General features: G+C 41.8%; 1 protein-coding gene across 2 annotated transcripts; it reads left to right on the top strand.

Annotated features, from left to right (window-relative positions):
- The first annotated feature begins 3,124 nt into the window (after positions 1 to 3,124).
- Positions 3,125 to 39,670, top strand: FAM149A (family with sequence similarity 149 member A). Of its 2 annotated transcripts, XM_056114119.1 has the most exons (14): positions 3,125 to 3,250; positions 9,942 to 10,052; positions 10,848 to 10,980; positions 14,223 to 14,365; positions 16,220 to 16,345; positions 17,405 to 17,575; positions 18,644 to 18,834; positions 20,020 to 20,168; positions 23,709 to 23,806; positions 24,247 to 24,456; positions 30,968 to 31,088; positions 34,660 to 34,788; positions 34,882 to 34,963; positions 39,311 to 39,667. In XM_056114119.1, the coding sequence occupies exons 4-14, from the start codon at positions 14,280 to 14,282 to the stop codon at positions 39,382 to 39,384; spliced, it is 1,437 nt and encodes a 478-aa protein (XP_055970094.1). In that variant the 5' UTR covers positions 3,125 to 3,250; positions 9,942 to 10,052; positions 10,848 to 10,980; positions 14,223 to 14,279; the 3' UTR covers positions 39,385 to 39,667. The 2 variants fall into 2 exon arrangements, with proteins under 2 accessions (XP_055970094.1, XP_055970093.1); XM_056114118.1 differs by lacking the exons at positions 3,125 to 3,250; positions 9,942 to 10,052; positions 34,882 to 34,963 and having other exon boundaries at positions 10,854 to 10,980; positions 39,311 to 39,670.
- Positions 39,671 to 72,089: the final 32,419 nt, after the last annotated feature.

Genomic DNA, 72,089 nt, shown 5'->3' on the forward strand with positions numbered 1-72,089 from the left:
AATTTTTTTTTAAGTTTTATTTATTGAATCACCATGAGAACAGTCACAAAGCCTTTCAGTTTAAGTCTTGGTCAGTCATAAAATGATCAAACACCCATCCCTTCAGCAGTGAACATTTTCCATCACCAAGAACCCTAGCATAGCCCCCTCCCAACTTCCCCCTGCCTGTGTGGCAGATTTCCACTTTACTCTCTCTTTCTCTCTCTACATAGATCACATTCAATATGACGACAAAAGACCCAACATTATTATTTGTAATTTTCCCCAACATTCAGACCTGCCAAAAAAGACATTATTAGATAATTTGTTTTCTATTGCTGATTATGAAGAGCATATGATGTGGTGTGGCCGCAATAGCGGCCACACAATTTTGGATTTCTGATATTTTAGTAATAAGCCTAGAGGGATTACTGCCAAAAGCCCCACCCAGGGCAGTTTCTAAAAGGATTGATAGCTTCTGGCTTGAATTATTGCAGCTCTGGAATGCCATGAAGAAATTTGATACCACGACTCCAGAAATGTTTTGGGGGGTCTTGAGGGGTCCAGCTATAACCAGCCTTGCTACCCCTACCTCCAAATCTTTATCTATATTTATAGATATGTGGGTGAATCTTCTAGAACTTTTCAAATCATCCAATCACCATTTGATGACTGACTTTCCTAGTCAATGTCCTGACCGGGAGCAGAAAAATCCTTCAGCCACATCCTACCACAATCTCCGAATTTGGTAGACTGTGAGCATACCAAAGTGACTATTGTCTAATCTGTTAAAGTGGATGTGGTTTGTTATATGGTAATTGATGCCGACCATGCATTCATATCACATTCCAGTTTAATCGAATTGAGCATGTGACTTAAGGATCATGTTCAGTGTTTTCTTTCTTTCCTTTCTTCTTCTTCTTTTTTTTTTTTTTCCGGCCACACTATGTGATGTTCAAAGGTTAATTCTGGCTCTGCACTCAGGAATCACTCCTGGAAATGTTCAGGTGAACATATGGGATGACTGGATTGAACCTGGGTGGGCTGCATGCAAAGCAAGTACCCTACCCACTGTACTATCTTTCCAGCCCCCTTGTTTGTATTTTCACCAATGAAAGTGGATAATAGTAGCGACCTAGCATATCTAGCTAAATACTGAACAAAATAACATGCATAAAGCAACTAGTATAATTTTGAAACCTAATATTCTTTTATACTTTTTCCTATATCCCTATCACAAATCCACTTTATGCTCCCTTTACATATAAAGAGTACTGGGAGATACGTATTTATATCAGATGACATATTTTCTTGCCAAGTATGATACGGAGCTATAGATGCGACACTACACATAGTATACATCTATGGAAAAGGGCTTAGACTGATTATTTTCAGAATTTGTACATTACCTCTAACTTTAAAACTGATAGTGAGGGAGGTCAGAGCGCAGTACAGTGGGAAGGACATTTGGCTTGCACACGGCTAACCTGGGTTCAATCCCTGGCATCCCAAATGGTCCCCAGAGCTCACCAAGATTCCTGAGTGCAGAGCCAGGAGTAAGCCCTGCGCACCACTAGGTGTGGTTCAAAAACCAACCAACCAAACAAACAAAAAGAATGATCGTGAAAGTTGTAAGCTTTCTTGTACCCTTAATTGAAGAAATGGTTTGTTATTTTGCTGTTGGTTGTGGATTAAATTTTTTTTTTTTTTTAGGGGTAGGTTTCCAAATGGTGCTATTGAGGTCTGATTCAGGATTCTCAGCCAATTGAACCAGAAGTTCAGTGCAAGAACCTGAGCACTACAGCAGCCTCACCCTGGAGGTGACTGAGGATGCTATGGGGAATCATCTGGGCCACCCCAGCTATCTCCCGGGCTGCACCAGAAGGTACTCAAGGTCTTCAAGGCTACATCAGGCAATGTTCTCAGGTCCATTTGGTGCTGGGGATCAAACGCAGGTCAAGAACAGGCTAGAAAAGTGCCCTAGCCTGATGTATTATCTTATGGATCGCTAGTGGTTGCTTATCATCATCTTAAATTACCCTTAAAAACAATCAAAATAGGGAGCGATAGTACAGCGGGTAGGGCGGTTGCCTTGCGCAGGCAGGGTTCGATTCCGCTTCCCTTATGATTCCCCCAAGTACCGCCAGGAATAATTCCTGAGTGCAGACTGAGCATCCCTGAGTGTGACCCCAAAAGAAAAAAAAAATCAAAATAAATAACGTGTTTTATTTTTTATTCACATTCAGTGGATGTGGTTAGCACTGTAAATGCATTATACTCATCAGAGTGCTGGCAGGCTTCGATGGCCTTAGTACCTTCAAAGAAATCTGACGCAGAACCCTGCTTGAAAGTGCCATTTACTTTTACGAACTCATTCCCATTTCTTTTGGTTTAGATGTGGCTGGGTCACTGTATCATCTCAGGACAGAGAATTCAATGACATTGGTCCTGGTGAAAACTCTAAGACTCCAGGACCGAAACAAGCCTGTGTTATATACAATGTGCGCAGTCTCTGGTTTCTAGAAGGGTCTTCATGGGTCGCATGATAAAGCATCTATTTGAGGATGGGAACACGGAAGGAAACAGAGAGCTGGGGATAATCAGACCTAGAACCCCAGGGATTTGATTAGCATCTTGTCTTTACAGGGTCTGAGTGTTCCCTTAACAAAATAATTCCTTTCTTGTTCTCCTCCCAGGTCCCTCCTGATGGCAGGAGGGGCTTGAACAGAGTCCTGGGTTCAGGCCACTTTCCTCTGCTGTGCTTCTGGGGTGGAACCTGGGGTCACGGGCATGCAAGGAGGCCTTAAGTTCGGCCAGCTGGGTTCCAGCCTTGATCCTCAGGTTCGGGAGGGACGGGGGTGATCCGGGAGGCGGGAGACCGGCGGGACTGAGCCCGGGAGGAGGCCGGACGCGGCGCTGGCACACCGTGCCAGGGAGCGCGCGCTTTTTCGGAGGTCGGTCCCGGGGAGATGGGGATGCGGGGCGCGGGCCGGGGAGGGAGGCGTCCCCGCAGGGCGCCGGGCAGCGGCGTGGGGAGCCCCACGAGCAGCCCGGACACGCAGCTCCCCGCTGCTCTCGGCTCCCGGGTCCCGGCTGGCGGGTGCCCCCCGGGCGCCGGGCTGGGCGGGCGGGGAGCGGCGCAGGCCCGAGGGGCGCGCGGGCGCGCGGCCGCCCGCCGCCTCCCGGGGCCCGGCGCGGCGCTGCCCAGGCCGCGGGGCGCGGGGCCCGGCCCGGGGGACGCCGGCGGCGGCCTGGGGCTGATCGTGATCGGGTGAGTCTCGGCGGGGCTGGGACCCGGGCGGGCGAAGCGCCTGCTGGCTCGTCCTGCTCGGTGCGGGGCGCGGGGTTCCGTCCTGTCTGCAAACCCGGGTCCACGCAGCCCCCACCCAGGGGCTCCCTGGTCCTCCCGTGCCAGCGCCGGACGGAGGCGTCCTCCTGGCGGCGGACAGCTGGGCTGGTTCCTAGGGCAGACTGGCCTAGGAAGTCAATCAGGCCGCGGGTTTGGGGCGAGGGGCAGCCCGGTTCTCATCCTTTTTTTTTCACCCCATTCCAAATGCAGTGCTCGCGTGCACGGTCCTTCCAGGTAGAAACCCCATTTGGGTGGGTGGCAGAAATGATGCTGCGTGCGGGGAAGTTGGGGGGTGGGGCGGTGGGAGTGGAGGCCGTTGCCTTCCCTGCGACTGGCCCCAGGTTAAAGCTGAATTTTGATGAATTTTGATGCTTAAGAAGTTCCGCAGACGTTTGCAGACTTGAACAAAGATGAAGCAGGTTGAAGCAGAGGAGGAAAAAAAATGTTGGACGGGAGAAATGGGACGGTGGATAGGTCACATGCGAACCAGGTTGAATTACTGACACGTCTGGGCTCCTGGGCCTTGCAGGGAGTGATCCCGAAGCACAGAAACAGGAATTAACTTGCAGCATATTCAAATGTGACCCCCCACCCCCAAAGCAATAATAGTTATTTCCCCAGAATTCCTGTGTCTTCAAGACCTCCTGACTTCAGCTAACTTCAGAGGAGTGCTGATGTTAAAATATATTTCAGTGAAGAGCAATAAGCTCTCCCGTTTTGTAAATCATTTTCTCCTAAGTTTGAATACTCTCTTTTCCTCCTCTAAAAGAGGTGAACTGGATTGGGAGGGGGAGGGGGAGGGAGATTTTTGTTCATTCAACACACACACACAAGCTGACATGTAGCTGACTAGTGGATGGTGCTTTCAAGTAGCAGAGATGGCAAGAACCGGAAGCAAGAAATTTGGGGAAGAGGTGAGACAAGGCTGTATTAGGGTGTAAATGTTATTTCTGAAAATTCTATTTACTCTAAAATTTTTGGGGAAGAAAAAAAGCAAAGGTTGGGGCTTTTGTATCTTGTATATAAAATATCATATATAATACCTTATAATAAGATTAATTGCTTTTTCTTTAAAAGGATATAAATTTTCTTGGAAATTTTTATGGAATTATCTTGAATTTGGAGAATATTCTCATGTCTTGTTGCAATATAATATTTTGTATCAAGAATGGAATCTCAAAGTACGATCTTATAATATTTTGTATTGCGAAGTAATGACAGACAAAACCTTGCTTGTCCTTCCTTTGAACTACTAATTTGCCAATTCTTTTTTGGCTTGAGGGGATCCCAAGCTGCTGGAGGTATTCAGCCTTCTGGGCTGGCAGGTCAGGGCTAGGACATGAGGATGTGGTGTTATTGCAGTCATGCTGGGAGTTGGAGGGCACGAGCCCTTACCATGCTGGAAAACCAAGCTGGATGTACTTCCTAACCATGGTGCTCTTTCCTGGCTCCAATGTTTTCTTCTTCTTATTTATTTATTTGCTTTTTGAGTCATACATGGCGATGCACAGGGGTTACTCTTGGCTCTGCAGTCAGGAATACCCCTGCTGGTGCTCAGAGGACCATATGGGATTCTGGGAATCGAACCCGGGTCGGCCGCATGCAAGGCAAATGCCCTGCTTGCTGTGCTATTGCTACAGCCCTCCCCCCCCCAATATTTTCTTTCCTTTCTTTTTACTTTGACAAATATACAGTATCTCTAAATAACAGGCATTAGATTAAGTGCTTTAGATATAACAAGTTATAAAGGATCAAGTCTGTCAAAGTACAAAATACAACTTGCTCAAGCAGTGCTGTGGGAGGTAGAAAGGAAAGGACGCGGCCTGGTTTTCACAGAGCCGCAGCAGGCTCATGCTTTTATTAACACAGACTTTGATCTGTAATCTTTTCTTCAGTTTACCCCTTTTGTGACCTTTTAATTTTCAGAGTTTCTTGGTTGTATTGAAGACATAAGCCACCAGGAAGGGAAAAAAATGCAATTCTATTCTTTCTTACATATGTATAGAGACAGAGACTCCTGCTAACTCCTATCGATAGTTACTAACTCTCCATTCTCTTTATTACATAATACAGGTCTATAACTAAAGATAGGACTTATTTCCTTAAAATACTTTAAGACTCCTTTTGCAATCAGAAACTCAGCTGTTGAAAATCAGATACCATTTTCACCAGCATCTAAAGGAAACTTTTGAAGGAAAGTTAGACTGGTGTGTCTCTATTGGAAATACCGAAAGTAAATAACTTTCATATCTTCATTTATATAAATCAAGTATTTATATTTATATAAACGTAAGTGTTTGTGTAAGAAGATGTGATTTCTGTAAAAGAGGAGGTGTTATTCACTGTTAAACATTAAAAGGATATTTTCACTAGAGACAAGTAAATGTTCAAGAAGTTCATTGGAAGGGCACGTTAATGATTAACACTGTGCCACATTAGTCTGGTTTAACCTCATTTGAAATTTGGAAATTTCTTTTGTTTCAGTTTTCTATTCATTTTAATAGTCGAAATACACTACAAAGCAGTCTATATGCCAAATAAGAAAGAAAAATAAATAGGCATCGGTTGTGTATCTCGGTCATTTCTGTTAGCTATATGTATTTAGTGATTTGAAGAACATGTTGTCAAAAGAAACTGAAATCAAACCGGGATTTCGATGGCCATGTCTCATGGCTCAAAGTGAGGCTCGATAGTGCATGTAGCACTGTAACACTGTCCTCCCATTGTTCATTGATTTGCTTGAGAGGGCACCAGTAATGTCTCCATTGTGAGACTTGTTGTTACTCTTTTGGCATATCAAATACGCCATGGGGAGCTTGCCAGGCTCTGCCGTGCAGGTGGGATACTCTTGGTAGCTTGCCAGGCTCTCAGGGAAGGATGGAGGAATCGAACCTGGGTGGGCTGTGTGCAAGGCAAATGCTCCAGCCCCTAGGAGATACTCAAGGACAAAATCTCATCCTGCTCGGAGGTCTGCCCAAGGGTGGAATTCCATCTAAGGGCGTTTTACTTTCCCCTTTCCTTAGTCAGTATCCATTTAAATAATCATCTTTAATTTACTTCTTAATACTGTTTCTAGTCATTTTGTATGGACACAACAGGAGTATATTAAGCTTAAACGGTGACTCTTCTTGGGGACATCTCACTATACATCCCAGATTATGATCCTCAGGTTAGTTTTTCCTAACCCCAGCAGGGTCCTTATTCAGTTACTTCTTTTTGGGTAATGATAGAGTTTGTTCCACGACCGTTCTCTTGGCTTATTATACTTTTTGGGTGCTTAACCTGTCTCTTTTTGATGCCAGGGTAACTTATGGCTTCCCCTGTTTCATCCTTGTTCCTCAGTGTGATCCCCATTTTGGGGTGTTAGGAATTAAGGGCAACTGAGGCCTAAGTCAAGTAAATATAGATGCCTAGGAATATTCTGAATCAACTAACTCCCAAGTTACAAATAGCATTAACTGTCTTCCTGTGTAGATACTACATTACTCTAAAAAAAAACTATGCAAATAACATAAAGGAAAGAGAAAAATAATATTTCACTTATATATCAAAAGTTCAGAGTCCTCAGAATAATTTGACTTTACAAGTCACAGGGTCTAGTTTGAAGATATAGTGATTAGTAAGGGGCAGAAGAACACAAAGGAGAGCTTAAAGATGAACACAAAGGAAGCACTGTGATGGATGTAACTCAATACACATAAGCTCCCTACGTGGGAGGGGTGGTGAAAGGACAAATGTTCACGCTAAAATGCTTGCAATTATAACCCGACATCACCCCCTTTTCTGTTTGCAAAACAGAAAAGATCGTAATAAGTTTGATGGGTCATGGCCTCAGTATAGCTTAGTCTTTTCCTATGTAGAGCATGAGGACAGGCACTGGAGCAAGACAAGACCAGACCATCCTTGCAAAGCGGCCCTGAAGCGACGCCTCGCAAGAAGGGCATACTTGGGCAAAGTAGGCAGTAACCGGGTGTCAGCACCAGGTATCCAGTCTTGAGCCTCACTGCTGGTCACATACACCAAAGACACAGAAACTGTCACATGTCCTTAGCAGGTCATCCTAACTGCAGCATCTAGCCTTGAAAGGGATTGGACTAGAGCAAAGCAGAGGAGGAAAGATGATAAGCCAGTAATGCTAAACTTTATGTGATTGGACCTTCCTGTAAGCAGAGACCCTCTATAAAATATGTGTGTATTTGGCAGTTAAGTGAACAGCCATCAGCTTCTTCTGGGGGTTTTTCTCTGCATGCCCATCATCCTTTGCCCCATGTCTGCTTGGACCCAGTGTGCAACGTGTCCGAGTATGTTGGGGAAAAACTGTAAAGAGGCAGGATCTTATAATCAATACAATGGACATGATAAGGAAAGTCGAGCCAGTGCTGCAATAGTGTGGGTGATAGTTTGCTATCATAACTTCAAGTCAAGGCCCTGTAATGTGTCCAAAATACCCTGGGCTAAGTTTTCATACTGAATTCCTTGGAGTTTATCTTTAAACACTCAAAGGATCTCGTTCTGAAGGGTGAGATTATCTAGATACTTATTTCTCTTCAGATCCCGCAAATGGTGACACAAAGAGGAACTATTTCAATCAGAAAACAGTCTCATCTGTTGCTCCAAGATTTATTTATTTATTTGTATTTATTTCTTCTATTGAATCATGAATCACCGTGAGATAGTTACAGGCTTTCATGTTTGGGTTACAATCACACAATGATCAAACATCCATCCCTCCACCAGGGCACATTCCTCACCACCAATATCCCCGGTGTACCCCCACCCCCTTTCCCACCCTGTCCCCGCCTCCATGGCAGACAATATTCCCCATTCTCTCTACTTTTGGGCATTATGATTTGCAATACAGATACTGAGAGGTTATCATGTTTGGTCCATTATCTATTGTCAGCACACATCTCTCCTCCTGACCAATTCCTCCAGCCATCATTTTCTTAGTGATCCCCAGGTGTTAGTCTCTATTCCAGCTGCCTTCTCCCCTCCACTCATGAGGCAGGCTTCCAGCTATGGTGTTGCTCCAAGATTTTATTCCGCCCCTGGAACCAGAGCAGCGCTTATAATAAAATGTCAAATTATTGCGCAATGTCACTGTTGATTTAGGGCTTGTCCAGAGGTGGTGTTAGTCCTTTTGCCAGGTTTTCAGGAAATAATGCATCTGGGTCAAGGTTTGAAGAGCATGAGTTCCAGAAGAGTGACAATTAGGATTCCAATGAATTTCAGGGAGCTTGGGAGAGGGTGTCACAACCTGTGTTATGAGTCCTTTCAGCAGGGCAATGCAGCCATTCTCTGGTCAGTTTTACTGGCAGCCATAGATGTGTGGCCTAGCTTATAGGTGAGGAACAAACACTTTTAGGAAGTTATCAGAGGCAGTGAGCATCAGGATCTTGATACTCCAAGCCAAGGGGCATTGGGGGAGGGGAAGGGAGCCCCAATACAAGTGAGTATCCTCAAGTGAAAGGAAAAGGTGTTCCTACTAAAAGTTGTGCCCTCCTCCTGTGAATTCTAAGGAGGGGCTAAAGGGAAGGAACTGTTAGTCCAAACACAGGGTCCTGGCACTGCCCAATCCATAGCCTGTAAAAACGGGATATAAAAACTGTTCTTAATGCGACCTCATAATGTGTTAAAGAAGCCAGAGGTCTTCATGCCCAGGTCCTCTGACACTGGCTCTTATGATTTCCTGTGACTTCCAGCTGTAATTGGTTTGGTGATGGTTCAGGGCTGGAATTTGGAGGGTTGAGGGGTCTCTGGTGGTCTGAGGGCCAAAACAGTTGGATGAATTCGACTCCTGATGAGGCAGTAGTTTCTTGGGGTTACCATCTGTTGAGGAAGAGGAGGTTTCCTGCCACGTTCTTTGTCAATTTTAACCCAAGTAGAAGAATTAATTATTTCCTGAGCAAGAAACATTGCCCCTCCCCCGCCTTTTCTCATTTTTAATGACTAGAAAGAGCCATAATTTTTCTTCAGGAGCAAACAGAGACAGATCGGATTTCTGGAGCAGATCTAGAGAAAAAAAGAAATCCATCTCCTTCTGAACCTCAGGCATTAACTGCCTTTGGGCTATTGAGGGCAGGAGTCCTGGGGGAGGGGAGGCATAAGTTACTCACAAGTTACTAAGAATGAGTTGGAGATGCTGAGAGAGGGATGGACTCAATTAATATCTCCCAGCAGGTTTTTTTCAATCTTTAAGAGTGTTGGGGTTTATACAGTTTTGGGGGTCTCTGAAGCTCTCTCAGTAAGACAGCCAAGCCAGACATAATCCATAAGACTGAAGGTGTGGCTGTTTAAAATTCCCTGAAGCAAAATGCTCCATTGGTATCTGGCTATAGATCTTAAATGATTTAGTTGATGATAAAAGAGAACGTTATTATATTAACCTCTAGAAGTCAAACATACAGAGTATACAGACAAATAAGTGATAGTGTCTTAGAGTTCACTATCTTGAAGCTATGTGTCATGTGTGTTATTTGTGTGTCTACGAGGGCATGACAGGAAGAAAGGAGAAACCAACCGCCAAGGAACATATTTCAATCTTAATGAATAAAATAATATTTTTGCATTAGAGATCCTTCTCACCTGTGTATATTTATTTTTTGTATTTCAGAAGAGGATTGCCAGACGAACCTGGAAAACACAGTCTTGCCTTGAAAAGCAAAGGTCCATTGCCTACACATTTTACAAGAAATGTGCAAAAAGCCATTGATAAATATACCTGGTAAGAACCATTGTAAATGCTTCTGACTACAGAATCAAAGCATGCTCATAATAAATACGGAAAGCAAATACCAAAGATTATCCATGAATTTCTTAAGAAAAAGAGGGAAGTTTTGCTTTTCAGTTGAGTGAAATATTAGATTGCAAGATTAATTTAAAATAAGGACTGGAGCAATAGCACAGCAGCAGGGTGTTTGCGTTGCGTGCAGCCAGCTCGGCCGAGCCAGGTTTGATTTCTCTGCCCCTCTCGGATAGCCTGAAAAGCTCCCGAGAGTATCCCACTCGCGCGGCAGAGCCTGGCAAGCTCCCTGTGATGTATTCAATATGCCAAAAACAGTAACAACAAGTCTCACAATGGAGACGTTACTGGTGCCTGCTCGAGCAAATCGATAAACAACTGGAGGACAGTGCGAGAGTGCTGGGGAGAACTTTTAGTTTGTCACATTAACAAATGCCTATAATGAAAGAAGGAATAAGCTCCACTTCCCAGTATAGTCTCTTCCCTGTACATGTCCCTGATGTTTTTTTTTTAATTGAATCACCTTGAGCTACAGTTACAAAGCTTTCATGTTTGAGTTTCAGTCATACAATGATCGAACACCCGTCCCTCCACCAGTACACATTCCCTACCACCAATGTCCCCAGTGTCCCCCCCACCCCCACCCCATCCCACCTGTCCCCCTGCCTCTGTGGCAGACAATTTCCCTCTTACTCTCTCTCTACTTTTGGGTATTATGGTTTACAGTACAGATAATGTGAGGCTATGTCACTGATGTTTCTGTGCTCCTTCCTGCAGTGAATCCACGTCATCTCTTTCATCAAGTGGGTGCCCCACGCCCACAGCAGTGCATAACTCTTGGTCTGAGACTCAGAGTTCTACCACAGGCTGTTCTGCTGAGAGGAGCTCCGTCTACTCTTGGAGAGATGATGTAAGGCTCAGAGTATTTTGGATAATCTCTGGACTATAATTTATCAGGAATATTGATTTCTTACTGAAGAAAACTTGTTTCCCCCATTTCAAAAGCATTACTTATTGTATATACACCACTAGAAGTATTTACATGGGAGCTTAAAAATGTTTGAGAAAATGTAGAAAGAAATTAAAATGCATCAAGATAAACTAGTCTCAGCTGTCGGTAGTTTCTTTTTGTCATGTCCAATATATTGGTCATGGCAAGTAGGAACTTGAAGAAGAGGAGAAAATGGAAAAAAGCGAAAAATTTACCATGATTAAGGCATCTCCCTCATACTCACACCCAGTATTCACAATCACAACCATCCTGTTATTCGTCGATTGCCTCGAGCAGGTCCCAGTATTGTCTCCTTTGTCCTAACCCTGAGATTTTTTTAAAAATGCCATATTCAAGGCTATTTCAGGGTTAGGAGAATGAGACCCATCATTGTTACTGGTATCTGGCATATTGGGTACGCCACGGGGAGTTTGCCAGACTCTGCCGTGTGGGCAGGCTACATTCGGTAGCCAGTACCCAGTATTCAAAGTTTGATATTTTACTTTCATCTTCTAAACCTACTGGAAGTCACTGAACTATTGTAATTGTTGTTTGTTTTGTTTGGGGGTCACCCCTGGCTGTGCTCAAGACTTACTTCTAGCTCTGTGCTCAGGGATCACTCCTAATGGTGCTGGGGCTCAAACCCAGACAGGGTCCTTGTGACTCATGCGTGTATTATCTCTTTGGCTCCCTCTGGGTCCCTGTTGTAATTTTTCCCCCAAGTGTGTGCTCAGCTGGGTGACCTAATATCAACAGCTCTGGCTTTTATAGGGAGCCCAAGTTTCAGGCGCCTGCCTCTTTATTGCCTCAGGTGACCCCCTAATCCAGACATGCCTTGGTGAAGGCCCCTTGGCAGGGGAGTGGAAAACTCTCTTGCACCTGGTGTTTGAGTGCCTACTCTTTCTTTTGTTGTGTCCATTTTTCTTGTCCATCTTTATAAGCAGTGTTGTGGCCTCACTACACACGGGCTCTACTTCTTCTCTGGTTAGACAGCCTGAGAGGCAGAGGAGGGAGGGTGGAAGGGTGGAAGGATTGGAGAGAACAAGGAGAAGCTCCGAGTTCCTGGGGTAACCAGGTCAAAGTCTCACTCAAGATGAACAGCCTCCACCCTTACCCCTTGCCCTGCCTCCGCACTCACACTTTTGCATGCTGACTGAGTTTGTATCTGGGAGGAAGGTTGGGAACTGTTGTTTCACTTAGTCCACACTCAAGGATGCATGGAGTACGTGTTTTCATGTCATTAGCCAGCAGGTTCCGATGACTTCTATTAGGAAGACCTTCAATCACTCTAAGTCCCTAGACTGCTTTGAATACCAAATTACCTGTAATAGTTATTTATATTTAATGAATAGCATTTTTTTTCTTTTTGGATCATACCCAGCGATGCTCAGGGATTACTTCTGGCTTTGCACTCGGGAATTACTCCTGGTGGTGCTTGGGGGACCATATGGGAATCGAACCTGGGTCAGCCGTGTGCAAGGCAAATGCCCTACCTGCTGTACTATTGCTCCAGTCCCCCTGGAAAGCATTTTCAATGGCAACATAAATGCAAAAGATGTAAAAGTAGGCCCAGTTCCCTCTTAGGAGGTAAATAGTCATATTTATTTTATATTACTTGCCTTTTTAGAGATAATTAAAAATTATACTAAGTGCCTTAGGAGTCTAGTTTTTAGACATTTAGAAGAAGGGAAGAAGCAGGAAATACTGAATAGTGGGTCCTCAGTGATAGTATAGCAGGTGGGCTGATCCGGGTTAGATCCCTGGCACCCCATATGGTCCAGAAGTGATCACTGATTGCAGAGCCAGAAATAAACTGGTTTTTTTTTTTTTGCTTTTTGGGTCACACCCGGCTATGCACAGGGGTTACTCCTGGCTCATGGACTCAGGAATTACTCCTGGTGGTGCTCAGGGGACCATATGGGATGCTGGGAATGGAACCCGGGTCGGCCGCATGCAAGGCAAATGCCCTACCTGCTGTGCTATTGCTCCAGCCCCCAGAGATAAACTCTTAACACAACTTGAAAGGACTCAATACTCCCCCCAAAGAAAGAAATCAGAAATAAAATAGAAACAGCATTCTGTAAAATATATCTAAATATTAGATCAAGAATATCAAACTGAGTATGCACTTTGTTGTTCCGAGGTGTAGATTATTTTCACGTGCCTCAACTTGCTAGAAGCGAATATAGCCAGACTCCCAATCTCCTGGAGTCCACAGTGTAGCTTTAGCTCTTCTAGTGATGTTTATATTCTGATTGGCTGGAAAGGTCAAGAGACTATGACATACCAGCATTCTAAAACATGTAGTATGGTTGAGAATTTTTCCCCAAGAGTTCACTGAGTCTCAGCCCAAGAATATCTTAATTCAGGCTAAACACAAAAATTAAAACTCTGGACCCAACCTAATAACCACACTTTATAGGAAAACTAAAGTTTCTTTTCTTTGTTGATTAAAAGAAGGAAGAAGACTCTGTAAAATGGTATTTCCCTTTGCTATACCATCATCAAAAGATAAAAAAATAGTTTGTGTTTTTCAGAAGTACTGAAGAGGCTCAATTCTATAAAGGTTTTCTCTGTGACATCTCTTTGTGTGTATCTGTTGTGTATTTGCATAGATGTAGGGGTGTCTGGCTATATCACTGCCTGTGTCAAATGTATATCTGTATTGATATCTCTATGTCAAACCTCAAAAATGTCTGATAACACAGGTGGTAGGCATGATCACTCTTAACATTTAAAGGAACCAAGGATAAAACTGGATTATAATTTATGAGCAGAGTAAAATTCAAACCACTTTTCTGTTTGCAAATTCCCCAATATTTCTATCAGGATGTACTCCTACCTATGTTGTCTACCTTTATTTTGTTGTTGTTGTTATATTGGTGGTGGTGGTGGTGGTGGTGTGAAGGAATTTGAGCCACACCTGCTGGTGACCAGGGCTTACTCCTGGCTCTGTCTGCAGAGATCACTTCCTGCAATGTTTGGGAGACCCAAAGTGGTATCAGGGATTGAACCAAGATTATCCACATACAAGGCAAGCACCTTCATCCCTATGCTATCTCTCCAGCCCAGACACCCTCAAATCTTTAAGTAATATTGATGAGGAAGCATATAGGTCTACAACATTTATTCTTAAAATCATATATGCATTGCTGTTTTAGGAGTTTGATAAAGCCAGTGCACAGAAAGTACAGCAGTTGTTCTGGGAGGTGGAGGAAATGTTATTTGAAGAGAAAATGAGCCCACAGACCCAGAATCTACAGGCTGAATGCAGCGAGTGGGCAAAAAGGTCCCTACATCTGAGGTAAGAAAGTTGCTCGTAGTCATTCTCTGGAATGTTTAAACTCTCTCCCGATAATGTTTTGTGTCGCTCTGAGAAAAAGAACTTGTTCCATCGAAATCTGTATCTGCAATGCATGTTCCTTCCTGAGAAATCAATCACATCATTTCAATGATGGCTGAGGAAATGTGGGGACATTCCTTTTATAATGTGGGGAAAGACAGGAATGAGGGGAGTCAGTCTTTTTAAACTGATAACAGGGTTCACATCAGTGGAGAGGGGAGTGGGGGGGGGGCTCTCGTTACTCCAGGTGGTTTGACACAGTGCTACAAACCAGTTGGTGCTTGGGACCACTAGGATCAGTCCTGAGAAGGATGTTCAGTGGTGCTGGGCAGGGGAGTTCTAGCTGGGCTACACTCCACTGAATTGTATGTGTGGGAAGAATTTAGCGTTGCTCTTCCTCGTGGAACTTAGTATTTGCCTTGCTGTCACTATGTCAACAGCTAGGAGGGCCAGCTGGTGGAGTGGTGCGGCAGGCAGGTTAAGGCAGGTTAACTATTTGCTAAATTATTGCTAGATAAATCCTACTATTTTCTCAAGATTCCTATGTAGGCGGAATTCATTTTTTGAAAGATCAATAATATATTTTGGGTATAAGGAGACTTTTCTTTTTCAATTACTCAGCTAGCCCTTTTACGAAAACTATCATAGCTAGCCAGAGTAATTCTGTGTCATGTCTTGGAAGAAGAAACCAAAATAATAAACTCCAGTAACTTAATAAAATATTTAGTTTGTAAAATTAATTGTTATTAATTTTCAGCTATTGTAGCCCGCACTTTAAAAAATAAAGCATGTCCATTTGAAATGCTTACTATTTTCAGAATGGTATGCTCATTAAAAAGTCGGGAGCTGGTCCTGCTGACAACAGTCCTGCCATTGTTGTCTTACATAAAGGTAAAGGTAAAGGTAAAGGCCCTCCCGTTGATCGTCGATTTGCTCGAGCGGGCCCAGTAACGTCTCCATTGGAGACTTTGTTGTTACTGTGTCTGGCATATCGAATACGTCACGGGGAGCTTGCCGGGCTCTCCGAGAGGGGCGGAGGAATCGAACTCAGGTCGGCCATGTTGGCCGCTTGTAAGGTGAACGCCCTACCGCTGTGCTATCACTCCGAGCGGTTGTCTTACATAATTGGATAAAAATTAAGGAGAAGAAGGTGGGGAAATGAAGGAACATAAGAGAAGTGTAGGGGCTGGAGTGATAGCACAGTGGGTAGGGCGTTTGTCTTGCACTCGTCCGACCTGGGTTCGATTCTCAGCATCCCATATGGTCCCCCAAGCAGTGCCAGGAGTAATTTCTGAGTACAGAGCCAGGAGTAACCCTTGTGCATTGCTGAGTGTGGCCCAAAAAGAAAAAAATAGACGAGAAGTGTACATTTCTCTATCCACCATGTGCAAATTGGACAACACATGAAACCATTTAACAGCAAGAGCTGATAACTTTACTTCAATCACTTAGTGGCACAAAGACTTTATCCTTTGCTTTTTCTATACCAGTATGCACCAGTATAAACTTGAAACTTTTTCGTGCAGCAGTATATACTTTTGGGTCACACCCAGCGATGCACAGGGGTTACTCCTGGCTCATGCACTCAGAAATTCCTCATGGCGGTGCTCGGGGAACCATATGGGATGCTGGGAATCGAACCCAGGTCGGCTGCATGCAAGGCAAATGCCATGCCCACTGTACTATCGCTCCAACCCTGTACTTGAAACTTTAAAAACACTAAAATATTTTATTGTTCTCTCAATATTGAAAAACATTTTTCCTTTCCCATTAAAATATTAATAACTTCCTGATTTATTTATTTTTATCTTGCAGAGTCTTAGGAAAACAGCTCATCCTGCCAACAGATGAAGGGTTCCAACATTTCCAAGGCAGAAAGCCAAGTACTGTAGTACCCAAGCCCTTATTTGAGGCCTATGAATGCAGCAGCAACGTCAGAGAGTACATTTCTATAATTTATTTTGGAAGAGTACTTAGAATTGCGTTGTTCTACTTGAGAAGCTCCCTCTCAGTCAGGATCCTTGCCTCCATTAATTCAAATATTCTAGTGAAGGGAAGAATCAGACCAATAGAATGTTCTGATTTTGAACTGATGAAGATGAAGTTGATGATGATGATGATGATGTGTGATGTGTATGTGTGTGTGTGGGGGGGAGTAATAGATAGAGAAACAGATATCCAAGGAGTTAACTTTTAAATTATATTTTCCAAGACCATGTGAAAGTATTGCGAGAATCATTGTGATGGATTCTAAGCACCAAGGCAACAGTGGAAAACTATAATGCTAAACGATTTACTTCTGTTCACTAGCGGATTTTGCTAAATATTTCTACGCCATCCTCACATACTTGGGATGGTGTATTGATATCTGTTTAGTAGAGAAAAGAAAGTACAAATTCAGAATTTATGGTTTAAGAAACTCTAAAAATCAAATGATGCCAACCAGTATACAAATGTTGCCTTTGAAAAGAGTTAGAATTTGTTTTATTCATTAATTTGGGTGTTTGGATCATACATGGTAGTCCAGGTCCACTCCCACTGCTGCAGGGTAGTCACTCCTGGAAGTACTCAGGGGGGACAGGGGGGACCCAGGAATCCAGGAACAGAATCAGGGCCTCCCAAATGCAGGGCATGCATGCAGCCCCTTGAGTGATCTCTGGCACAAGATTGGAGCATTTTTTTGTTTGTTTGTTTTCTTTTTTGGTCACACCCGTGATACATAGATGTTACTCCTGGCTTTGCACCGAGGAATTACTCCTGGTGGTGCTTGGGGAACCATATGGAACATTGTGAATTGAACCCGGGTTGGTCATATGCAAGGCCACCCTTTGTACTATTGCTCCAGCCCCAAGACATGAGTTTTATACTACAGAAGGATGTAGTATAGAATGACTTTTGATGCAGGCTTGCCCTTCTGATGCAGTGTTGCCCACTGCCATCACTCAGACAGCACTTTCTTGAGGTTGCACACATATCCATGGCGGTCTGCTTCTCCCACAGGCTCTGCATCTCTGGCTCCCACATGGTCCCTGCAGCTCTCTCCTACTCCACCGTACCAGACCAGGGTTCCACAGAGGCGGCCGACCTGACCACACGTGCGTCTCTAGAAGAAGAGGTTTATGATGTGGATGGAAAGATTGAAGAATATTTTGCTTTTGACAGAAAAGAAGAGTATGTAAAATTTTGTTTGACATTGACTTACTACTGTAATGATAGTTCTTTGACTTCTGTTTGATTATACATTTATTTCAGTTTTTGTATTTCTCTTCCATCAGTAAGGTTGGCAGTGTCCTTCCTAAAGGTCTCAGCATCCTAGCTGGAAGTATATATAGGATAGCAATGCTTTTTAGACACTATGGTGCAGATAATACACAAGAGCTGTTTTAGATGCTGGTGAAAATGGACAAATACGGGCAGATCTAGGGACCATGATTATTCAGGGGGCCAAAGGAAAGTTTCAGTATCTTTCTTACATGCATACTTGGTTCTTAAACATGTGTGACAAATATTATATATTAAAAATGGGTCTTGAGGGTCATTGACTCTTTTGTGATGGTGTAGTTGTACATCAATTCTGTAACCTTAAATCTGTTGTAATGATATTACATAAACTATAACAATTTAACATTTTTAATCATAGTTTAGGTGAGATCGGTGCCAAATATATGGTATTGGTGTACAAACACTGTATATCTCCACCATCAGAGGGCCCATGAGTCTCCACCCCTCCCCCTTATGTCACCTCTAGTCTAATCATTATCCATCCACCTTACCATTGCCCATGATTATAGGATTTGCCATTGTTTGATATTTTCTTTTTTTTGTTTTTGTGTTTTGTTTTTTTCTTTTTGGGTCACACCCGGTGATGCACAGGGGTTACTCCTGGCTTGTTCATGCAGGAATTACTCCTGGTGGTGCTCAGGGGATCATATGGGATGCTGGGAATCGAATCTGAGTTGACCGTGTCCAAGGCAGACGCCCTACCCGCTGTGCTATCACTCCAGTCCCTGATATTTTCTTATCCCTTGTTTTTTTCTCACTATGTTCTACAGATGAATGAGAGTATATCCGCCCATTAAAAATAATAATGAGTCTTATACATTCATTTAATGCAGTTCAATAAGAAAGTTGTGTTTATTTTTATGTATAAGATACATGTATGCGTGGATGACAGCCTTCAGCATATGTCTGACTTTAAGCACCGGTACTCTTACTTATGAGAATGGGTTTTTTCCACAGAAATGATGATAGCGGTGGACAGAAACCAGCTCAGCGACATTGGGCATGGCGCAAACATGGCCTCCCTCCTGTGTCCCCTCATGACTGTATCAAGGATACGGTGGCAGCAGAAGTATTTGACCACATCTGGACAAATGTGGTAGAAATGTTGGGAGAGCTGATTAGGAAAAACTGGGAAACTACACTCACAGGTACTTACTCATAACATTTAGCCAAATGAAAAGAACCACCCAACTTTTCTGCCCACACCCTCTCCCCAACCCTCTTCAGCCTTATCTAATATGTGATCCGCAAACGAGGGGGAGGATTTTTCTCACCAGTGGTTTTAATCATATCAAAGGGATGTTGTTGTTTTCCAAACTATAAAAGTAACATATATCTACTTCAGAAAAATAGAAATACACTAGAATAAAGGAAGGCCTTACTTTGGAGTAGAAAATATAGTTACCTATTGTCTAATAATGAAATACAGGTTTTCAATTGAGGTATTGTTTGTAGAATAAAATGTGAAGACAACGAATTCAGTAACAATTTTGATTTATTGTCATTTCAATTTATAAAATGTGCTGACAGCTAGTTAAAATTGAGAAAAAAGTAAATCATAAAAAAGTCCATGGTAGACACTGATGATTGATAGTGACTAATCGATTTGTGCAGTAGTCACACTGAAGTCAACATTAATCTGTTTATTTTGCTTGTGTTATTTTGGTGAAGCAAGGTAGTTTCCATTGAAACTTATTTAGATAGATTTGAAGGGAGAGAGAGAAGTACATGTTCGAGAGGAAGCGACAGGCTTCTCCAGAGTGAAAATAGTGAAGAAACATAGGATCAAGCAAGCAAGATATATGTTCAAGGGAGATCGCAGGCTTGGTAAGGAAGTGAAGGCTGCTTTGATTCTAACCCAAGGGGTTAGTGGGGGTTTTGTAAAATACAAGAATCTTTCTGGGGTTGGGTTTCAGGCCTTGCAAGCACAAGGACCCAAGTTCAAGTTCTGGCATCACATGTTTCCTGAGCACCTCAGGTATGGCCATAGCGGTCACTGAGCACTTTCTGGTCTTCAGGAACCCCTGAGAGTGGCTTCTGAGCCCAGGAGCACTATGCAAAGGGACCTACCCCAATAATATCTATTGTATGGCCCCTGACTCCAGCTGAGCTGAGCTTTTCGTCATTTGTGTGGGAAAGAGTTATGGATGCAATTTACTTGCCGAACTTTCTCCTCTCTATAGCTAAATTCAGTGCCCAGAGCAAGCTTCTACTAGCTCAGGAATAAAATTCTATTTAAGCAGTGAGTTAAAAAAAAAATATATATGTATGTGTGTGTGTGTGTGTGTATATTAGTGTGATGTTTACTAATACTGATTTTTCTGCTGACACAGAGAAGAAAAAGGAGAAAGAGAAGTCAGTCAAGACGAAGCCTCTCCAGGGCCTCACCTCCCATGTTCACACCGAGGCATCAAGTGTTCCTCCATCCAGGAGTTCCGAAACACGAAGCACATCCCTGACTTCTCGTGTTCATCCTCCCCAGGTATTGCTTTTCCTCCTTTCTCTGTTTTTCCCTTCAATCTGTATGTCTCTGGCCTTAGACTGTCAAAAGTTCCATGCTATCAGAATCCATTATCTCAACATATTAAGTTGGTTTTGTCAATAAGTAAGTAAAGTAAAGGCCCTCCCGTTGATCGTCGATTTGCTCGAGCGGGCCCAGTAACGTCTCCATTTGTTGTTACTGTGTCTGGCATATCGAATACTCTCGGTAGCTTGCCGGGCTCTCCGAGAGGGGCGGAGGAATCGAACTCGGGTCGGCCATGTTGGCTGCGTGCAAGGCAGACGCCCTACCCACTGTGCTATCGCTCCAACCCCTTGTCAATAAACTAATAATTTCATGGAGTTTGAGAGGCCATTTGGTGCCCAAGACCAAATCAGAGGCCCAGTGTATACCAGGCCCGTGGTCTTGCCTTCCGAACTATCCTCGCCACTCTTCACCTTCTTGAAGAGGATAAATAATTCTTCAAATCTCTAATATTTTTAGACTCTTTGAAGCTTACAAATGTTCACCCCTAAAATAAGAAAAAGTATTATACATGTATAATAATACATATTATACCATACATACATATTGTAAGCATACAATCTCTCTACATTATATCTATGTACATATTGCGTGTATATATATATCTAGTTTCTTCAACATTGCAATAAGTATTTTTATATAAATACTAACTTGAATAAAATGAACAGGCAACAAAGTCACAGTAAAAATAATATGCTAATAGAGTTTATTTTAAAATAGCCAAAGCATCCCAGTGGTAATAATAGTCAGAGATAACATTTTCTTTTAATATTGTGCTTCTTTCACCTAGTCTTGAACTGGAATCAAGTTCAAGTTTCAGAAATCTTGTATTTCTGGATCTACTGTTTTGTACCCTAGGTGGTCATACCATGAATTAAAAACAGAATTCATAATGACTCTGGCCTCACTTCCTGCTTTTGCCATTGTTATTTAATTCTTAGAATTACTGCCAAAAAGTTTTCACTATCTCACTTGAATGTTTGGACTTAAAACTCTAATGGGCTGGAGCGATAGCACAGCGGTAGGGTGTTTGCCTTGCACACAGCCAACATGGCCGACCCGAGTTCAATTCCTCATCCCCTCTCGGAGAGCCCGGCAAGCTACCGAGAGTATCTCGCCCGCATGGCAGAGCCTGGCAAGCTACCTGTGAGGTATTCGATATGCCAAACACAGTAATAACAAAGTCTCCAATGGAGATGTTACTGGGCCCACTTGAGCAAATCGATGAACAACGGGAGGACAGTGATATACCAGTGATATAAAACTCTAATGGCATGGGCAGAACAATAGTACAGTGTGTAGGGCTTTTGCCTTGCATGCGGTCGACCTGGGTTCGATCCCCAGTGTCCCATATGGTACCCCGAGCACTGCCAGGAGTAGAGTCAGGAGTAAAACCCTGAGCATCACCAGGTGTGACTCAAAAAGCAAAACAAACAAAAAATTTCTAATGGCAGGGGTTGAATAAATAGTACAGGCGTTAAAGAATGTACCTTCCATGTGGCTACAACCTTGAGTCCCTGCATTTAACTGAGGCACCCTGAACCTCCTAAGCTCTGCTTGTGAGACCCTCTTATGTGCTGTGTGGGAACATTGTTTGATGAAACCCTACCATTAATGGTATTGTAAATTAGTGCCTGTAGCACTGTAGCACTGTCCTCCCATTGTTCATCAATTTGCTCGAGCAGGCCCAGTAACATCTCCATTGTGAGACTTGTTGTTACTGTGTTTGACATATCGAATACGTCACAGGGAGCTTGCCAGGCTTTGCCGCAAGGGCAAGATACTCTCGGTAGCTTGCGGGGCTCTTCAAGGGGGTGGAGGAATTGAACTGAGGTCGGCTAAGGTGGCCGCGTGCAAGGCAAATGCCCTACCGCAAATCAGTGCCTAAAATTTTTAAATGATAGTAATAGTATTTAAAGAAAATATAATTGCAGACATTTATTATAAATACAATATATTTTCAGGCAAATGTTAAAGAAAAAATGCTGTCAAAAGATTTTCTGTACTTTCCCTAATTTTTTTCTGGGAAGCTTGTAACACTTAAAAACATGGTCTTTTTTAAATAAAGAAGTGATTGCTATTTCATGAGATGAAAGTTTCATTTGAATGAGGCTAAATAAAATGGGGAATAGTGAAGAAGATTTTCATTTCTCCCTTACATACAAGAATTTTTTACTTCCTTTAGCAATAGGCATACATTAATGTTATCTTCATGATAGGGAAAATATAATGAAAATATTCTGTCTGAATTTGGAAATACATTATATATAATTAATAAAAAAAAAAAAGAAAAAAGAAAATCCCTCCAGGAACAAAGTAATCTTCCCAAGATTACCAATCAGGAAGCAGTACTTCGAACTGGGGACTTCAAGTGAAGAGCTTTATAGGTTACCCCGCTGCTTCTAGGAAGTAAAGGAGGGGTAAGTTGTGGAGTACAGAGCTGGAAAAAAGCCTGAAGGCCAGTCCACATGTCAGAAGCTCTGACGTCCTTACTTCGCTGAAGCCTGTTTCTGTCTTGCCCACTTTCTCTGCCTGGATGTTGACAGCTATTGACTGCAGCAGAGAGCTTCTTATCAGGGAACAATGAAACCTGTTTTGTTTACCTGGACTATCTCTGCAAGACCACGGGGGGCTGTTGAAATTTCCCTCATGTAGCTACTCTTGCCAAGATTCCAGAAATCTGGAAATTAGACTCCCTGCTCTCAACTTCATGGATCAGAGTAATAATGGATCCCCTCAAACCTTGAGGAATTAAGCTATTCCTCATTTATTTTGCTTCATGTATCTACGATAGTGTGCTATGTCCATCCTTCCTTCCTTCCTTCCTTCCATCCTTCCTTCCTTCCTTCCTTCCTTCCTTCCTTCCTTCCTTCCTTCCTTCCTTCCCTCCTTCCCGCCTTCCCTTCCTTCCTTCCTTCCTTCCTTCCTTCCTTCCTTCCTTCCTTCCTTCCTTCCTTCCTTCCTTCCCGCCTTCCCTTCCTTCCTTCCTTCCTTCCTTCCTTCCTTCCTTCCTTCCTTCCTTCCTTCCTTCCTTCCCTCCTTCCCGCCTTCCTTTCCTTCCTTCCTTCCTTCCTTCCTTCCTTCCTTCCTTCCTCCCTTCCTCCTTCCTCCCTTCCTCCCTTCCTCCCTTCCTCCCTCCCTCCCTCCCTCCCTCCCTCCCTCCATCCCTCCCTCCCTCCCTCCCTCCCTCCCTTCCTTCCTTCCTTCCTTCCTTCCTTCCTTTTGCCACACCCAGTAATGCCCAGGGATTGCTTCAGGCTCTGCTCTCAGGAATTCTTCTTGGTGGTGCTCGGAGGACTATGTGGCATGCCAAAGATAGAACTCAGATAAGCCATATGCAAGGCAAACGTCTTACCCACTGTGCAGTGTACTGCATTAAACTAAATTCAAAATAGCCAGTCAGATGGTGCCGTTTGTTTCCTGGTGATTCCTGAAACACATCAGTAAATGGTATGACATCGGAGGCTCTTTCATTTTTCATTGTTGTTCTTGTTTCAGAGCTTCTCCAACAATTTTTACAGAGATTTGAATGGTGTGATGATAATTCAAGCCAAACCCTTGCAGCAGAGGCCTTCTTCTTTTGCAGATAGAACACAGTATGTATAAGGAATAATTATGCTGTCTGTTCCCTCTGCTGAACTCCTCTGTACACTAAAGATCACACAAGACACAAGACAATAAGAATCCTGTTTACTCTTGTGCTCTGGGTATCTGCACACATCCCAGGGAGGTTGCTTTTAATGTAAATGAAAACAGTATTCTAATATCAACTACAAACCATTGATGTTAGGTTGGAACAGATGAAAAAAATGGGGCTGTAGCTGGGTAGTTTTGGGGTTTTTACTCTTTGATCACAAACCTGAGAACTTTTTTTTTTTCATTGAATTTCACTGGGAATGACAGTCAAATCCTTAGGAGTATCTTTTCAGTGCCAGGCAGTATTCTGAGATGCTGCCTAGTAATTGGCAATTATGGGCGTCCCCCGTTCTCATTGCGCTCAATTCTGAAAAATTCACTTGATCTCTCTCTCACCCAGGAGTGAGCAGGAGGACAAATCATTGGCTTTTGGAGCCAGTGCTTTTTCCTGGGCTCGGCACCACCCAGGACGATCCTCAGAAATGCGCAGTCTGCAAAATTCTTCAAAGAAAACACCAGTGCATAAGAGGCTGCCTTCTCTTACTTCAGACTCACTGAGAATGAAAACTCCCAACTTTAATAGCGACGAAGTCCTTAGGGGAACAAAATTGTAAGTCTGATTTCTCTCCTGGTAAGCCAGAGGTCACAGAACACAAACTCATTTGGGAATAAGGCTTACAGATTATTCGAAAGTACCATCTATAAAATAGTATGAACATTTTATGAAGTTGTGAATTAATTTCAACTTTTAACATAAATTTTTTTCACTTGCTCACTTACCTGTATACCAGAATATAGTTAGAATGTAAACTGGTGTCCTTCAAGCCATAGTCACGAGAGGAAATGAAACTGACATAGGCAGGTGATTGTGGATAGGATTCAGTGATCTTATCTATAAACTAATTAGATGCCTTCAACTGTACATACCTTTCACGTTCTTGTGCATTACTAGCACAGGCCTCTGCTTTTCCATTTTTTCCCCCATTATTGGAATGCTAGGGAATCATTTTGAAGTCTTTGTTAATTTCTTCCCTATCTGTTGAAGCTCTGTGTAAATTTACTATCAATTTTATATTATATTTCTTCTTCTTCTTTTTCAATTTATTTTAGAAAAGGTGGCATTGGTTTCCAACTTCAGTTTTACAGCTTTACAAATTGACAGCCATTTATGCCACACCAGATTTGTTGTCAAAGGTCTGGTTACCATCCACTTCACCAAATCAGTTCCATCTGCCTCTTCTCTGACCTTCCATCCTCTTTCCCTCTTGTAAGGACTATTCTGTTGTCACAATCCAGGGTTCGTTTTGGTTGTTCATTTGTTTTATCTTGCATTTTGTATTTATTTCATTCTTCCCACTTTTCATAATGTTCTCCAGATCTATCCTTGTTGTCCCAAATAGGAAACTTTGGTTTTATTTATTTATTTTTTGGTTTGGGGGCCACATTAGGTAATATTCAGGGGTTATTCCTGGCCCTGCACTCAAGAATCATTCCTGGTAGGCTTGGCGGACCATATGGAATGTTGGGGATCAAACTGAGGTCAGTGACATGTAAGAAAAGCACCCTAACCACTGTACTATGGCTCTGGTCCCTCATTTTATTTTTTAATAGAGGAGTAATTCTCTATGGAAAAAAAATGAAGTACTATCTATCATCTTTTGTGTCTAGTCTCTCATCAGCGAACACTCGTTTCTTTAGCTTAGTTTTTGTGAATAGTGCTGCAATGAACATATAGGTTAAACAAACTTTTGAATGAGTTTTTCAGGGTGTTTGGACAAACACCCAGAAGCGAATTTTTCTGTATAACATAGTAATTATGTTTTCAATTTTTTGATCAATCTCATACCATTTTCCATAGTGATTACACCAATTTACCTTCTCATGAAGAGTGTGCAAGTTTTCTCTTTTCTCCACATCCTCTTCAACCACTATATCTTGTCTTTTCCATAATAGCAGTTCTAGAAAAACAGTAAGTAAAACTCATTGTGATTTTGGTTCAGATTTCTCTAATGACAAACAGTGAAGAGCACCTATTCAGGTGTTTGTTGGCATTCTGTATGTGTCTTCTATAGAGAAATGTCCATTTAGATCCTCTGAGTCCAAAGCCTAAAGTTTTTCACCATTATGATGTTATCTATTTGTTTGTTATAAGTGACCTTTGTTATGTTTAAATACCATCCATTTATAGATTTTATTGAGAACCTTATCAGAAAATGTTCAGATCACCATTCTTCTTTTTTTTTCTCGGGGGGGGGGGGATGGAGGAAGGGGCATACCTGGTGGTGCCCAAGGCTTACTCCTGCTCTGTCTTTAAGGATCACTCCTGGTGGTGCTCAAGGAACCATATGTGGTGCCAGGGAGTAAAACCGTGTTGGCAGTGATTAGGGTAAATGATCCACTCACTGTACAATTGATAGACCACATTTTTTAAAATTCTTTATGTTGCTGATATAATGCATTATGGATATGTTGAACCATCCTTATATCCCTGGAATAAGTACCACTTTTTGTGGTATAAGATTTTTGCAAAATATTGTTAAATTTGGTTTGAAAATATAGTATTGTAGATTTTTGTCTCTACAGTCATTAAACATACTGACATATTGCTCCATGATTCAGTATTGAAGAATTACCTGAGTCTAAGGAATTATCCATGTCATCTATGTTGTTAAATATGACCTTTGACTTCATTTGTTTTTCTGGTTCTTTCTTATGCTCACTGAGATTTTTAATTATGAGTTTACTAGTTTCTTGAAATAAGCCTATATTGCCATACATTATATACAATATATTTATGTATGTATGTAACACATATATGTGTATATATACATCACTGTATCACTGTCATCCAGTTGTTCATCAATTTGCTCGAGTGGGCGCCATTAATGTCTCTATTCGTCACACCACTGAGATTTTAGCAGCCTCTCCTCACTTGTCCTTCCCAATGGTGCCAGATTGGGGGCTCTTTTAGGATCAGCAAAATGAGACCCATTATTGTTACTGTTTTTGGCATATTGAATATGCCACGGGTAGCTTGCCAGGCTCTGCTCTGTGGACGGGATACTCTCGGTAGCTTGCTGGGCTATCCGAGAGGGATGGAGAATGTATGTAAGAGAATACAAGCAAGTATGTTAAAACCAAATACATGTGTGCTGCTTTAGATACATCAGTGTGCTGGACTATAAGCTTCTGGGAGCTTTGTTTTATAGTCTCTGGATCTTGGCCATTGATGGGATTACATAGCGCCGGGGGCAGTTTGTGGTTGTGACTGCCAAGCTACTGGAAAATGGGGGATCTGGGTAGAGAAGACCCAGTCCCGATCCAAGCAGACTTGGAGATCTCAGCCCTGAGGCCCATATACCTGGATTCCTCTGCTGGTTCCTTCATGTGTGAGGCTCATCTGAGTGTGTGGAGAGTGGCCTTGAGCATGGCTGTGGCTGGGTTCTGGTGGTTTTTGGCTGCCGGGTCTCTGCTTGGGGCTGGGAGGGAAACTCAACCTACCCGCCTCTGAGGGGCCCTGGTGAAGACAGCTTGGTGCAAGGGCAGAAGATTCTGCATCCATATCTATCTATCTATCTATCTATCTATCTATCTATCTATCTATTTTTATCACTGTCATCCTTGAGCAGGTGCCAGTGATGTCTCTATTTGTCCCTGACCTGAGATTTTAGCAGCCTCTCCTTACTCATCTTTCCCAAAGATCAGAGGCTCTTTCAGGGTCAGGGGAATAACTATAACCAATACCTGTTATAATTACTGGTTTTGAAATATCGAATACGTCACAGGGAGCTTGTTAGGCTCTGCCGTGCAGGCAGGATACTTCTCGGTAGCTCGCTGGGCTCATATATATATATACATATATATATATATATATGAGCCTATATATATAGGCTAAGAGGACGAAGAACCTCCGGCTCCGGGCACATCTCTTTGATTCCACTGTTCTTCCTGCATTAACGTATGCCTCAGAGACCTGGGCCCTACGCAAACAAGATGAGAACGCTATTCAGGTCTCCCAAAGAAGAATAGAAAGAGCTATGCTTGGAATATCACGTTTCACTCAAATGAGAGAACGAATCCGGAGTTCTGACATCCGTCGACGATCAAGGATCAGGGACGCTGTCTCATTTGCCAAGGTGTCGAAAATCAGATGGGCTGGTCACGTAATGAGATTTAAAGACGACCGTTGGACTAGAGCTGTTACTGATTGGATTCCACGGGATGTCAAGAGACCGCGTGGCCGCCCACCTACCAGATGGTCAGACTTCTTTGTCAAGATCATGAATGATCGGTTTGAGGCCCTCCATGTTCCCGGAGCGAAGAGATGCCATTGGGCTACACTAGCACGCGACAGGGACAAATGGAGACGTTACTGGCGTCCGCTCGAGCAAATCGACGACTAACGGGAAGTTAAGTGATTAAGTGATATATATATATATATATATATATATATATATATATATATATTACATGACTGTGTGAGATAGTAATTCACGTTTTGTCCCCTTTTTGCCCCGTACTGAATCTACTTGTCTTCACATTAGACCACCACAATGACAGAACTATTGGCCTAGCTTTGATATGATACATTGAATGAGCTATGCTAAAATCTATGACTTCAATACACTAGTGTATTGAAGGTGGTGTTGTGGGTTTAGTGTGGATATATGGCTTCCAGAAAATAAATGTGTGAACCATCTGGTCTGGTTATGTTATGGTGTTTGTATGTAGAAGGTAGTGGGATGCTGAATCATGCTTATTGACATTCTTGCTTTCCTGAGGGTAGCGGTTACTTTACTGCCTAAAACAAAGGCTCATAGGCTGACTTACCTGCTGTGGATGACCTCGCACAGCTTGTTTGCCAGTGACACTGGGAGCTGAACTCATCAGAGGTCAGTGTTTGTCAAAGACACTTGGGGTTGATCTGATTAAGACAGCTGGAGTTGACTTGCCAAAGTGCTGAAGGTAAATTGGTTAGCCTATTTTGCAAAATCACGTGGCATTTTTTACCCAGAGTCCAATACTACTATTTATAAAGCTACATTGGCTGTCCTTGCCGGGGCCCCTTGCAGGGGGGCGGGTTGAGTTTCCCTCCCCGCCCTGAGCAGAGTTCCAGCAGCCAAAGACCTCCAGAACCAGCCACCACCATGCTGAGACCACTCTCCACACGCATGATGGTACTGGCAAAGGAGCAAAGGCATGCGAGTCCTGGGGCTGAGATCTCCAAGCCTGCTCGGATTGGGGCTGAGCATCCTCCACCCAGATCCTCCATCTTCCAATAGGCAGGGGTTAGACCCACCATCTGGCCCCCTGGTGCCATATAATCCCATCAACGGCCAAGACCCAGAGACTATAAAACTCAGCTCCCGGAAGTGTGTGGCCACATTGTGCGACATCTTATTATCTCATTCTTACTTTGGACAACTTGGCAGGCTACCAAATGTAACCTGCCCACAGGGCAGAGTCTGGCAAACTCCCCGTGGCGTACCCTGTATGCCAAATACCAGTAACAATGATGGGTCTCATTATCCTAGCCCTGAAAAAGCCTTGAATATGGCACTCTTTAAAATCTCAGGGCTAGTACGAAAAAGACGTTACTGGGGCCTGCTCGAGGCAATCGACGAACAACAGGATGATCGTGATCATGATTGGGTCTCAAAATGGTGCCCACCATTGCTTCTGACTTGGGAGGTAACTGTAAAGATTCTTTCTTCTTGAGCAGATTCTGTAAGCATACTGAACAGGAATTCACACTTGGGTGTGAAATTTTCTTCTTTCTTTTCTTTTTGGTGTGTGTGTGTGTATGTGTGTGTGTGTGTGAGAGAGAGAGAGAGAGAGAGAGAGAGAGAGTGAGAGAGAGAGACAGAGAGAGACAGAGAGAGAAACAGAGAAACAGAGAGTACAGAGGATTGGACTGCACTTGGCTGATTTCAGGGATTACTCTTTACCCTGTTCAGGTATTATTCTTGGAAGTGCTCAAGCCAAAATAAGTGGCAGCAGGGATGAAAATTGTGTCAGGTGTGTCAAGGCAAATGTTGTTGTAATCACTGCACTTTCTCTCCAACCCTTGGACTGGGTTGTTTTAAAATCAATGTTGCTTTGTTGTTTTCCAGACAAATAGATCTGTACACAGGCTCTTGAAGAGAAAAATTCCCTGTTCCTTAAACTATTTTTACTTTTATGGTTCTGAAAACCTTATTTCATTTTTCTGTGCTTATTTTCCACTGGTTCTCTCTTTGGGGGGGCGGGGTGAAAGGGGATGGGTCACATCTGGCAGTGCTTAGGGCCTACTCCTGGCTCTGCACCTCTCGGGGATCACTCTTTGCAATGCTCAGGGGACCATCAGTGGTTCCAGGTATCGGATCCATGTTGGCAGTAAAGGTTTTCAGACTAAAAACTCATATGCATATATACTTATAATATGTACGTATGTATCATATTAGACTTTAGAGCACCGAATACTTTATTTCAAATGTAGGAAAATAGACATTTTTTTGATTCCGTTTCTTATTAAAATATTTTATCTTTTCTCTTATGATGTCTTAATGACATTATATTACATTTTCTAGTTTTCCTTATCTAGGTCCTGCACATTTATAATCAATTTATTCTTAGTTTATAACTCCCTTATGTTCAGAACCATATATTATAATTTTATAAGCTGGTTATGGGAGGACATAGGACTTGGATTAGCTTTGTGTTGTGTACAGTTGCTACAATAACTTAGCATCAGCAGATGCAGTAAGTAGCCATTGCTCAACAAGGTGAATGTGTTTGGAGCTTATGGTTAGTCCTTACCCCACACTCTTCTTTAACTCACAACCCAGGGCCGGAGCATTAGTACAGCAGGTCAGGTGATTTCTGTGCATATGGCTGACCCGAGTTTGATCCCCGACCATACCAAAAGTGATCCTGGAGTGCAGAGCCAGAAGTAAGTCCTGGGCACTGCCAGGTGGAGTCTCAAACCAAAAGACAAAAACAAAACCAACCTGACTCTTATTTTTCTTGAACATTTATTTTGGAAGAAGTTTGAGACTAACAATTCATACCAGAAGATTTATGAAGAGGTCAGTCTCTCTCTTAGCATCGAGGTTCTCACTTACATGTTGTTGTTTTTCTAGGCAGACTGGCACAGACTTCACGTCTTCCCCACCAGTTCCAACCTCACGGAACAGGTTACCCCCAATAGGCGCAGAGACTGGTGAGCAAAATACAGCGATTCCTGGATCTCGCCCTGTTTCTGTAAGACATTTCATTATATTTACGTCTAATTATTTAACGAGTCTGTTGGAAAATAAGAAAAACCAAATACACTCTAGGTACATCTTAAGTGTAATCAGTAATATTTATATTCGTAATATGTCTCCCTGCAAGTAAATAACTTCTCAGAATTTAAGGGATAGTAGAGTTAATTAACTATTTTGCCAAGTGATAATGTGAATGGGGCTAAATCCAAAATTTCAGATGTCAAGGGGCTATCTGATATTCAGAATAGTAAAGATGTAATGAAATAGCACAAGTATTAGTCATTAAACAGGCAGTTCATTGTGATTCCTACCACACAAATTCTGTGTTATCTGGTGTATTTTAAACTCTCTGAGCCTTACCATATTCTCATACAACGGGAATAAAAATTCCTACCTAAAAGAATTGTTAGACATGGCAAAAGCAGCAGAACCCAAAAACTGGTATAAGGAACTGAGCTTACCACAGTGAAGGTAAGGGGTTGGGGAGTTGTTACTGAGCACTGGAGGATAAGGGCTGAGGTAAGCAATCACTCCAATGGAGGGAGGATGGTGTTTGAACACTGGATATGTGAATCTCTATCATGAACAGTATTGTAAGTCATGATACTTAAAATTAAAAATAGTAATTCTTTTATGTAAATATTAAACTAATTTGTGAATACTAAGCAGTGTCTGGCAAAATTATGAACTTAATGAAATATTTTGGTCAGCTATTAGATATACATAAGCTAACCTCAACTCGGTTTTTTGCAATGTTGAGGCTATGTCTTTTTACCCAGATTCAAGTCAGTAGTACAATAATTAAAGGTCTGGGAAACACAAACTCCTGATAATGTGCACAAACAAATTTTCTGAAATTCACAATGTTGCATCACTTCACTTGCTCTATGTAGCATGTGTCTATTACATACAGCACATGAGACCATCTGTTGTGGGAATACAAAGACCTGAATAGAGATAAAGCAATGGAAAGGGTTCTAATCTCTGCTTCCTTGAGCATACCAGCCTAATCTGTTCCCAGGAGGCCAGGGTTTCAAAGCTTTCCTGATTTACTGTACAGTATGAAGGCTTAAAATCATAAACGTAAAACTGTGCATCCCATTTAAAAGCTTGATGCAGCAACAGTGCAGAAGTGCATCTCCTGACACTTGATGCAGTTAGAGTTGTTACCATTTCTTTGTTTTTTTTTTGGTTTTTTTTTGCTTTTTGGGTTACACCTGGCGGCAATGCACAGGGGATACTCCTGGCTCTGCACTCAGGAATTACTCCTGGCAGTGCTCAAGGGACCATATGGGATGCTGGGAATCAAACCCGTGTTAGCCACTTGCAAGGCAAACGCCCTACCCGCTGTGCTATTGCTCCAGCCCCGAGAGTTGTTACCATTTCTTAACATGATACTACCATTTAGCTGATCTTTAAAATACTTTCTTTTTATTATTATTTTTACTTTTCAGTGGGCTGGAGCGATAGCACAGTGGGTAGGGCATTTGCCTTGCAAGCAGCCAACATGGCCGACCCGAGTTCGATTCCTCTGCCCCTCTCGGAGAGCCCAGCAAACTACCGAGAGTACCTCTCCCACACAGCAAAGCCTGGCAAGCTCCCCGTGACGTATTCAATATGCCAGACACAGTAACAATTGTCACAATGGAGAGGATACTGGGCCCGCTCAAGCAAATTGATGAACGACGGGAGGACAGTGACTTTTCAATACTGTTTGTTTTGGGGCCACATCTGGCAGACCTTGGGGCTGACTCCTGGCTCTGTGATCATAGATCACTCCCGCTCGTGCTGGAGGATCATACAGGGTGGTGGGGATTAAACCTGGGTCAGTGTGTATAAGGCAAGCGCTTACCCACTGTACTACCTCTCTGCCCACCCCACCCTCCAAATAGTTACATTTTTATAAAGTTTAAATTTTTTTGTTTGTTTGTTTTTGTTTTGGGGTCACACCCAGCGATACTCAGGATATGATGAAATTCCTGGAGGAATTTCTACAGGAATTACTCCTAGTAGTGCTTGGGGGACCATATGGGGTGCTGGGAATTGAACCCGGTTGGCCGCATGCAAGGCAAACCCCCTACCTGCTGTGCTATCGCTCTAGCTCCTAAAATTTTAAATTTTGTTCAGGGGGAACAGCTCAAAGGGCTGGGGATTATGCTTGAAGAGGCCCTGCCATTGAACCCTAGCATTGCCAGGTGTGGTCCTCATGAGCTCTAGCAAACTGAGTCCCAGGAGCATTGCATTTCTTTTTTTTTTTTTTAATAATTTATTTCTTTATTGAATCACTGTGGGAAAAGTTACAGAGCTTTTGCGTTTAGGTCTCAGTCATGTAAATATCAAACACATTTCCCTTTACCAATACTTATTTTTAACCACAAACCCCAATAGAACCCCACCTCCCACCCCTCCCAATTCCTGTGAGGCAGATGAGTTCTAGTTAATACTCTATCTACTTTGACTAGATACATTGTTTCGATAGAAGTTGCACAATTATTGTTTAGAGTTTACGACCCCCCCCAATCAGACATGCTGAAACAGAGTTGTGAAATGATTTGCTTTCTACAGCTGGGTTTAAGAATAAAGTGATGTCGGCCGCGTGGTTTTGGATTTCTGCTATTTTACTTATTAACCCTGGAAGTATTTCTATTAAAAGTTAGATAGTTAAGAGATTGGTTTCTGTGCTCTGGAGTCGTGGCCCTGCCGGAGAGCCGCTCGTGGGGGGCAACTGGTGACTTCGGTTGGGCGTGAAGGACGGCCCAGAATGCCCCCCTTCCCATGAGGTCCCTGCCGCCCTCACCCCCGGCTCAAACCTGCTGTCCACAAGGCTCCCATGCGGCCGCCATCCTTCTTTCCAGAGAAGAGAGGGCGAATGGGGCAACACCCTTTCCCCTCCGGGCAGACATGATGGCCTGGATTAACGCATAGTCCGTTCACTTTTCTCCTCCAAGCTGCTGGGTTCTGCATTAAGTCCTTGTGCTTCTGGGGCTGTGGCTGTGCTGGAGAGCCGCTCGTGGGGGGCACCTGGTGACCTCGGTAGGGCGTGAAGGACGGACCGGAACGCCCCCCTTCCCATGAGGTTTTAGTCGCCCCCACACCCCCGGCTCATACCTGCTGTCCACAAGGCTCCCATGTGGCCGCCATCCTTCTTTCCAGAGAGGAGAGGGCGAATGAGACAACACCCTTTCCCCTCCGGGCAGGCATGCTGGCACGGTTTAACACATAGTCCATTTGCTTTTCTGCTCCAAGCGGGTGGCCTTCTGTGCTAAGTTCTTGTGCTTCCGGGGCCGTGGCCGTGCCGGAGAGCCGCTCGTGGGGGGCAGCTGGTGACCTCGGTCGGGAGCATTGCATTTCTAGAGCCTCACATGGCACCATGGTGCCAAGTGCCTCCAAACCTTTCCCCAAACATTAAATGTCTTTTTATCTTTAGCCTAATATACCTCTACTTTGAAATAGTAATCATTTCCAGTTAAGTGAGAATGAACCAAGTCCCGTGAGGCAGCTGCAGATTCTCTTTCGTTTCTTTGTGGAGTGCCTTGACTGTAAGAAGTGTCTCGCCCTTCCTTTAGCACAGAGGAAGACTTCTGCAGACGCGCGTGTTAAGTGCACTCCCTGACAGTGTAGAGCGATCGCCTCTTCGAGAAAGAACCTTTATCACGGATCAGCTCTCCAGGCCCAGCACAACTCAGACATTTCGGGTAAGTTCCTCTGTTACCCATTACTTGGATTTTCTTTTTTTAAAATTATTTGAAACAGTGAACTTCAACTTGCATTTGACTTTCCTTTTATAGTCGGATACCTCTCGAAAAGGTTCCTTGACACTGACAGAGTTTGCTGGTCACACCTGGGCCGCCGGTCAAGGATTTTTGACAGGTCAGTGTCCAGATATAAATAAGCTATGTAATAGATGATATTTCAAGTTTGGCAAAGAGAAATGAAAATAAATTAATTCAGTATAACGTTTTACATCAAACCACACAAAGGAAAATACAAAATATTTGTGTTCCACATACGAACTCCACATACAAACTCCAGAAATCTCTATAAAAAGTAAGATTATAAAAGGTAAGTACACAGTCGCTGTGGGTGCAAAAGAGAAAATGTGCAAATACTATCACTTAGAGTCCTTTGTTGTTGAAAAGAGAAAAGTTCCTTCTCATGAATCCTACAGGAATTTCATCATATCCTGTAAGAATTTCTTCATAGCTCACTATGACAGAGATCATTCTTTTTCTGTACCTCTCCTAACTTCACTAATTTTTTAAAAGAATAAATCATTCTCTTTCTGCCATAGAGTTTTCATTATTCCTTCCAAATAAAGTCTGAATCCTAGATCCTCTCTCAAGATCTAAATGTACAAATGCTTCTAAAACATAGATAAATATTCTAACTATTTTATATAAAGGTAAAGGTAAAGGTAAAGGCCCTCCCGTTGATCGTCGATTTGCTCGGGCGGGCCCAGTAACGTCTCCATTGGAGACTTTGTTGTTACTGTGTCTGGCATATCGAATACTCTCGGTAGCTTGCCGGGCTCTCCGAGAGGGGCGGAGGAATCGAACTCGGGTCGGCCATGTTGGCCGCGTGTAAGGCGACCGCCCTACCCGCTGTGCTATCGCTCCAGCCCTTTTATATAAATGTTTTGCAGATAAGTCCTTATTCTTAACCTAGCCTGTTATTTGAAGAATACGTTTTCTAGTTTGGAATTGAGGAGTTTAAAGGGATTGTGAAAGATGTTTTCCTTTTACTAACTGCTATCAAGGTTTTTGTTCTGAAATATTTTGCCAACATTTTAGTAACACAGTACTGTCAGTTTTCTTTTTCTTTCTTTTTTTATTTTTTATAAACCAGTGATTTCTTTAGCTCTGTCAGTTTTCTGTCAGGATTTTTGACAGGTCAGTGTTCAACTCTAGCACTGTTTAGCTGAGGAGTCTTGGCAATGCTTCACTCTCTCTGGACCTTCAACTCTCCTTTTAGGGAAACTTAGGGTGGATAAAGTAATTACTGCAATATGTATGAGAAGGGTCTAATTAGAGGATGCAAATGTACAGTGGGTAGGGTGCTTGCTTTGAATGTGGCTGTAGTTGGAGCCTCAGCATCCCATATGGTGCCCTGAAGCCTGCCAGGACTGGTCCCTGAGTGCAGAGCCAGGAGTAAATCCCAAGTGTTGCTGGAGTAACCCCAAAACAAAGTCAGAAAAGAATCTAACTAGGTATCAGGCACACACTGCTTAAAACATACTGTTTATACCACAGATAATATCAAATGTAAAGAATAATTTGCTGTCGACAGGGAAATAATCTAATCTTTAAATACTTACAATAAAAGTTAAGCGTTAGAATAATGCAGGTTTACCATTGCTTAAGTCAGTCCTTCCTTGATTCTGTCCTATAGTGATATCAAAAAATTCTTTCATCCTTTAAGAACTGGGTGCTGAAAGGAGGTAGAGTGATATGCAGGATATCATCTCAGTAACAATATCAAACCACAATGACAAAAAGGGGAAAAGAAGGTGCCTGCCATGCAGGCGGGGTGGGGGGGGGGCAGGAGGGAAGCTAATGACATTGGTGGAGGGAATGGACTCAGTGAAGGATTGGTGCTTGAGCACTGTACATCTGAAACTCACTCATGAATAAACTCATGAATAAGTAAAATCGCTCATGAAAAAACTCACTGTACATTTGTAACTCACGGTGATTGAATACATTTTTTTTTAAAAGTAGAATTTTTCTCCCATGCTAATTGCCCTAAGCTGCTATTGCCTCCTTTCTGCCCCCTCAGATATTCCTTATTTGTGTTACTAAGAAAAGTTCTGTCTCATAAAGGCAGAATAAACACAGGTCTTAGCCTAACTGTAAATTGGTCAAGGCCGAGTGGGCACACGAGTTTGTATAGCATTTAACTAGGCAAGGGTTCAATTTTCTATGTGCAAAATTCTATGTGAAAAGCTGGAGTCAGTCACCAAGAATAATTAATCTGTGACTCAAGGATAATTCCATTTAGTCTGAAAATGAGAAGGGCTCTAAGTGACAAGCAGGAACACCTACTGCATATGCAAGTAGGTAAAGATCCAGCAAAGTTTCCTACAGGAGGCCTGAACCGCAGAAATCAGGTAAGGGAGAAAGGACTAAATATTGATCCACTTGTAGATTTACAAATTTCTGTGCTTGGGTTTCACTAATAAAAATTAAAAAAAAAAGACTTTGGAAGATACATTAACTCTGAGTCATGAGATTACAAATTTAGAGTGTATGTATCATCCAGGAAAATGATGATGTCAATTATATTACTCCACACACTTTTTCCTTAAAAATAAAGTACTTTTTAAAAACTGAAAAAAAATTGATCTATATGCTTCTGTGGGTAAACAGTTGATACTGGTGCTGAAATAGTGAGTTTTAACTCGATTTTGGAGAAGGTTAGGCACTAAGCCAAGTGAGGATGACCGATAGGTTGTTCAGCAACAAATAAAGCTTAGTAGAGGGGACCAGACTCCATACTTGTTTTAAATCTGAATAAGCACGCACACACACACATACACACACACACACACACAAACACGCACACACATAAACACACACATTTACGTGACATGTGTGTATGTTTGTATATATATGTATATATATATATCAAATGCTGTGTAGTAAATAGATAATTTTTAGAACTATGAGTACTGCTCAATCCAAGGTCTCTCATTTCTACACAAGCAACTGAGGGTACAGAAGAGAGCTGGTCCTGTAATTTTTTCTTCATAGTATCATCTATTTATTGATATATATGTTAATTGGACTGATTTCAATGTCAGACTGGAAACAAAGGTGTCTCAAACGCAGATATTTTTTAAGCTGGCAGTTAAATGAATAATTCCAAGTAAATAGATAAATGTAATTAATAACTGACAGCATTGAATGCTCCCAAATTAAGTAGAGTACAACTATGATCACAGTTCAAGTATGATAGAAGTCTTTATGGGAAAGGGGAGTAAGGAAAACATCATGGAAAAATAATAACATATCGCCTGCTAACTTGATTTTAGGAAAGCTTGGGCTCCACTCAGTAAAAGGAAGGGGGTATCAGCTGTGGCAGGAATAACACAAGTGTATACAAAGACCTTCAAAAGCTTGGCATTTCTTCGGCAAATTGCAGATAAATTTGTTTAAAAATTGTGTCAGTCTCGTAAAGAGATCTTCTTTCAGGGGACATATTGACAGATTGGGCACCTTATTTACACAAATAATTATTAAAGAGTAATGATTTCTTTCAAGCTTGGATCATCCTTTCATTTATATTTCTCGTAGGCTAATTTATAAGTGCTGTAGAAGATGGAATCAAATTAGAAAAGAATAAAAGTCTTATTTGTATTACATTTGAATTTTATCACCCCTTTACCACACAGACATGCGTACTATCCAAACAATCCCCTCCTTATGATTCCAGTCTGCATTATAGTTGATATTCATGCTCATAAGTAAATAATAGATATCCATTTTTTTAAAAAAATTGAAATTAAAGTAGAAAGGAAAAAAAAAGCTACCCAGCTGGGGAGCCACTTAGTATAGGACTAAGTTTAGAATGGAAATCTTGATTTATAGTTACAGTGTCTGACTTAAAAGTGTTTCCTTGCTATTCTTGGCTACTTTTTTTTTTCTCTTTTAATGTTTTTAATTCAACCCTGAATAAAAGTCTATCTCAGTCACTGCACTAGTCCAAAGGTACGCCTCTCAGTGGTTCCTTGAAACTTAATTGCCTTTTTCATTCCTGTATTTTTTTTAATAATTTATTTTCTTTTTCTCTGACAAGCAGCTATATCTTATCTATCTTATCTTTCATTCCAAGTGAAGAAATCCCCTGAAGACATATTTGAAGGGTGGGAAATATCTCTTGAGGCAGCCAGAGTTAATTCTGCCTGTGAGAAGTAGAACTGAAAGATCTCTCTTGTCAGCTGAACACTTTGAGGCTCTAGTAAATAACCTCTGGGGAGCAGATTCTTGCAAGGCCACAGGCTCTGGGGTGGGCAGGGAACACCTTTCTTTCTTCTCAGACCTCAAATTGCAGTTTTGTAGAGAACTGGTTCTTGGTTTATGCAAAAGTGACATTTAAATCTTTTTTTTTTTAAATATCACCTACACAAGCATACAAAACATTCTGTGGGGATCTGAGGGTTTTGTTTGTTTGTTTGTTAAACATTTTATTGATAATCACTTCTTTTGATTGGTACTTCAGGTTCACAGAATCTACCTAAATCTTTTCAGAGGACAACTTTGACATCAAGAAGGAGATTCCAAATGGCATCTTGACAATAACCTGACTGGAACTACAGCCCTTGTTGGAGTACCAACTGTCTGCCTCAGCATACCCTTAATAACTTTAAATGAACAAGTATTAAACTACATTACCTGTTTGTCAGAAGTCTGAGGTGTTAGACTATTTGAAATAAATGCAGACCAAAAAATAATTTAAGTTTTAACACTCTGCACTGGAAAGAAAATACAAGTCAAACTCACCCATTTTTATTGGAACAGTCTGAAATTCTCTAAGCTAGGATCAAAGACTCTTGTTTGTGTTCATAATCCATTCTTTACAAAAGACATACAATGATGTGTTATTTATTTACACATTACTTAAAATATATTTGAGTATATTATCCAGGAATAGGTTATTTGTAACTTTTTGTCTTGTCCTATTTTTTTGTGTCTTTTTCTGTTGTTAACTATAAAAATCTTCATCTGCAATGTTACTCCTCTTTTTTACATTCTTTTAGAAAATAGCAATCATTTTTAGTTCAATATGCCTATCTGATTAAAAGTCCAGATATTTGATCTATTGGATGACTTTCTTACGTGTTTCTTAAAAAGTGCTTTAGACATTAGCATCTTCAAGGAATGTCAGTGGATAACTCTACCAAGTAAATCCTGACTTACTTATTTTCCTTTTCAAAATAAAGCTTAAAAGTTTTTTTTCCAAATGTATTTGTATTTAAGGCAGAAAATAATTTTATTTATTTGCTTTGGGAAAATAATTTTAAATAATTGCAGTTGGTCCTCTTTATTGTTCTCAATGTAAGTGGCTATCCATTGAAGGGACACCTTTGCAGAAGAATCTTCCTTATTTCATCACAATTTGACTTTACTCAAATGTCACCTCAGCAATGAAGTGTTTCCTGATCACTGCATTTAAAGTAGCTGTTCTTTCCACTTTCCTTTTGCCTTTCTTAACTTTTTCTTGATGTGTGTGTCCCAGTGAGACATTAATGAAACCAACAATGTACCAGAGTAATTTTCAGTTGGAGGCGAGGCTGTGGGTTTTCCCCCCACACACAACATGTTTTCCTTTATAAAGATTCAATTCCTTAGACTTATTTTGCTATTGTTAGATATCAAATTACCATAACTTCTTATTTTCTATCAGAAAATTATTTTATAGATCTGATTTTAATTAACTCTGAATTGGACTTTACCTATTGACATATAAATGTACAATAAATTATTGCAGACATATCTCTGGTTGTAATAAGTGAATATTTTATTGCCTAATTACAGAAATTTAAAAGTGTTTCAGGACTAGAATTAGGGTTGTCTTTAATCACAGACAAAAAAGTGATCATAAATACTATTACTTGCTTATATAAACTTGCTTTTAATCAATATGTTCTCCACTCTTTTTTTTACTGACTAAGGTGATAAATTGGGGAGTAGAGATAAAAGTGTTCACTCTCTGTATCAGACTTGGAAGATCACAGTTCCATTATTCTAGGTTATAGTCTTCACGGTCACGGTCATGGTCCTACCGTTGTTCATCGATTTGCTCGAGCAGGCCCAGTAACATCTCCATCATGAGACTTCTTGTTACTGTGTTTGGCATATCGAATACGTCACGGGGAGCTTGCCAGGCTCTGCCGTGCGGGCGAGATACCCTCGGTAGCTTGCCGGGCTCTCCGCGAGGGGCGGAGGAATCGAACTCGAGTGGGCCATGTTGGCTGCGTGCAAGGCAAACACCCTACCACTGTGCTATCACTCCAGCCAGGTTATAGTCTTAATTCAAAACTAATAGCCCAGAAAACTGAACCAAATGGTCGAAAACATACAAAACGTAACAGAACTACAGATGTTTAAAGTATTGGGACCATTAGCTATGAACTATTATCAAGAAAAGTGGAAGTGGCAGATAATTTTAACAAAGAACTGGAAACCTGAAATAATAATCACATAGAATTATAGACTAATACAATGACTGAAAGAAGAAAGCAACTGTGTCAAGCATATTAGACACACTAGAAAACAGGACTAGTAAACTAAAAAGATAGGTCAACAGACAATAGTATTTGGGAGCACCGAAAAAATGAATATTGAAGAAAATATATTGAAGCCATATGGGAAAGTCTTAATACATATAAATTACAAATGTGGCATAACATATATACAAAGTATTCATACATAAAATTATAACACATTAGTTGTAAAAAGAGGAAAAAGCAAAGGGAACAAAAGTAGAATTTGAAGAGATATTATGAAGTTTTCAAGATTGATGGAATAGCTGTGTATTCACTCAAGAAGTTACAGAAAACTAAAACAAGATACGTCCCAAAAAATCACACATTAATAGTAGTCAAATTGCTAAAGACAACAATCATTAAGAACATCAAAAATAACAAAGGCTTAATAAGACTTACTTTCAAAGGAATAACAGTAAGATTGACAAATGAAAGAAGCTGAGAAACCAGGGTAAAAGCATCTTTAAAGAGTTCTAAGAAAGCAACTGCCCACCCAGATATTTTTTTAAGTGGGGTGGATTTGGCTACACGTTTTTCATGAACATTGTCTTGGTGAGATTCAGCTGCAGTTCGACCTTTCCACACTCAGGGTTGAAGTCGGCCAGCATTTGTGCCTCCTGGCTAATGTTTGGTGTTATTAGAACAATGTCATCAGTGAAGTGGAGGTGGGGTAGTTACTGACAGTCTATCTTCTCTCCCATTTCTTCCCATTCCAGTTGTCGCATGTTGTTCTTGATGGTGGCAACTGAAGAGTTTCGGTGAAATAGCATCACCCTGCCGAACCCCTCTCTTTAAATATATGATCACTTCCTTGTAGAATGTTGAGATCCTGGTAGTGAATCTGTTAATACAGCTTGCAGAGGATCCTGATGTACTGAGTTTGAAAACCCTGTTTGGCTAGGGCTTCTATGGCTGCTTCAGTCTCAACAGACTGATTCTTTAAATCAATGAATATTAGACAGAGTGGCATCTTGAACTCTCGTGAAACATCAATGAGCTTGGTCACCGTGTGTATATGGTTGATTATGCTGAATCCTTTTCGGAACCTGGCTTGCTCGCATGGTTGTCCTTCTAATGTGTTCTGCCTATTCTATTCAGGATGACTTGAATGAACAACTTGTAGACGATGGACAACAGGCAGATCGGGCAATAGTTGCCGATGTCGTGGATGTCTCCCTTCTTATACAACAGAATGGTCCTGCTGGTTTTCTATTGAGACAGAACCTTGCACTCAGACAGGTAGCATGTGAAGAGCCAAGCTAGTGTATTGACAAGTACTGGAGGCAGATTCTTCAGGTGTTCATGTCTGACCTTGTCTGGGCCAGGTACTCTTCACTTCCGTACTGACAAAATGGCGTGTTGGATTTTGGAAGGGATAACGTTAGGAACGACATACCCATCCTTTGAAATTTGGTATGTGGGCAGGTGGACGTGGCTAATCATTCCTGTAATTATCACATACTTTAGAAATTTTTTATTTTATACGAATTTTTATTCATTCATATTTCAGCCCATTTCTTCCTTTTCTTGTCTTTAGTAACTGGAGCCTCTCACAGAGCAAGGTAAGAGGAATCCTGAAAGGGAAATCTTTCTTTGTATTTTATTTTATTAATTGTATATATATTTTTGGCTTTTTGGTCACACCCAGAAATGCTCGGGGGTTACTCCTGGTTCTGTACTCAGTAATTACTCCTGGTGGTGCTCAGGGGGACCATTTGTGATTTGAGGATCAAACCCTGGTCAGGCTGGAGCAAGGCAAATGCCCAACCTGCTGTGCTATCACCCTGACCCCTATCATAAATATTTTTGTATATTATAAATCTCATGACATGTATGAAAAAAATAAGTTTAGTCCGGTAGCAGCATTTTGCCTGATTTTAAAAGAATGATTTAAACTTGGTCATGATATGCAACTGGCCTCTCCTTTCTCATCCTTCTCAGTGCTGCCATATCGGTGAAGCCTTCAGGGTCAGGTGAATGAGACCAGTTGCAGTTACTGGTTTTGGCATATCAAATAAACAACGCGACAGGGACAAATGGAGACATTACTGGCGCCTGCTCGAGCAAATCAAGGACTAACGGGAAGTTAAGTGTGATAAAGTGATGATATGCAATTATTTTAATCTTTTGCTGGAATTTAGTTGCCAGAAAATTTATTTGCTACAGACATTTTTTACATCTATGTTCATCAAAGATATTGGTCCATAGTTTTATTTGTACATTTCCCTGCTTTTTTTAATCTCTTTTTATTAATTAACTTATTTTTAATTGAATCATTGTGAGATACATAGTCACAAAGTTGTTCATGATTGGGTTTCAGTCACACAATGTTCAAACACCTGACTCTTCACCAGTGTACACTTCCCAGCACTAATGTCCCCAGTTATCTAACCCATGTCCCCCCACCTCCCCACCTGCCTCTATGTCAGGCACTTTTCTTCTCCCCTCATCCCCTCTTTGGGCATTTGGGCATTGTACAATACAGGTACTGAGAAGCTATAAGGTTTTTCCCTTTACCTCTTTTCAGCACTCAGTTCTTGTCCAGAGTGACCACTGCAACTATTATTGTCATAGTGGTCCCTTCTCTATTGTCGTAGAGAAACTTTTCTATAACAGATCTTCTCTCTCTCCACCCCCCCCCCCACCACACACTCACATAAGAACAACTGAGATCAACCTTAACATGTGCATCATTTGACCATAAGAATTCACTGAGGAATGAGTCAGGAAAAGAAGGACAGACATAGAAATATTGCACTCATCTGTGGAATATAAAGTAACAGAACAGGAGGCTAACACCAAAGATTAGTAGAGGTAAGGACCAGGAGGTTTGCCCCCACAGCTTAGAAGCTGGCCTCACATACTGGAGAAAAAGGCAGCTCAGACCAACTGAAGTGTGCTGGGAGGACTCACTCAGGTTGGGAGCTGCCAAAAATAGAGTATAGACTGGACACGATGGTCACTTGATACCTATATTGCCAACCACAATACCCAAAAGGAGAGAGAGAACAAAAGGGAATGCCTTGCCACAGAGGCAGGGTGGACGGCAGGGCGTAGATACTGGGATCATTCATTGGTGGTGGAGAATGGGCACTGGTGGAGGGATGACTAACCGATCATTGTATGACTGAAACGCTAACATGAACATTTGTAAATATGTAAGAGTACCTCACGGTGATTCACTTGGGCACAGAACGGCGCACCTTAAGATACCTGTGCCACCCAACCCTCCGGCAAAGACAAATGGCACTGGCGCCTGTTTATTGTTTTTGTTCTCCCCCGAAAGCCTTCACTCTACCTCCTCCTGTTCAGGCAGGGAAGACATGATCAGGGAATTTTCAAATCCTTGTCGTTCTTCTTGCTCCCTTGCTTCCTCCATAGATAGGATCAGAGAGTAGACTATGTCACTGCTAAGTCTGATGACACCCCTCCACACAACTGAGCTGGGGGGGTCATATGAGTCTTGTCTGTATGTGTGGGGGGGGATAATTCAGAACTTCTCACACCCAAGAGTGTGTGGTTCCCTTGGCTTGGAGAAAAACCAACTTTTCAAAGTCCGGTTTCATTGTGTAGCTGGGAAAAGATCCAATTAATTATTGCATCACAGTAGATACAGTATATTCTATAACTTGTTTTCTTTTCTTCACTGGATATTTTCCCGTCTCTCTAAACGGGTGCCTGGAGGTGACTCTAAAAACCAGCAGTGTTGGAGTCTCCCACTGCTTGGGGGACCCAGCCGAGGACACATGCCCAGTGGTAGGAGGGCCGGGTGGATGCTGGAGGCCTCATCTTACAGTCCCAGAGGCGCGCGAGTGGGTAGACACGGGATCCTCCCCATACTGGACCCCGTTATCTGCTCTGTGGGGGTAGGACTAGGGTGGTCCGGCGCCCGGAACCTGCCCCCAGCCTGCTTCCTTCTTAACCCCGAAGCCCAACAGGGTGCGGCAGTTATGGGTGGGTTGGGGTTTCTGTTGCACTGGGGTGCACTGGTCGCCGTGTGCCTAGCGACCTGCAGCCTCCTCCTGGAGCTGCTGGTCTTCCTCCGACACTGGCAGCAGCTGCAGGACATGCAGACGGTCCACGGGGTGTACCCCATCTTGGGACACACGCTGACTACTAGGATGTACTCAAGGGGTAAGTGGGAGCTCGGTGGGGCTGCCACTCGCCCCCTCAGATAAAGTATATCCTTGCTAAGTTTGAGTCTTGTTGATCTATGGAGAGGTGATAAAATGGTGTTGAAACCTCCCACTTGTATTGTGTTGCTATCAATGTCTTCCTTCAAGTCTATGAGTAGTTGCTTTAAGTACTTTGCTGGTCCCTCATTAGGTGCATATATATTTAGGAGTGCGAGTTCTTCCTGCTGTACAATTCCTTCAATCAATAAAAATGACCTTCACTGACTCTGTTGACCTTCTTCAGTCTGAAACCAATGTGGTCTGATATGGCCACCCCAGCTTTTTAATTGGGGTTGTTTGCCTGTAGAATTGTTTTCTAGCCTCTGAGTCTGTATTTGCTCTGACTGTTCAGAGGTGTTTCTTGCAGGCAGTAGAATGTTGGGTTCAGTTTTCTGATCGATCCTGCCACTCTGTGTCTTTTAATTGGTGCATTTAGCCCGTTGATGTTGAGAGAGATTATTGTTATAGGGTTTTGTCTCATCTTTCTGCCAAAGTTTTATATATTTGGGGGACACAAGCCAATTTTTAATCTATTTGTATGTGACTGATTTCACCAACTCAACAAAATCCTTTAAAAATCTTTCTCTAGTTTGCTTCTTACCTTCAGGTTTCAGAAATATTGAACTCCCCACTCTATTTCAAAATTTTTAAAAATTTTAGAGTTCATACAGATTCTCCAAGTAGCTTCTACTGGTAACATTTTGCTACACTGGCACAAATATTAAAACTCAGAAATTGGCACTTATCCAAAGTTGTTACCAAAAATGCACACTTTTTTAAAATATCACAACTTTTTCCAATAATGATTTTTTTTAAACTCCAGGACTCTGATCAATATTTTACACAGTGTTAAGTTATGTTTTCTTAGTCCCACAGATGTGGTTTCTCTAACTATTTTAAAGTCAGCATTAACTTAATCCATCTTTGATTACTGGTCAGCTGCTTTGTAGAATCTTAATCTGACTCAGTATTGGGTTTTCTGCTATTTTCTCATATTTGCATTCAGTTAAGCACCTTTGACATATACATTATATATCACCTTTGACAACAAGATTATAAGAGTTATGTTAAGGTTATAGTGTGAAAGCTTTTGCTAATCATGGTTTCCTGGCTAAAGTAGTAGGTCATTTCATTCTAAAATTACTGATTTTCCCTCTGTAGCTGAAAAAGATCACAGATAAATATTAGAAATACTTAGAGTTACTTTAATACTGCAAATACCTACTTCTTGTTCAGTACCCACAAACTTACTCTCTGAGGATCTCTGAGGAATCTTTCCTGCAACATTATTCCTGGGTTCTTTACCAAATTGTAGTTGGGTATTTATATGCACTTAAATTATAATCTTGAGGAGTTTCTTTGGTATTTATGTATGTATGTGTATACATAAATACATCTGTATACGTTAGAATAAACATAGTATAAAGGTAAAGGCCCTCCCGTTGATCGTCGATTTGCTCGAGCGGGCCCAGTAACGTCTCCATTGGAGATTTTGTTGTTACTGTGTCTGGCATATCGAATACTCTCGGTAGCTTGCCGGGCTCTCCGAGAGGGGCGGAGGAATCGAACTCGGGTCGGCCATGTTGGCCGCTTGTAAGGTGAACGCCCTACCGCTGTGCTATATGTCTGTAAATTCATATATTGTTTTATTCTATGTGTCATTGTCTGTGACTATCGTTGTTTAATCTGTTGTTTCAAATTGTCTAACGTATTTGGTGCTCTTTCAGATTGGACTCTTGATTTTTCAATATGGTCCCATAATTTTTGAGCACATCTATTATTTCTGGCCTCATAATCTATTCTCTTCATCATATCTCAACTCTGAGATCAATCTTTTTTCAGAAGACAGTTTGTTGATTACATGTTTTTTTGGTTTGGGGACCACACATAATGATGCTCAGGGTTTGCTCCTGGCTCTACACACAGGGATCACCTCTGGTAGTGCCTGGGGATCATATGGTGTGCCAGGAATCAAACCTGGGTCAGCTACTTGCAAGGCAAGTGCCTTAACCTGCTGTACTATCTCTCTGGCCCATGGTTTATTATTTTTTTTTGCAAAGTATTAGAAATTGATATCTTGATGTAAATACAAGGATTAGGAGCAAACCTGAAATTTGGTTTGAAATATCAGAGATCTCACTTAAAAAAAAGTAAGATGCCCCTTGAAGATTAAGTCTGTGTTATTAAAGGCAATGAGAGGGGGTGTAGTGATAGCACAGCAGGTAGGGTGTTTGCCTAGCATGCAATTGCCCCGGCTTCGATTCCCAGCATCCCATATGGTCCCCGAGCACCACCAAGAATGATTCCTGAGTGCAGAGCCAGGAGTAACCCCTGTGCATCGCTGGATGTGACCCAAAAACCAAAAAAAAAAAAGGAAATGAGAATGTAATTTTGCAAGAAGTGAAAAAACCTGAGACCTGTAGAAGTTGAAGACTTAGTAGGTTCTCTTCCTACAAAAAGCTACATGAGATACTGCTAAAGATATTTATCAGGAAGCTGCCCAGAGATGATGCAGAGGCTTTAAGTGCATTCAGAGGTTCTGAGTTTGATCCTTGTACCACATAACTTGCTGTTCACTGTTTTGATTGCTTTAGTGGCCCACAATAATGCCAGCAGAGTAGGAGCTTACTAACTTCCACACCTAGCTGAGTATTGACTGGACACCCCCTAGATCCCAAGGAACAGCAAGACAGAAATTTAACTACCCCAAGGTGTAGGATGACACTGTTCTGTCCTTTCTGCATAGCTTCAGGTAGTTTAGGTTTATTGGGTTGCTCCCATCACGGTGCTCCCATTCCTTTGTGTTTATTATTTGTAACTTCTTCCTTTGTGCTTCCTTGACTTATCAATATTGTTTTTCTCTTCTCCCTAAGTCCTTTGCATAGTTTATTCATAGCAATGTCCTTTTTGTATGGACACAAGAAGACATACTTTTGTAATGTGACTCTCAGTGATATTTCCCTCCTGGGCATTTGTTCTCTCACCTAAGCCTCAGCTGCCTTTACTTCCTAGTGCCTCCAAAAACCCAGCTCCCGGAAGAGAACAGCGCAGAGTCTCCTGCCCCTGCGCCTGGCTGTCCTCGCCGGGGACCCTTGGAGGGGGAACGGGTTGAGCTTCCCTCCCCACCTCGACCAGAGCCCCGGCAGCTGAAGACCTCCAGAACCAGCCACAACTATGCTGAGATCACTCTCCTTATGCATAATATTCCATAATTTTATATAATTTTTTCTTTTAAATTTTATTTTCCAGTTTCAGTAAATGTTATTGATAAATATATATGGGCTGGAGCGATAGCACAGTGGGTAGAGCGTTCGCCTTACAAGCGGCCAACATGGCCGACCCGAGTTCGATTCCTCCACCCCTCTCGGAGAGCCCGGCAAGCTACCGAGAGTATTCGATATGCCAGACACAGTAACAACAAAGTCTCCAATGGAGACGTTACTGGGCCCGCTCGAGCAAATCGATGATCAACGGGAGGGCCTTTACCTTTACCAAATTTTATTTTCCAGTTTCAGTAAATGTTATTGATAAATATATAAGATTTTTTAAGTTTTAAACAATTTTATTCAATGAAAATAGGACTGCTAATGTCTTTTCTGAATAGAATTTTGGGGCCTTGGGGTAGATACCAAGAAATGGAATTACTGAGTCATATGGAAGCTCAATTCCTATTTTTTTGAGAAGTATCTATAATGATTCCTAGAAGAGGCTGAACCAATTGGCATTCCTACCAGCAGTGAGTGAGGGTGCCTTTTTTCCCACATCCATGCCAACACTGGTTGTTTCAGGTCTTTGTGATAAAAACTGAAAGCCTCCTCTCTAAGATCAGGCACAAGACAAGGCTGCCCACTCTCATCACTCCTATTTAATTTGGGAAGTACTGTAATTCTTTGCTATAATAATTAGGCAGAAAAGATATACATGGGAAAGAAGTCAAATTCTCACTATTTGCACTATTTGATACTAAGAAAATCCTAGAGACTCCACCCACACACAAAAACTCCTAGAACTAATAGACTTGTACAGTAAAATGGCAGGTGATAAAATCAATGTACATGGATCTATGCCTTTTCTATATTCAAGTAATGAAATAGAAGAGAGAGAAAATCAGGTACCTTGAAATCAGCTTTACAAAAGTGGTGCACTGCTTATAGAGAGAAAACTATAAAGCACACTAAAAGGAGTAAAAAACACAAAAATTGGAAATACATCCCCTATTCATGGACTGGAAGGGTTAATATTGTCAAAATGACAATTTTTTCCCAAAGCATTGTTCAGGTTCAATACAATCCCTATAAAAATACCTATGGTATTTTTTTAAGTGCATAGATCAAGTGTTGTTGAAATTGATATGGAGTAATAATCGCCCCCCGCCTTCACTCCCAGTAGAAGAAAGCAATTCTAGGGAGAAAAAATGGAAGACTCCTGTTTCTCAACTTCAAACTATATTATAAAGCTTTAGTAATCAAAATAGTGTGGTACTTGAATAAGGACAGACTCTGAGACCAATAGAGAAGAATCGTCCATATACCTGAAGATCTGTTCAGAGACAGGTATATGAGTGGTTAATCGGTAAAGGAGCAAGAAGTATGAAACCCCTTCTGCAAATGGTGTTAGAAAAACTGGTAGGTCGGTCACATGCAAAAAATGCACCGAGAACCCTTTATAAAACAATGCACAAAAGTCAAATGGATTAAAATGGATTAAAATCTCAATATGAGACCTGAATTTATAGATAATATTGAGGAAAATAGGTATAACACTTTACACACTGAATCTACACATATCTTCAATGAGTCAGTGCCATTGACCAAAGGAAAAAGATCACATGGGGACTATATGGGTTCTACTACATGTGTTCTTCTACTAAGAAGCTTCTGTACTGTAAAGGAAATGAAGACCAGAATAAAAGACATCCCACAGACTGGGAATGAATATTTGCCAATTACTCATCTGATAAATGGTTGATATGCAAGACATAAAAAGCACTGGTAGTATTTAATGGGGGGGGGGGGACGCCTATCACAACATGGAGGAAAGAAAAGAACAGAAATTTCATCAACGACACAGATGGCAGAAAGGTATACTGAAAAGTGCTCTATATCACTCAACAGGTAAATGCAAATCAAAACAAAAATGAGGCATCATCTCATACCTGAGAGACTGGCACACATCTACATGGATATTTTTAGCAAAGCAATTGAGAATATATAGACTGAACAATTCTAGAAGAAATTTTATTGACACACTTACATTTATACACAATTAAAGTGCTGCTTCTCTTATCTGTAATTATGTCTCGGATTTCTAGTTCATTCATTCATTCATTCATCATCCTGTTAATCGTCGATTGCCTCGAGCAGGCTCCAGTAACGTCTCTTTCATCCTAGCCCTGAGATTATATTCAAGGCTTTTTAGGAGAATGAGACCCATCATTGTTACTGGTATTTGGCATATTTGGTGCACCACGGGGAGTTTGCCAGACTCTGCCCTGTGGGCAGGCTATATTCGATAGCCTGCAAGTTTGTCCAGATGTTCTGATAAGATTTCTAGTACTGGAAACAAATTGTGCTCCAGGAAGAAAATGTTAACTTCCACTTTCCACTTTACAATTCAGGAGGACTTCTTAGACATTATGTATGAACATGCCAACCCACTCGTTAGTGAACTTGGAAAACATGCTAGTAAAAAAGAATTTAATTGCTTTTTTGATATCACTCTTTGTGCATTAGATATAATCTGTGGTAAGCGTCAGTGTTGTAGTGTAAAAAAGAAATAGCCCAAATGGAAAGTAACAGACCAGGGAAAGGTCAGTGGGGGCTTCAGGGGGTCCTACTACTGAACACACTGACTGAGATGCATCAGTCATTCTCCAGCCTGGAGCAGAGCCATGAGATAGCCAAGACACCAGGAAGGGAAAGGGGAGAAAGGACAGAGGCAGTGAACTGGAGAAGCAGCTATGCAGGAGCGGATGAGAAGGCGGGCGGGAGGCATGCAAACTCATTAGAACAAAACAGTATGTGTGATTCTTTCCAAGTGTCAACCTTTGGAAGAGAAACGCAAGAAGTGTGCATCAATTGAATGGTTGTTTCTCGTCGTGTTTTATAGAAACAGCGATGGGGAAGAATATTGGTGCACAAAAAATAATGACTCCAAATATGTCCGTGCAGTTTATAGGTAAGTTGATTGCTTTGGATTGTTTTAAAAATGTTATGATTAGCTTAAAGTTGCCATTCTTTTTTTTAATATATAAAAGGCCCTCCTGTTGTTCGTTGATTTGTTCGAGCAGGCCCAGTAACGTCTCCGTTGGAGACTTTGTTGTTACTGTGTCTGGCATATCGAATACGTCACGGGGAGCTTGCCAGGCTCTGCTGTGCGGGCGAGATACTCTCAGTAGTTTGCCGGGCTCTCCGAGAGGGGGGGAGGAATCGAACTCGAATTGGCCATGCTGGCTGTGTGCAAGGCAAACGCCCTACCACTGTGCTATCGCTCCAGCCCTATGTTATATATATACATATATATAACATATATATAACACGTAACATAAATATGTTATTTTCAAGCTACTTGCAGTTATTCAGCTAATTAGTAGCAGGGACAGGAATTAATTGGATGTGACTTGTCCTACAGAGTGAGTGGCCAGGAAAGACTGATCTTAGTAACTGGCAGCTGGAAGTTAAACAGGTCATGAAAAAGACAAGAAGCCTTTCTGTTCAAAACTGGAAATGATGAAGGAAGTGCTGGGAGCATTATATGACAGACGGCATTTAATAGGCATTTTCTACAGAACACATAGAGCATGGCAGCCTTTTCAATTTTTTCTCCTCTGAGTAGTGATCAAGTCAATGATATGTCATTGACAAGAGACAGATTTCATCTTAACAGGTGACACAAGAGCTCCAGTGAGCTTTTGGGAGGCCAGATCCCACTCAAGAGAAACAAGAAGACACCAGTTGTCCAGCAAGTAGGGAGGTTCTATGTAAGATTCTGCCTTCCTCTAAATAAACGATTACATTTTATTATATTATTTTTTAATAAAGGTATCCAGGCCAGGGTTAATTGACCAAAACTCACTGAGCTCTCAGTATCCTGTGAATTATCTGTCATCCTTCTCTTTTTAACACTCACTAAGAACATGCATGGCTCAGAAAATACATGGAGCTGCTCAGAAAGTACATGTTAGACATATAAGCGAATGTATTTTTAAAATTTTATGTCCTCCGCCCCTCTCAGAGAGCCCGGCAAGCTACCGAGAGTATCTTGCCCACACTGCAAAGCCTGGCAAGCTACCCATGGCATATTCGATATGCCAAACACAGTAACAACAAGTCTCACAATGGAGATGTTACTGGGCCTGCTCGAGAAAATTGATGAACAACAGGAGACAGTATAGAATGAGAGACCTAGTACTTCGAAAAATGAAGACATCCTGTTCTGGCCTGATGTTGTATACTTTATGTTTAAACAAGGATGGGAATACAAAATGGCCCTAAAGATCCTACATGATTTTTACCAACAATGTAAGTTGTATAAACTTCAAGGGAAGCCAGGGAGTGGCCCCGACGGCTCTTCCCCTGGCAGCCCAGGTTCTGGGGGGCCTAGACCACTCACCCACCTGGAGCTGTCCGGGCCATAGGGCAGGCGGTGGACTAAACGAAGGTCAAGCTGGTTGATGGATCAGGTGCCGTTTATTCCATTCTCCCCACGTGTCTGCCCCAGTCTCTCTGAGCCTCCCATTGTAGTCTCACACTCCCCTCATTCCTGTCTCCTCCTGTCTCTCCAGCTCTTCTCTCCATGCTCCATCTCACAGCCTGGGCTCTCTCTCTCCACGTGATTGCGCCTGTATTCTTCTTCTACATTCTTCTCTCTCTGTTCCCCTTGCTAGCCTCTCCATGGACCATCTTGCTGTCCTTCCCTCTCTCTAATCTCTCTTGTCTCTCCAACTCTCCAGCATTCTGGGTCCACACTGCAGCCAGTCTGGTAGCAAAATCAACATAAGAAAGCCCTTCCTGAGGGCCCACCAAGTTCAAAGGGAACACCGCCTAAAAGTTAAAGCCCTTCTTGGCTGCCCAAGGGCAAAATACCTCCTAAGGTGTTTTTCTCCTTTCCTTAGTCCAATAACTCAATCAACATCTCAATACTAGTTATTTTTGTATGGACACAGTAAGAGAGAACATTGGGGCTTGTAGGGCAGCTCTCCTGAGAACATATTGCTACAGACTCAGACTACAGAGCTCAGGCCAGATTAATCTTTCCTAACTCTAGCAGGGTCCAAATCCAAGTTATTACTTTTTGGATCATGATAGCATTTGTCCATGACCAAGCTCTTAACTTATAGTTAAGCATTAGCCACTTTGGCGGGGCCCATCTTGATGCCAGGGTAGCACATAGCTTACTGCTTGCCCTGGTTCCATCTAGTCCCTCGTCGGGACTCTGCTTTTGGGGGCACTAGGAAGTAAGGGCAGCTGAGGTTTAGGTGAGAGAACAGATGTCCAGGAGGAAAATATCACTGAGAGTCACATTACAAAAGCATGTCTTCTTGTGTCCATACAAAAAGGACATTGCTATGAATAAACTATGCAAAGGATGTAGGGAGAAGAGAAAAACAATATTTATAAGTCAAGGAAGCACAAAGAAAGAAGTTACAAATAAACACAGAGGAATGGGAGCACTGTGTTGGGAGCAACCCAATAAACCTAAATTACCTGAGGCTATGCAGGAAGGACAAAAACAGTGTTATCCTACAGTAAGTCTCAATTTTTTAAATTCTGGTTAAATTTTCATAACATTAAATTTTTCATTATAGTGTTTTGCAGTTGGTACCATTAAATGTATTTGCAATGTTGGGCAGTCATCACTACTCTCCATTACAGAGCTTTTATAAATCATAATTGTTATGTTTTGCTAATCTACCCCAGTATAGAAACATAGAGCCTGTGTCAAATAAAAGTTTAAGTGAATCCATGGGAGAGGGGGAGCGAGAGGCCTGATTGCAGTTAAATTCTCTTTAGAAAATTTTTGAATTTAACTATTTTATTATTATAAAGATCACTTGATCACTTGAGTTCCCGTTAATCTTCGATTTGCTCAAGCGGGCGCCAGTAACGTCTCCATTTGTCCCTGTCGCGTGCTAGTGTAGCCCAATGGCATCTGTTCGCTCCGGGAACATGAAGAGCCTCAAACCGATCGTTCATGATCTTGACGAAGAAGTCTGACCATCTGGTAGGTGGGCGGCCACGCGGTCTTTTGACATCCCGTGGAATCCAGTCAGTAACAGCTCTAGTCCAGCGGTCGTCTTTAAATCTCATTAGGTGACCAGCCCATCTGATTTTCGACACCTTGGCAAATGAGACAGCGTCCCTGATTCTTGATCGTCGAAGGATTGACAATAGACTCTCTAATCTCAACACAGCATGGCTTTACAGCTGTCCCCCCTTCCGTTTGTAGGGCCATGACACCACCGCAGCTGCAATCAACTGGTCCCTGTACCTGTTGGGTACACATCTGGAAGTTAGGAAAAAGTGGAGCAGGAACTGGAGGAATTGTTTGGTATGTCTTACACTGTGAGAGTAAAGTCCCTGAGGCCAGTGTTGCTTCTGTTCAGTAGAAAGTTCAGGAGGGTCTCTGGGGACCCTTCCAGCAACTTCTCTTCTGCCAGCCTTCCCCGATCACTTACAGGCAAGTACTCATGGCCTCTCTGTGACTGCGGGGGTTGGGGGAGCAGGTGCTGAGGATGCAGAGGTAAGGGACTGTGCTCATAGGTCTCTCTGCTTAGCAGCAAAGCAGACACTTGTTCCTGAGGCTTCAAGTCCCAGGTTGTGTGTTGTGCGTTTGAGAGAAAAACAGAGCTGCTATTGGAGCAGGGGGGAGCAGTGGGGCCAGTCAGAGCAGTCAAGGAAAACTGTTATCTATCCCGCTAAGAGATTGGACCTGGTCATGGAGGAAAGCAAAGGTGGGTTAAGTCATTGGACAGAGCTTTGTATTATACCTAAGGAGTCCTGCGAATAGTACCCAGAGAATGTAAGTTCTTTTCTTCTGACGTCTTTCCCACCTTGACTGTTGACTTCTTGATTGTGTTCCAGACCTCAGGTTTATCTTAGAGGAAAGAAGAAAGGGGATAAGGGTGAGAAATGTGTGACTTTCCTGTGGCTGCTTTAACAAATTGGAGTAGCTGAAATAATTTTCTGTAATTCTGAGTGCCATATTTTAAAATGAGTATCACTGGTCTGTTGGCAGGTCATACTCTTTCTAGAAACCTGAAAAGAGAATTAATTCCTTGCCACTTGTGAAGTCTGCCATGTTCCTTAGTTTAAGCTGGTAATAGAACGCAGGCCTTCTGCATGCAAAACCTATGTCCAATTTTTTGAGTGATCTCCCGCCCGCACAGCAGAGCCTGGCAAGCTTCCCATGACATAGTCGATATGCCAAAAAAAAAAAAAAAACAGTTCACAAGAAGTCTCACAATGGAGATGTTACTGGTGCCTGCTCGAGCAAATCAATGAACAATAGGAGGTCAGTGCTACAGTGCTACAGTACAAAAAAAATATTGGTGAATCACTGTGAAGTACAGTTACAGACTTACAAACTTTCGTGCTTGCGTTTCAGTCATGCAATGGTCGAGTATCCATCCCTCCACCAGTGCCCATTTTCCACCACCAATGGTCCCAGCATCCCTTCCACCACCCCCACCCCATCCCCTCCACAACACCCTGCTTCTGTGGCAGGTCATTCCTTATCGTTCTCTCTCCCCTTTTGGGTATTGTTATTACCTTGATTTTTATTTGTCCCATATACTCTACATTCCCTGTTCTCTCTCTCTCTCTCTCTCTCTCTCTCTCTCTCTCTCTCTCTCTCAATTTATTTATTGAATCACCGTGAGAAAAGTTATGAAGCTTTCAGGTTTAAGTTTCAGTCATACAATGATCAAACCCCCATTCCTTCACCAGTGTATATTTTCCACCACCAAGAACCCCAACGTACCCCCGATCCCACCTCTCCCGATGCCTGTGAGGCAGATGATTTCCACTTAACTCTCTCTCTCTACTTTGATTGCATTCATTATTTCGACCAAAGATGCACCATTATTATTTGGAATTTTCCCCCCAACAATTCGACCTGTTGAAAAGGCATTGCGAAATAATTTGTTTTCTATTGTTGGTTATGAAGACCATCGCAGCCACGCAATTTTGGATTTCTGATATTTTACTAATTAAGTCTGGAGGGATTTCTGCCAAAAGCCGGATAATTATGAGATTGGTTTGTGTGCTCTGGGGCCATGGCTGTGCCGGAGAGCTGCTTGTGGGGTGAAACTCTCGGCCTCAGCAGGGCAGGAAGGGCGGGAAGGACATGCTGGTTGTGCTCCCCCTCTCATGAAGCCACAGTTGCTCTGTCAGTGCCTGCTTATACCTGGCTGTCCAATAAGCTCTGAGGTGGCAGCCACGGTGTTGCCAGGGGGAGAGGGGTGAAGGAGGAAGAGACAGACACCTTTTCCCTCCCGGCGGGGCATGGCGCCATAGTTCAATGCATAGTCCATTCACATTTCTGCCAAAAGCTGCTGGACTCCGAACTATGTCCTTGTGCCTCTGGGACCATGGCCGTGATGGAGAGCCACTCGTGAGGGGCAATCGCTACAGTGCTCTTATCCTCATCTTTTTTCATTTTAAAGAAAATTTATTTTATATGTCCCATTTGTAAATAACTTATTTATAGATTTTGTTTTAATTCAGCACTACCAATTTTCTGCTTATTAAAAATTAAAAGTTTAATGCATCAGCATTGGTTCTTGTGCTGTTTGATAATTTTCTGCAATCATATGTTGTACTTGTTTTCTAAAAAATATTTATGCGTTTTGTTTCTTTTTACTCATCCCCCCATATTTTACCTATCCCACCCCCAAACCCTTGATTATCTGAAAATTAAATATACTAATTTTTATCAATATTTACCTTTAACCAAAACTTTTCCATTTGAAAATATAACTAGAGGCCTTAGCAATAGTACACTGAGTAGGCATTTGCCTTGCATGCAGCCAAAGCGGGTTCAATTCCAGATATATTGTTCCCCCAAGTACCACCAGGAATAATTTTTGAGTCTAGAGCCAGGACTGACCCTTGAGCATCACCATAAACAACAATAACAAAAAAATATATACATCAATATGCTAGTACAGCTGGTTTGTCACACAGTTACAGGTGTTTTCCCTAAAATTTACTCCTTTGATCAATTTCTACTTAAACTTACTAAGTCTCTTAATTCATAAACATGTAAAGAAGTTATGTGAAAATACCTGCATCACCCACCCAGACATCTTAAATCCATCCTTTGCTTACATGTGATATTCCTTTTATAAACTGAAAGCAATTTCAACACAAGGGACAGATGCATCTTCGTAGATAGTAATTTTTCACATTCATATAGACACAAGTGCCACATTAAGTTTGTGCTGGAACAAGAAAGAATACATAGAATTTTATTTAGAGAGAAAGAAGTAGAAATTTTACTCTCCGTATTCCATTCTCTACTTAAGGTATTTCTATTCCTCCCTATTTCAAATAAATTGAGAACCGTGGTATTTCCTGGTAAAGAGATTTCAAAGAGACTTCAAAGATAGGGGGACTGACTGGTCAAAATAGAGACATAACTTGCTACTAGGAACCAGGGAAATTTTTCAAATGTTAAAATTCACTGTTTATATATATATATATATACATATATATTTAATTAATTAATTTATTTATTGAATCACTGTGGGAAAAATTACAAAGCTTTCAAGTTTAGGTCTCAGTCATGCAAATATCAAACACATTTCCCTTTACCAATACTTATTTTTCACCACGAAGAACCCCAGTAGACCCCCCCAACCCTCCCCCCCCAATGTCTGTGGGGTAGATGAATTCTAGTTAACACTCTGTCTACTTTGACTAGCTTCACTATTTCGATAAAAGTTGCACCATTATTATTTAGACTTTACCCCCCCCCCCCCCCCCGAACTCAGCCATGCTGAAAAAGCATTGTGAAATGATCTGCTTTCTACAGCTGGGTTCAAGAATTAAATGATGTCACTCGGCCACAATAGCAGCCGCACGGTTTTGGATTTCTGCTACTTTATTTATTAACCCTGCAAGTATTTCTACTGAGAGTCAGATAATTAAGAGATTGGTCTCTGTGCTTCTGGGGCTGTGGCCGTGCCGGAGAGCCGCTCGTGGGGGGCAACTGGTGACCTCGGTCGGGCGTGAAGGACGGGCCGGAGCGCCCCCCTGTCCCATGAGGTATCCATCGTGCCCCCACCCCCGGCTCAGACCTGCTCTCCACCAGGCTCCCATGTGGCCGCCATCTTTCTTTCCCTAAAATTCACTGTTTTCCATTGGTCATCCTTTTACCTTCCTCTTTCTGCCCCCCCATCCTCATCTACGTTCTTATCCCCATCATCATCCCTTATATCATCAATTTCTTCTAATACTTCACTTCATTTTCCATTTTCTTCTTGTTCTTTATTCCCTCCTCCTCATCTTCCTCTTCTTCTTCCTCCTCCTCCTCCTCACCTTCTTTATCTTCTCATTTCCCTTCATCATCAACCAAAGATTATGATTTTGATGAAATACCACCTATAATGACTGCCAGATTTATCTGCACCAACATTAAAATGGTCAGTAAACCTATTCTTCATGCTCCCTCTTCTCGATGGCTTTATTCTGGGCATTTTGTCAAATCCTTCCCAGAATTATATTTGCTTTAATTGGATGTTAAAAATGGATCACAACTCTCATTCAGATGATATCTATTTTTTAGTTTTTAATAAAAACCTGGAGATGCTCTGGTTACTCCTGGGTCTGAGCTCTTTGCAGTTCTCAAGAGATTATGTGTGGTGCCAATGCATAAACCTTGGCTGCCCACATGCAAGGCTAGTGTCTGAAGTCCTGTACTTACTATCACTCTGAAAACTGTTTTTTAGGGAGGGGATATGGGGTTTGAAGGTTTTTTTTTTTAGTTTAGTTTTTTTTTTTATTAGTGAAACACCATGAGGTACAGTTATAGACTTATAAATTTTTGTGCTTGGGTTTCAGTTATACAATGATCAAGTACCCATCCCTCCACCAGTACCCATCCTCCACCGCCACGGGTCCCAGCATGCCCCCCCCCCCCTTGTTCTCTCTCTCTTCTTTTGAGTACTGTGTTTTGCAAGACAGGCACTGAGTGGCAATCATGTTTGGTCTATAGACTACTTTTAGCATGCTTCTCCCACCCTGGGAGGGTCCTCACAACACCCTTTATTTGGTGCTCTCTTCTCTATCAGAGCTTCCTTTTCACCTAGGACGTGTGGCTGGCCTTCAAGTCATGGAGCAAAAATCCTGGTGCTAATCTCAGCCATTCCTGGGTGTTAGTTTCCCTTTGTGTTGCTTTATGTTCCCCAGATGAATGCAATCTTTCTGTGTCTATTCCGCTCTTTCTGACTCATTTCGCTTAACATGATACTTTCCATGTAGTACCACTTGTATGTAAATTTCATAACTTCATCTTTTTTATCAAAATAAAAATCTTTTCATTAACATGACTTGTTTTCAAATAAATAACCATTTAAACAGTAGTCAAGTAATTCAATAGCACTTTTATCCTTCCTTTCCTCAAGCAATGGAGACTTCTGGGGTGTCTAACAAATGCTACACCAAAATTTGAGGGTTTGATGATCATTTCAACCTTTTCTGACAAATGGTCAAATTTGTTTTATTTATCTTCAGCTTTTAAAATCTCCACATTGGCTTGTTCATTTAGCTTTTATATTTCATTGTGTATTTAATCAGTACGTTCGGTTGCTTCTTTCTTTTCTTTTTCTCCCTTAACTCAGACCAGAGAAGTTGATAATCTCCTAGGCTGGAGGCAGAAGGCAGTGTAGATTCTGTTGTAGGAGTTTGGCTAAAGAAATTTAGAAGCTGCATGTAGGGAAATAGACAAAGAATACACCTAAAGAGGACAAGGGAGTCTCTAAGGAATAAAAATTGATTATTCAAAAATACATAAATGTATGAAATTCCCAATGTTGTATAACTTTTACCTCTAAATCCAAAGCATTTCAGGACCTAACAGGAAACCTTGTAGCACTAATCAGCCACTTTCCATCATTCCCTCTTTCGTAGCATACATTAATTTACTATCAGTCTCTATATATTTCCCTATCAGAGTACATTCTACAACTGGAAACATTCAATGGGTCGAACTTTTATGTCTGGTTTCTTTTATTTCACATATTATTCCATTTTGTTTTGATCAAGTATAGTCAAAATTCTCCTTCATCTATACTTACCTGACATTCTGTTTCCTGGTTACTGTATTCTATTTTGAGGTCCTATCCATCCCCCTACACCCAAGCAATTTCTTTTATTTATTTATTTATTTATTTATTTATTTATTGAATCACTGTGGGAAAAGTTACAAAGCTTTCAGGTTTAAGTCTTGGTCATGCAATCACCAAACACATTTTCCTTCACCAGTACTTATTTTTCACCACCAAGAACCCCAATATATCCCCCTCCCAACCCTCCCAATGCCTGTGAGGCAGATGAATTCTAGTTAACACTCTTATCTACTTTGATTAGATGCATTGTTTTGATAAAAGATGCACCATTATTATTTAGAGTTTACACCCCAAAGTCAGACCTGCTGAAAAGGCATTGTGAAATAGTTTGTTTTCTACAGCTGGTTACAAGAACTAAATGATGTGGCGCGGCTGTGATAGTGGCCGCACAATTTTGGATTTCTGATATTTTACTTATTAAGCCTGGAAGTATTTCTGCTGAGAGTCAGATAATTATAAGATTGGTTTCTGTGGCTCTGGAGCCATGGCCGAGCCGGAGAGCTGCTCGTGACCTCAGTAGGGCGTGAAGGACGAGCCGGGAATGCCTCCCTTCCCATGAGATTTCAGTTGCCCCATCATGACTGACTTTCCAAAAAGCAACAAGGCAGCTGCCATATTGCTGTCCAGAAGGAAAAAGGCGGAAGGGAACAACACCCTTTCCCTCCCGGGCAGGCATGGTGGCATGGATTTATGCAGTAATTTCTTATAGTCATCTCACATATTAACTTTAACTAGGGAAGTCTCCTCGTCCTGTGACAGTAGAGGACCTGAGGAGATTCAAGTACCCGGAAGGTGTTATTAAGGAAACTCTTCGTCTATTTCCTTCTGTGCCTATACTTGATCGTCACCTTAATAGCACTGTAGTACTGTCCTCCATTTAACGAGTGGGCCCAGTAATGTCTCCATTGTGAGACTTGTTGTTATTGTGTTTGGCATATTAAATACATCACAGATAGCTTGCCAGGCTTTGCTGTGCGGGAGAAATACTCTCGGCAGCGGTAGCTTGCCGTGTTCTCCGACAGAGGCGAAGAAATCCAACCCGGGCTGAATATGTGCAAAGCAAATGCCCTACCACTGTGCTATCGCTCCAGCTCATAAGACATATACCACGACATAATTTCTTTACCTCAAAGGGCTCCTGAGAGTTGCTTTTTGGATGACCCTGACTTGGGAGGAATTCTCTGATTTGCGACGACCGATCAGCCCGCAGAGAGGTTGGACCACGCACACCCTAATAAAGATTGTGTAATTGGGAAGTACTTAGAATAGAATACCAGGGATTCCAAGGTAAGACTTAGAATAGAAAACCAGGAAGATCAAATTTTATTATCATGGAGAAGGGCTCTCAAATAACAGGACTTTGGGGACCACTGAGAGTGATACTTGGCCAATCACTACTATCGAATCATACAACAGGGGTCTGATAGTGCTATACTGTTCAAGACCACTTGTGCCAGGGACCCAGCTTGCATCTTGAGCATTCAAGGCATGTGCTCTAGCCCTTAGAGTAATCCTACTTCAAGAATAGACTTTTTGTTTCATTTTGCAGGTTGGGAGCCCTTTAGTGCTGTTTAGAGAGACCAGTCCTAGCAATATTTGACTAATTGGTCCTGCAGCTCAGTGCTAGGGCCCAAGAATACCATGAAACTTGGATACCTGTGATACCTGGTTGAGAGGGCATTTAAAATTTCTCTCTTTCTCTCATGCTTCATTTTCATAACATTTCACTATCTTTGACAGGCAGTTACAAATTTTTGAATAGCTCCGAGATCGTCATTTCTCCCTATGTACTGCGCCGAAATCCAGAGTACTTCCCAGACCATGAGGAATTCAAACCAGAGAGGTTCTTTCCTAGAATTTCCAAAGGCACCATCCATGTGCATATGTGCTCTTCTCTGCTGGACCCAGAAACTACATAGTTTGGTATCCATCAAATGGGCCTGACTTTTCAGGCTCACATGGTCCTGGGTTTATCACAAGTCCTTGGCAATTAAAGGGTTCTATTTACAATAGTCTTTTACAAAGAGATGTTTTCTTTCCAATTCACACTACTTTATTTTTTTAAAAAATATTTCTGTCCTGCACCAGTTTCCTAGGGCTACCATAACAAAGTACTGGATGCATCAATACCAGATTTGATAAAAGTCCTAAACTGCTATTTTTTCTAGGACTCTGACTTTTGAGTGGACTTCCCCTGTTTTTCTACTACCGTTTCCTCTATGTTCATGTCCTAGTCTCTTCTTTTTATAGCACCCAGATTTATTATCACTGTTTCATGTTAAATTAAGGTTCATTTAACATAACCTGTCTCCAGGTTCTAGCACATCCTCAGGTGCTAAGGGTTATCAATAAGAATTTGGGGAAATGAAATTCAGCCCATAAAATAATAAATACTCATTTCTGTTGTAAAATTTTAAAATGCTATAGATTTAAGGTTAAAAAAGAATATATTTTACATTGTGAAATTTTTATTTATAACAAATTTTGTCTTTAGCCTAAATTTTACATTTGTTATTTTGAACAACTACATTTTGCAACTCAAAAGAATAAATGTTTACTGTAGACCAGTTGGGGCTGGAGTGATAGCACAGTGGTAGGGCGTTTGCCTTACAAGCGGCCAACATGGCCAACCCAAGTTCGATTCCTCCGCCCCTCTCAGAGAGCCCGGCAAGCTACCGAGAGTATCTTGCCCGCGTGGCAGAGCCTGGCAAGCTCCCCGTGATGTATTCGATATGCCAAACACAGTAACAAGTCTCATGATGGAGACGTCCCTGGGCCTGCTCGAGCAAATCGATGAACAACGGGAGGACCGTGGCCGTGACCGTGATAGACCAGTTGAAGTTCTTAGATAAAATGAAGCACCTCATCATGAATATATAAATTTTTTTTAGTATCTCGAGCATTTTATTATTTATATGAACACAGGTACTACTAGAAAATGAGGTCTGATTTAACTGAACATTCTGACATATATTTGGTGATTCAATAGTAAATAAAGGCGCAATAAAAATCAACACAATAGGGATATGGTGCCACCAGCAGGTCAATCTGTACCTGTGAGGCGAGTGCAACAGCAGCCTGATGGCACCTTCAGATTTTCAGATACCCCCAAATTGCTGCTGTGCCTTTGGCCAGACCCCAAAAACTTGGGGCAAAGTTTACCAAGAAAGTAAACGGCCAAAAGTTAGGTATGTGGGAGACACACCCACAAACAACCTCCGCTCAGCTATATAATTGGAGGCATGGCCTCTCTGGTTCCTGATCGAACTGCTTAATGGCCATGATCCCAGCGACTCAGAAGCAAATGTCGAAACCCAGCGGTTTTTGGCAGAAATGCGTCCAGTCCCTGCAGTAGTTTACTGTCGCCGGGTCACCCCTGGGGGGAAAGGGTGCTGTCCCTCTGCCTGCTCCCCTTGGCGGCTCGGTGGCCGCTATCCACCAGAGGGCACTGGACAGTCAGGTTTGGGCCCTCAATGATGAGACACAAGGGATCTCACGGGATGCGGGTGGAGCTGGCCCTTTCCTCCCCGTCCCAACGAGGCCCTGAGTCGCTGCCCACAAATGGCTTTTCTGGCTCCTGATCAAGCTGCTTAACAGCCATGATCCCAGAGACTCAGGAACAAATCTCAGAACCCAGCAGGTTTTAGCAGAAATCCCTCCAAATTTAATTGTTAAAATTTTGGAATTTCAAAATCATGTGGCAACTACTGCAGCCACACGACATCATATGTTATTCATAAGCAGAAATAGAAAACAAGTTGTCTACTATTGTCTTTTCAGCAGATCTGAGTGTTGGGGTAAAATCCCAAATAATGGTGGGTCTTGGGGCTGGAGCGATAGCACAGTGGTAGGGCGTTTGCCTTGCACGCAGCCAACATGGCCGACCCGAGTTCGATTCCTCCGCCCCTCTCGGAGAACCCGGCAAGCTACCGAGAGGATCTCGCCCGCACGGCAGAGCCTGGCAAGCTCCCCGTGACGTATTCGATATGCCAGACACAGTAACAACAAAGTCTCCAATGGAGACGTTACTGGGCCCGCTCGAGCAAATCGATGAACAACGGGAGGGCCTTTACCTTTGCCTTTAATGGTGGGTCTGGTGTATTCAAAATATTGAATGTAATCAAAGTAGAGAGAGAGAGAGAGAGAGAGTAATATGAAAATCATCTGCCCCACAGGTAGGGGGAGGGTGTGGGGTGGGGGCATACTGGGGTTTTTGGGTGTGAGAATGTGCACTGGTGAAGGTACAGGTGTTTCGTTGTATGACCGAGACTTAAACCTGAAAACTTTGTAACTGCTCTCACGGTGATTCAATAAATAAAATTATAAAAAATTAAAAAAAAGAAATCAGCACAAAGTAGTGACTCATACTTCAATGTCCAGTATTCATCCCAGGCACTGTTAATTTATAGACACCCTGATACAATGCAGCTACTTAAATGTAATATATGAGATGGGAATGAGTACTCAAGAATCTGCTTTATTTACAAGGATCCCAAGTGATTTTGATGTTCTGGGACTCTATTGTAAATATATAAAATACTTCACTTCCTCCAATAGATAGGACCAGTAATTTTTCACATTTTAGTTATATCTATATTTAAAGTGGTGGCATTGACATTAATTTGAAGGTCAAGAGTTTGCCATGATGGAAGAAAATACTGTTCTTTCCTGGATCCTGAGGCGTTTCTGGGTAGGATCCACGCAGAAAAGAGAAGAACTTGGTCTGACAGCAGAGCTGATTCTTAGTCCAGCTAATGGCATCTGGATCAAGTTGAAAAGGGGAAACACAGATGAAACTTAGCTATGGGACTGGGCTGCACCTTTATCATGAGAGGGTTTTCCTAAACAGAAACTTGATATTGACAATATATAGATTATAGGATTAATTCATAATCTATATTAGGAATTCCTTTTTTTCTTTTTTTGGGTCACACCCAGCAATACACAGGGGAAACTTCTGGTTCTGCACTCATAAATCACTCCTGATCTGCTCACGGGAGCATATGGGATGCTATCAATTGAACCTGGGTCAGCAGCGTGCAAGGCAAACGCCCTACCCATTGTGCTATCACTCCAGCCCCAGGAATTCCTTTAATTCCTAGACTAAATTTTTTTTTTGTCCTCACTTAACCTTAACGAAACTACCCAAAGCAGTTTTCATTATTCTTCACCTCCAGAGATATTACCCAATTGTTAATATCAAAATAGAGTTCATCTATTTTGGTCCTCTGATAATCATCTAACAAATTTTGCAACAGAAATATCAAAAGCAAATTCAGTTTTAATGGAAGGAACCAAAGCATAATCAACAGTGCTCAGGGATTAATTTTTACCCTAAGGCCAGCGGTCAAAGTTCATTCCTGGAGGGACTCAGGCAGTGATGAAGTGCTGAGGACCATATGAAGTGCTGGTGCTTGAACCTGGCCTGGGTCAGATGCATACAAATCAAGCATCTTAGCCTCTGTACAATCTCTCCAGCTTCTATATTCAGTCTGAAAGAAATTATTAATTACTTTAAACTAGGATTATGCTGGAGCGATAGCACAGCGGTAGGGCGTTTGCCTTACAAGCGGCCAACATGGCCGACCCAGGTTCGATTCCTCCGCCCCTCTCGGAGAGCCCGGCAAGCTACTGAGAGTATTCGATATGCCAGACACAGTAACAACAAAGTCTCCAGTGGAGACGTTACTGGGCCCGCTCGAGCAAATCGACGATCAACGGGAAGGCCTTTACCTTTACCTTTACCTTAAACTAGGATAAAAATTACAGTTTAAAAAATTATCACTGACATCAACCAGGAGACTAATTATTCCTGTACTTTTCAGGATTTATCACCTAGATTAAATTGTTTATTAAATAGATACACAGATTCTATGTATTTTTCCTTCTGGGCTTTGTACCTAGAGTTATCAGTTACTCCTCAGTGTATTACTGTTACTCAACTAATGTCATTTATTATTGGGAAAAACTCCACTTGGTAACATTCAATACCTCATAGGGTTGGTTAATAGTTTTCGAGCTATAAGATCCAAGCTAATCCAGTTATATTCTTTTATTAGAGGTAAGAAAAAAGATCAATGAAAAGGTAAGCTTCTGATACATGTAGAGGTGAATCGTCTTAAAACTCTCCACACCCAAACTGCATGCACTATATACTACAATACGCTATGGCTTTGCATATCTTATTTCTCTAATGAGTTTAAAATTTTTGGGGGGGGGATGGGTGTAAAGTCCCGTATAGGTCTATTACCCTCTGTCTTCTATTCATTCCATCAGAGCCATTATTTCCTCTCTGAGTTTTAATCTTCTTGATCTATACAGAGGTAATAAGTCAGTGTTGAAGTCTCCATCTACTATTGTATTGCTCGCAATGTCCTTCTTAAGGTCCATTAGCAGTTGTTGTAGGTATTTCCAGCCCTGAGATTTTAGCCACCTCTCCTTACTCGTCTTTCCCAATGATTGGAGTTTCTTTCAGGGCCAGGGGATTAAGATCTGTTATTGTTACCGGTTTTGGGATATCGAATATGCCAAAGAGAGCTTGCAAGGCTATCCATGCATTTGAAAGTATACAACATTAAAAGTAGAGAGAAAACAACCTTTTTTAAAAAAGAATTCATAGGAATGGTTGTATCTGGGAAAGAAATGCTGACTGTTGGGAAGGGATTTGCAGAGAAGGGTTCTGTTCCCATGTGTCTTATAGGCACGTTCAGATTATCTTTTGTTTTATATATGCATGTTAGTTAACATGATGATAAAATAAATCCTAATACAGTATATTTTAAAAAGTAATATTAGTAAACAATTTCTATATAATTTTTAGTTTTTAGAAAGGACTGTATTCCGGGAGTCTATTAATCCACCTCTTGGAGCAAGATTTGTCCTGTACTTGGTCACTGAAATGGTGAAGAAAGAAGAGGAAGGGTGAAGGTAGCTGATAGTAGCTCAGCTAGAAGATGGTCTAGATTATAACTGTAGGTCTAGATGTGTACTTTTGAATACCCATGTTTACTGTAGACAAGGTTCATTGATTACTTTGCAACATCTATGTTTTTAGATGTTGCAAAGTAACATCTAAAACCCAGTAACGTCTCCATTGTGAGACTTGTGTGCTAATATTTATTTATTTATTTATTTGTTTTTGAATCGAGACCTATTGCCTTCTACCTTAACCACATCAAATGTGGTGTGCTACTCCGTACTTCAGTGGAGTTGAGTATGAAGCTCCAGGGATTTTAAATAGGGCGATACAAATGGACATGACTCTGGGACCCAGGAGCATCTCTGTACTGAGGTGACAATGTATGATAAAAAGCAGAACTTAGTGAATTAACCCACTATGTATATATCTTTTGTAACTGATAGAAATGGGGCTTCTTGGACATATCCTTGTTAAACAATCTCTAAGTAATAAAACACCAAGTCTTGTTTCTGCAGTTGGCAGCATATGGAGAATGACGTGCAGAGGAAGGGACTGTTCTGGTCACATTGGATGTTGCAGGTTGGTTTGATGCATCTCTGGCTGTGTGCAGGAACACAGTGCTGGTACTGCATTAGCACTAGTCTTCCTTACTAAAATTTTAATAGAATGAGTGGGTTTCCTCTTAGAAGTTTATACTTTGTTCCTGGGTTGCATGATCTCATTTTCACTTGAACATTACTGGGAATGCAGTATTTTAATTGTAACTATGCCAATATCTTTATCTAGAGGTCTTGCTGCCATTTTTGTCTTCTAAGAAATTTTCATTGACAAGAAAGCTGGATTAAATTTTTTCCTTCCAGTTGGTATTGTGTATTTTTGTTTACCAAATACTCTATAGCTTTGTGATTATGAAATGGTAAATATTCATGGTGTATACAGAATCATGTCAGACAAAACTGCGTGTAATTGCGTAAGACTGTTCTTTGCTTCTTTTTCCCATTTCTTATTCACATGTTAACTTCCAAAAAAAAATTAGTATTTTAAAAACCTGCCAAAAAATCAGTTCTCTTTTACCTTATTTTCTCATTAATTTTCCTATCAAAAACTTTCTACAAACAAGGCTATGTAGGAAAACCAAGTAATTAAAGTAAGTTTTACTTTTATATTTTGGTCATTTTTTATCTGTTGAAGGAGTTCAAAAATTATTTAAACATTATATGAAATTGTCATTTTTTCTTTTCTGGATGACTTTTTGGTTTTGTTTCCTGGAGCGATAGCGGTAGAGCGTTTGCCTTGCATGCAGCCAGCCCGGCTGAGCTGGGTTCAATTCCTCCGCCCCTCTCTGAAAGCCTGGCAAGCTACCGAGAGTATCTCTCCCGCTACCCATGATGTATTCAATATGCCAAACACAGTAACAACAAGTCTCAAAATGGAGAGTTACTGGGCTCGCTCCAGCAAATCGATCAACAACGGGAGGACAATGTTTGTTTGTTTTGCTTTGGTTCACAATCGTTTACTGCATTCATTATTCCAACACCAATCCCACCACCGTAACACCTTCCCACCACCCTTATTTCAAATTTTCCCATCGTCACCCAAGCACGCTCTAAAAGCAGGTCATAAATATTTTATTTTATATGGTTTGTTATGAATATTGTGTTACAAATGATCCATAAAGTTTCCTTAGAGGAAAATGTGTGAATATTGTTGTGTCTCACCCTAGAGCCAATAAGCTTTGTATAAGAGATTACTAGTATGTTGTTACATGTTGACTTGTGTAACACTGTGGCACTGTGGCAGTATCCTCCCATTGTTATTGATTTGCTCTAGCGGCACCAGTAACGTCTCCATTGTTAGACTTGTGTGCTAATATTTATTTATTTTTGGATCGAGACCTATTGCCTTCTACCTTAACCCCATCAAATGTGGTGTGCTACTCCGTACTTCAGTGGAGTTGAGTATGAAGCTCCAGGGATTTTAAATAGGGTGATACAAATGGAGATGACTCTGGGACCCGGGAGCCTCTTTGCTGCTTGTGGCTCTCTTCCAAGATTTATTTGTGAGTTTCTGGGTCATGACTGTTAATGTGCCTCTACTGTGCTGGAGGCAGTTTATGGGTATGACCGCCAGGCTCCAGGAAAGACAGGGATATGGGGGAGGTTGCCCATTCTCAATTCTGCGGGAAACTGGAGTTTTCAGTCACAAAAGCCACATACCTGAATTTCAGCAGATTCATTCTCATGTTTGAAGGACTTACCTGCTTCCCTCTGGGAGGACTCTAGCTTTTGTAATCAGTGACCAATACTACTGCCTGGTCAAAGAATAAAACAGTACCTAAAATAAAGCCCATGCTTTACTGGATGTCTTAGGTCCTGAAAGGGACTTTGTATCGTGTGTGTGTGTGTGTGTGTGTGTGTGTGTGTGTGTGTTCAGAGGACCATGGAAGTGTTGCATCAGTGTTGACTACTGCCGTTCTTGCCTTCTTGTGGTGATGAGTAAGATTGGTACATTGACCACCAGAGGGCTTCAGTGTCACAGCTCTTCCTTCATATGATAGCTCATGTAGCAATACCAATAGCAACCTTCAAGTTTGTCTGATACAGCAACCTTCAGAGAAAAGCCACCCCCCCCACCCCGCAGTCATAGATGCAAGATCTGAGTTTATATACATTAGACATCACTCCCTTGCTGATTAGCTTTTTTTAAATTGAGTCACTGTGAGATACTGTGATATACAGAGTTATAAAGCTGCTCATGGTCTGGGTTCAGTTATACAGTGTTCCAAAACCCATCCTTCCACCAGTGTCCATATTTCACCACCAATGTCCCAAATTTCCCTCCCAACACCTCCTCTCCCAGCCTGTCCTTCTTCTGTATGGTAGGCATATTCTCTCTCTCTCTCTCTCTCTCTCTCTCTCTCTCTCTCTCTCTCTCTCTCTCCCTCCCCTCCCCTTTTAGGCATTATAATTTGCAGTGCAGATACTGAGAGGTTACTCCCTCACCCATTTTCACCATTCAGTTCTCATTCAGAGTGATCATTTCCAACTATCTTTGTCATAGTGGTCCCTTCTCTATCCCAGCTGCCTTCTCCCCCAGCATCTGAGGCAGGCTTCCAACTGTGAACTAGTTAGTCCTCCTTCTCCTGTTTTACTCTCCCTGGGTATCAGTCTCATATTTTTTATATCTCACAATTGAGCCCAACAAGTCTGTGTCTATCCCTCTCCTTCTAACACAGTTTACTTAGCATGATACTCTCCATGTTCATCTATTTAAAAGAGAATTTCATGACTTGATTTTTCCTGACTGCTTCATAGTATTCCACTGTGTAGATGTACCATAGTTTCTCTAGGGCAGTTCTAGGGCTCTTGAGTTATTTTCAGATTCCAGCTATTGGGAATAGTGCTGCAATGAACAGAAATGCAGACAGCATTTTTGCTGTGTGTTTTGGAGCCCCTGGGGTATATTCCCAGAAGTGGTATTGCTGGGACATATGGAAGCTTAATTTCTAGCTTTTTGAGAAATGACCATTCTGGTCTCCAAAAAGGCCAAAAGGCCGGATCAGTCGGTATTCCCACCAACAATGAAGGAGAGTCCCTTTCCCCCCCGCATCCACATTGGTTGATCTTGTTCCCTTTGATGTGTGCCAGTCTCTGTGGTGTCATGATATCTCACTGTTCCTTTGATCTGCATCACCCTGATGATTAGTGATGAAGAGCATTTTTTCCATGTGCCTTTTGGCCATTTGAATTTCTTCTTTGAGAGGGTTTCTGTTGATTTCATTGCCCAATTTTCTTATGGAATTTGATGTGTGGTGATGAGTAAGATTAGTACATTTTTTTTCTTGTAGACTTCAACCAGTGCCTTGTATATCTTTGATATTAACCCTTTATCAGAAGGGTATTGGGTGAGTATCCTTTCCCATTCCCTAGGACCAGTCCCTTATAAAAAAAATCTAGTCCAGACAAGTTCAGAGTGTGAACCAGCTTCCAACTCTCCTCTCTTCTGCTCTCTCCCCATTGCTTGCAGAATGCTTTAGCCTTTCATACAATAGATGCTGGCTTTATTGTAAGGATATTGAAAAAATATTTGGATCACAACCCAAATCAGCATATTCATGTCTCAACCACTAACCCTATTCAAACAGATAATCCTCCTGTACCCCCAAAGTACCCTAAAGTAGTTCCCAATGTGGAAGCCAGGAGCAACTCCTCTGGGCCCACAGCCCATTCCAGCTGCTGGTCTATGCAAAACACTGCAAATTGCACAAAGACCCACAGAGTGGAAAACAA

This window comes from Sorex fumeus, unplaced genomic scaffold (genome assembly GCF_029834395.1).
Source record: "Sorex fumeus unplaced genomic scaffold, SorFum_2.1 ptg000024l, whole genome shotgun sequence".
In the NCBI taxonomy this organism is placed as follows: domain Eukaryota; kingdom Metazoa; phylum Chordata; class Mammalia; order Eulipotyphla; family Soricidae; genus Sorex; species Sorex fumeus.

Bases quoted from the DNA above. Each gene is read 5' to 3' on its own strand.
- FAM149A (XM_056114119.1), top strand. From the start codon at position 14,280: ATGTTATTTGAAGAGAAAATGAGCCCACAGACCCAGAATCTACAGGCT. The intron at 24,457-30,967 runs GTAAGTCTGATT...TTGTTTTTCTAG, and splicing joins GTCCTTAGGGGAACAAAATT to GCAGACTGGCACAGACTTCA. The intron at 34,964-39,310 runs GTCAGTGTCCAG...TTGGTACTTCAG, and splicing joins CGGTCAAGGATTTTTGACAG to GTTCACAGAATCTACCTAAA.